Here is a 72089-nt window from a genome sequence, read left to right on the forward strand (position 1 = left end):
AGGTGGGTGTGACGGGTTGGATCACAGAAACCCCCTTGGGAGCTGCCACCCGATGTGCAAAGACTACCTCTGCTCCTGTTTTCCCTGCCAGCTCAGGACTCCAGCACCCTGTCTTGCTGAGCCAGACACTCCCGTCTGTCCCGACACAGACCCAGGGTCTGAATCACTTGCCCCAAAGCTGCAAGTTTACCTGAAAACAGCTTCCAGAAGTGTGCTTGTCTTTAGCACTCAGATGCCCAACTCCCAATGGGGTCTAAATCCAGATAAATTTGTTTTACCCTGCATAAAGCTTATGCAGGGCAAACTCATAAATTATTCACCCTCTGTAACACTGATAGAGAGATATGCACAGTTGTTTGCTTCCCCAGGTATGAATACATACTCTAAGTAAATTACTAAATAAAAAGTGATTTTATTAAATACAGACAGTAGGATTTAAGTGGTTCCAAGTAGTAACAGACAGAACAAAGTAAGTCACCAAGCAAAATAAAATAAAATGCGCAAATCTATGCCTAATCAAACTGAATACAGATAATCTTACCCTCAGAGATGCTTCAGTAAGTTTTTTCTCAGGCTGGACACCTTCCAGGCCTGGGCACAATTCTTTCCCCTGGTACAGCTCAGGTGATAGCTAGGGGATTCTTCATGATGGCTTCTCTCCCCCCTTTGTTCTCTTCCACCTCTTTATATATCTTTTGCATAAGGCGGGAACCCTTTGTCCCTCTGGGTTTCCACCCCCCCTCACTGGAAAAGCACCAGGTTAAAGATGGATTCCAGTTCAGGTGACATGATCACATGTCACTGCAAGACTTCATTACTCACTTGCCAGCACACACATGTATACAGGAAGACTCGCAGGTAAACCCAGCCATCTGCAGACAATGGGAGTCATCAAGATTCCAAACCATCATTAATGGCCCACACTTGACATAATTACAATAGGCCCTTAGAGTTATATTTCATATTTCTAGTTTTAGATACAAGAGTGGTACATTTATACAAATCAGATGATCACACTCAGTAGATTATAAGCTTTGTAATGATACCTTACAAGAGACCTTTTGCATGAAACATATCCCAGTTACATTATATTCACTTTTTACCATATTTTTCTAAACTATTCTAGTTACATTATATTCACTTATTATCATGTTTTTATAAAACCATATAGACTGCACAACCCCCCACAGTGGGGTTATAAGTGATCTGGCTGGAGGGCTGAGTCCAGAGAAGGGGTAGGCACTGCAGGTTTGGAGAGGCTGTCAACAGGAGGTGTCAGAGTTGAAGAGGGTGCACCATGTCTCACCAGGAGGGGGTGCATGGGCTGCTTGAGTGACCCCCGCCACACTGCCTCAAAGAGTTCACCATCTAAGGCCCTGATTTTGAAATTCAGTGTGCAGGGACAGAAACCCGTGTGCTCATGGAGCCCCACTGACTTCAGCTGCAGGGTCAGGGATCAAAGTAAGAGCTATGCAAAAGCTGTGGCTTTGTTCTCAGAGGGTTTCTGTAATGTTGTAGGTATTTTTGTTATGCCTGTTGCCACCTGGTGGCCAACATGAGAATAGCTATTTATTGTTAGAAGCCGTAAGGCTGTACTGAGCATGGTCCAGTGAGGTGGGGACATGGTGGGGTAGGAGTGAGGAAGTTGTTTGAGATGGAGTCTGATGAGTAGTCTAGGTGAACCTGTACCGAAATAACAGATCTCCTTTTTTTTCAGTTCTGTTTGGGATCTTCATATATTACAGTTTTGCTGATACCTTCTTTTGCACCAGCTGGGGCAACTTCTAAACCTGGAACAACATTGCTGAGAGGTAAACGAACACTATTATCCACACTTTACAGATGAGGAAATTAAGGCACAGTCAGTGACTTGTCTAGGACCTCACAGAAAGGGGCATAGAGCTTGGAGTCCAAATCCATGTCTCCGGACTCTCATTTTTTTTTCTTTTTTTCAGAAAAAAGACCTTCCTTCCTGTAAGCTGCTGAGTATACTGCCTCCAAATACGGCAAACAGGCATAGCTTCACCTCTACACATGAATGGTGTTGGGCATGATGAGAGTGATGAGAGGGCTATTCATTGGGCCACAGGGAAACACACGACAGCTTCCAATCAAAACAAAATAGGGAAAATGTTATGTAAAATCGACTCTGTATCCTTTTTTTTTTTTTTTCTTATTCCACTCTGTTGATCTCTTTTGACTGCTGGATGTTGTGACTTGTTTACAGGGGATGTTTCTCCTGGCCTTGACCTATAGGTTAATATGTCAGTGGCCTCAGGGTAGGCCCTTTAGTTCCTTCTTTTCTACTGGATTAAATATTATTCTCGGGTCTCTTAGAAGATGAGCCTTAAAGAGGCCACAAGACAGGAGAAAAAGGAGAGACTCTAGGTGTGCAAAAAGCTAAAGCCGGGTCACCTTGAAATGAAAGGGAGTTTTGTCATTCACTGCACTGGGGCCATTAGCAAAGCATGTTTTTTTCAGTGAACTATCCAGAAATTAAACTTCCAGTATCAAGGGCACTGTCTGTGAATCTGGCTGAAAACACATATTCTCTCTGCGAGCAGTTCATGCTATCTTGGGCTTTCATTCTGTTTGCAGTTGTACATGCTCATGTATGGCTAACAGTTCTGGTCCAGTTTTATGTTTTCCCTGTGGGTTTCTGCCGGAGATGGGACATCGGTGATCAAGCCTTTCAGAAGAGACTAGCAATTTTTGGATGCCTTAGTTATTGGGGACCCAACTTAATGGAACCTGATTTTTCAGAACATGCTGGGCACCTACCCTTTGAAACCAGAACCGTTTAAGGTGTCTCAAGTTGGATACCTCGAAATGGAAGCAACTTAAATCACTCATCACTTCTGAAAACTTTGGCCCTCATTCCTACTTCAGTCTATAGAAGCAGAGAATGAAAAAACCTTCTGTTGTAAGTTACAAGAACAATCCATGAATGGCTTTAACATCCTCTGCCCTCCTCTTTCATAGCTACTGTGTATCTCTGTTTTACTAAGTTATTTAAACTGAGACTAAATTTCTTCCCAGGCTCCTGGCCCCTCATGGCATGTTTTCTCTGTTGGAGATTCAGTCCTTGTACATCATGTAGTAAATATAAAAAAGTAGGTTTACAGACCAATGAATAGAGAAATCTCTTTCCAGGTCAATGCAAGAAATTATAGAGCCTTGGAAAGCCCTAGTTTTATCTCCTGCCAAAGGAGGGATTAAGCCACAATGATTCCCAGGCCTAAGGGTTTTTTTTGTTTTTTTGGTTTTTTTTTTGCTTCTGCCTTCTTTGAGTGCAAACTGACAGAGACGAGTTTTCACTCCAAACAGCTGTCTGTTATTTGAATGGAGTCAGTTCCTAATCCCGCACATGACTATCATCAGAGTCTGCTGTAGTGGAAATGTTTCTAGTATCAAAACAAAGCCTTTGGCACAGAGACCTGTTTGAGCGGGCTCTACGCATAACCCCTGATTTCAAACACTATCTTTTCTCAAAAGGCAGCACTCCGTTGGCTACCAAGCTAGTCATTACCCAGTTAACTAAGAAAAGATGCACTGAGATTTGCATAATTATAAAGAAGCAAAATAAATATAAGATGTTCAAATGAAAATCAGTCCCTGGCATCTTTCTGTTTTTGTGTGTATGTGTTTTCTTTCCCTAATGTCCATCTGGAAATTAGGATTTCAAGTAAAACTGGATCTAATAATTAATGGGATGTTCTTAGTTCAAAATTATATATCCCAAGACATCACTTTGTTGGAGATATTTACAGTAGCTCTAGATGGATTTTATAAGGTTTGGATTGAATAAGTATCCAAAATGCTTATTTGGTAATTTGCACTTGTATGCTACCTGCTGTTGAAGGGTCATAAATTACTTAACACAAGGAGTAAGTTTTATTATCCCCATTTTACAGGTGGGGAAGCTGAGTCACAGAAAAGTTAAGGCCAAATTCTTCACACTTGGGTGACTAACGTTAAAAAGAAAGGCTGGTGGAAGAATGGTGGTGTGGTTAAGGCTATGCACTTGGCTGTGGAAGGTTTAGGTTCAGTGCCTGGCTTGGCTACAGATTTCTTGCCTGACCTTAGACAAGTCACAATTTCTTAGTCCCTCAGTTTCCATTCTGTTGTAGTGTAACCATGAAAAAAGAGTGCAAAGCTACAATTTCTCCAGAGAGAGCCACGGTTGCCCAGTGATTTCAATGCAGGATTGGGAACCAGGAGCTCTTGAGTTCTAATCCTGACCCTGCCATTGAATTGTGTGTGGCCTGGAGCACTTCACTTTGGGAGAACCCTCCCTGCTGTGGTAGAGTTGCACAGGCCGTCAAATGCAGCACAGCAGCGTGGTTCTATAGGGCAGGGGCGCAGGCCAAGGAGAGGGCTGCATTAGTTGTCCTGTGGTGGCCTATTGCAGCAGAATTGTAGAAGTGAGGCAGGGATGTAGTGCATGGCTGGGTTAAGGGGTCCTATGCCTGAGGGCTAAGAAGGGAGGAGGCGCAGTATCAGTTGTGAAAGAAACAGACAAGCAAGTGGTGAAGATTGACTTCACTGGTGAATCAACAGGTGAGGTGTGGGGTGGCCAGTGTGATCAAAGAGAAGACTGGGTAAGTAGGAAGGGGTAGAGGTCTGAAGGCCCTGGAAGGCGAGAGCAGGGTATTGAAAATGGTGTGAGGGGAACTTCAGAGGCAGTAAATTTACTGGTTTCAGAGTAGCAGCCGTGTTAGTCTGTATCCGCAAAAAGAACAGGAGTACTTGTGGCACCTTAGAGACTAACAAATTTATTAGAGTATTATATTAGAATGCTCTAGTAAATTTACTGACTCTTCTCTCTAATTAACACCTACATTTGGCATAATAGTCCCCGTTAAACTGATTTAATGCTCAATTCAAAAGGCTTTAGAAACTCCGGTAGGGAAGAATCAGTGTATTGAGGAATTTCTATCATAAACCCCTTTGAAATCGGCCTGCCTGTAAACACATACCCCTCGGTGGGAATCTCTCCTGGGTGGAGAAAGGGGCAGACATTCAAAATTAGGAGCTACTTATGGGGACGAATACAGCTTGAGGAGGCCAGCGTGCAGAAATGGCCTTGGGAGAACACATTAGCTGACTTCTTAGCAGCTAGATTAGCCCCAAGTTCCCAAACAGCTGGTGCATCTCCCAGTGCTCAGGGTTAGAAGGGATATCCCCCCATGGAGATGGAAGGGCAGCTCATCATCACACTAAGCTTTCCCTGGTGGGGATACATTCACTTCCCAAGAAGCCTTTTCAATCGGAATAGAATAGGTGCCACCATGTGCCTAATAGCCAGGGGAAAGCATTTTGGATCAGCCTCTCACAAGAGTTAATCGCTGGCTCAGATAGAACATATCTTGAGTGAGCTGCATTTCAGCTGTCTGTCAAGGGGACCACTCGCCGTACTGTTTAGGTCAGATGCCGTGCTTACCCGTGAGAGCAGTGGCAGTGGCTCAAATGCTCCCTTGCTTGCTTGCTGAGTGGAGTAAACCATGGTGGGGCCCTGCAGAGGGTGAGAGCGGACTAGTGGGATGCTCTGCACAGTGCCACCTTCCTTCATCCTTCTGGCATGAGGTGGGCAAAGCCAGGGGACTAGCGGCACTGGGCGGCATGCTCCCCAGCAGCACTGCGGCAAATCCACAGAAAAAATCTTCTGGGAGTTACCTGGACTCCTTCAGAGTGCTCTGTGATGCCCCTGTGCCATCCTGCTCTACAGCTGGGGGCAGTGAGCCCATGGGTGCCAGCTGCAGGGTGGCAAGGAGGGGAAGGATTTCTTCTGTAGTCTGCACACTCCACAGGGAGAAGAGCTGGGATCATGACCTCTGCTTCTTTTTCTGCCCCCCTCTCCCACCACTCAACCCCTAGCCAGTACCCCTCCATGCTTTTGTATAGGGAAAGAGCTGATGGGTCAATATATTTGTTTATTCTGACAATCATTTGTTAAGTTCCCCTAACCCCCATATCACGGCACAGCGTTTCCAGCCCTGCCTAACCCTCTTGATAACAGAATCAGTCTTGTTTTCAAACCATCAGCAGAAATCTTCAGCAGACCAGATATTAGGGCAGCAGCCTGGGTCGTGGGAGACCTGTCCTCAGGGCTCTCCCTGCTCTGCCACAGACTTCCTGTGTCACCCTGGACAAGTCACTTTAAGGCCCAAATCCTGACAGGTATTTAGGCCTCTAAGTCCCATTGATTTCAATAGACTCTAAGCACATAAATACCTTTGAGGGTCTGGGCCTTAGTCTCTCCGTGCCTCAGTTTCCATCTGTAAAATGGAGATAATAGCACTTCTTTACCCCCAAAGGGGTGTTCTGAGGATAAATACATTGAAGGTTGTGAGGTGCTCAGATACTGGGATGGGAGCCAGGTACATACCTTAGCCAGATAATGTCAGCTGGAAGAGATTTTCACCATGCAAACCCATATTTTAAATTTACTTCAGAAAATTCATGTATATGTAAAGGTAATACTGCAGGACAATATGTAGTGAAACCCAGGCATGGGCATGGGAACTTCAGTACTTGCTAAATATCAAGTCCACTTAAATGTAAAGTTGGTTGAATAATTTCTGTCAAAATGTCTGCTGTCCGTCCCCGTCCCCCTGCCTGCCGACCCAGAAAATGGGGTTTAACAGAAAATTTCACTAAAAAGTTTGTTTTCATCCAGAATTTTGGAGGTTTCCTAATGCAAATATTCATTCTGGGGGCATTTAGCTCATTGAAAACCCAACACATTTTGAAAAAGAAATTTCAACAAAAACACAGATAATTTTCAGGTGTTAAAATTTTTGGCAGGGGAAAATAAGCCCCTCCCCCACAGCCCCAGCTTTAATTGCACGTGATGTGTTTGAAATTCAGCAGCGTAATGGAGTTGTTGAAGTGCTTTGTATCACTTGAGCAGAAAGAACGTGGGCAAAATCTCTTTTACAGGGTAGGTGAGTAGAGGACTGTGACCTGGTAGATTTTTAAAATTCCCTTTGGATAGGTGTAAATGACTCTGCAAGATGTTCCCATTGGACATGGTTTGCCCATCTCTGCTCATGTCTCTTAAAAAAAAAATCTAAAAATAATTTTAAAAATCATGTCACTAAAGCCATTACTTTCTAGGACTTTCCACAGTATCTGAGCTTGTCTACACTTAAAATGGTACAGCGACACCGGCACAGCTGCGTAGTGCTTCAGTGTAGACACTACCTACGCTGCTGGGAGGGGTTCTCCTGTCAGTGTAGGTAATCCACCTCCCTGAGAAGTGGTATTTAGGTCAACGGGAGAATTCTTCTGTCGACCTAGCACTGTTTACACCGGGGACTTAGGTCGGCTTAACTACGTCACTCAGGAGTATGGATATATCACGCCCCTGAGTGACGTAGCTGAGTGGATCACATTTTCTAGCGTAGACCAGTCCTGAGAAATTTTATAAAATGAAGAACATCTGAGTTCTGCTATCCCTGGACTTCAGTAGCACAAGATACATGGAGATAATACAAACCCATTTAACTCTTTGTTAATCCAAGTTTGGATCCCGGGTGTGGCTTGGGTGTCCCAGAGTGCAGGTGTCAAAGCCTGCTTAACTACCTTTTGTGGGGAGCAGCTGCATTCTATGGTATTCCCAGGATATCAGAGTTGAACTTGTGCTGTTTCCCCGTAGTGTAAGCTCCCATTTTGTGCCTATACTTCCATGCCCAGGGAGGAGAGGGTTGCACGGGGGCAGGGGAGAGTCAAGGGGAGCATTGCTCCCTCAGGCCTGGAGCAATGATCTTTCCCCATGATCTCCTGAGCTGCATGGCTTGAAGGCCATGCTCCAAACTCATTCTCCAGTGAGGGGAGCATTGCACAGCTCACCTCATGGAATTGCCAGGCCTTTTGTCCTGGTTGCCCAGGAGAGGAAGGGTAGGGTATAGCCCGATATATGAGGGAAAGAAAGACAAGGACTAGCCCTATTCAAGAGGTTTATCACTTCCGACTATTATCCAGTAAGAAAGTGCCCAGCATGCAAAAGCCAGACAACTAACACCATTCACACTGCTTCCACCACTTCACCACTCCAGCCAAGACACTTACACTCTACCCAAGGCATTTGTTCACGGTAGACGATACTATGGCACCAACTTTTGGTGGCTGCTTGTGTTAAACCAGTTTTACAGCAGTAGGAAACCTAAGATAAGAAGCTCCCGGCTCCACTTTCCACCACATCTATCAACCACAAGCCTCTCCCTCACCTCTCCCAGACCGAAACAAACGACTCGTTCAACAACTGCCAAAGTACAAGAGGATGAAAACAAAAAAGCCATCATCTTTCTCTCCCCTCCCCTTCGGGTGTTTGGAAGGGATACACTCGGCTTGCAAAAAACCTGCTGACTTCACACTCCATTAGAGAATGTGATTTGAAACCAACAAAAATAATTGTCACTGTGTTTAGCCAGAGTCAATAAAAGCACTAAGGGGCTGGCAGTGTCAAGCAAAGAAGAAAATAAATTGCCAGCTGATGAGCACAATGCATCCTGAAAAGACGTTTTCTTTGCTCCGTCCTCAGAAAAGAAGGAGAGGGGTTGTAATAGGAGGGGGGGCTGTTCCTGGTGACATATTTCATGTCTGTTGATATTGTTTTAACAAGGAGATCTAAACTGTGGGGTCTTGAATCATTGCATAGGAAAGAATAAATAAGCCAGTGCGTGCACTGATTGCATAGCTGACTCATGTAGTAAATCTGCAATCAAATGTTTATCTATAGGGATACACGCAAAAGTTTCAGAAGAAAAATTGTTTTGCAGCCTTCAGTTTCTATAGTGGCTAGTGATTTCGGGTGCCCCCGTTTGATTTTCGGAGAGAGGCGGTGCTTAGCACTATATAAAAACCAGGCTTTAGTAAGATGTCTCAGCATGGTCCCCCAAAAATGGAGGTACGCAGAATCACTAATCACATTTTGAAACTGTAGGCCAAAACACAGTTGTAATAGTTTCCCCAAGAAATAGCAGAGCAAATTGGAAAGATAGATACAAATGATCTTTTACTGAGTGGTTTAATAAAATCAGCTGAACAGAAAGATGAAAAAGTAGCAAAGGAAATAAACAGCATGACTTGTATTTTCCTTCCACGTTGTTTGTCCTTGGCACAGAAGACGTCCGACCCTTCTCACGCCTGCTTTTCTGCAGTGTATCTTAGGTGGTTTACGTGCCCAGATATGAGACATCTGATTTTCAATGCCCAGTGAAGTCCTGGGAGTTTTGAGTGCTCACACCATAGATGTCTCAAGATGGGCACCCACAAAATTGAGGCACTCAACATTTCTGGTCACATTTGAAAAGGTTGGGTTGTGTTGCAGTGTCAGTTATAAGTGTTGGGGGCCGGGATCCCACCACAGATTTATATTTGCTCTGTAAAGCATGTTCTTGGGCTCTGGATACAAAACAAATAATAATGGGACTGATTCTGCCCCAGAAATCCTTGTGCAGATGGGACCCTCCGTTTCTGGATCTCCCCTTCCATGTGTAAAGGGCATTTAGGCACCCATATAGTAGCATCCTGACCTCTATTACTCCCTCCCTCTCCTCCCCACCCTTTTTCTGGTTACTCTGGGTCCTGGGATCCCCATGTGGGAAGTGGGAATTCCAGACAGGACAACACTCCCACATTGACACTGGCTTTTTCCAGCCACAGAAGATAGTACAATTCCATATTTCCATTCTCCTCCCTCCTAGATGTGGCAGCCACTCTCTTGGGGAGGTCTCAGTAGACTCAGTCCCAGCCCAGAAGCATGGGGCCTTTGCATGGATGATACTAGCCTCATGCAAATGTTGGGGACCTATGGGGTTTATGGGCCAACCCTGCTGCCTGTTCTGTGTGAGGAAGAAATTTCTGCATGAACCTCCCGTGGAGAGGAGTGAGGTAGTATTGAATCACAGGATATTGCAATTACTTTAAGCAAACTAATTCAATTCTGTGGATCAAGTTAGATCCAGGGTGTGCAATGGCAGAACCACTGCAGACCCGGGTGGAAGGCCTCCAGAGGTCAAAATTCAGCCCAAGGCAGCAGAGGCCGGCGGGATTGATGTAAGATGCCCACAATCTCTTCTTCACTGGAGGTGCGGCGGCTGCAGGGAGCATCTCCAAACACGGGCAGCACTGGTTAGGGAGCAGAGAAGAGGTGCACACTTAAGATATCCTCTTGGCAGCCTCCCTGGGCAAGGAGCTCCAGATGGGCACCAAAACTTGGTTTTCTCAGATGGAATTCCCAACAAAAGGTGTTGGTGGGAATATCACCTCCCATCTTCAGGGGTTATATCACCTATGGTGCCTGGGTAGGGAGGCACAGTTGCCATTGACCTCAAGTTCACAGGGGTGAATCCATCTCTAGGACGAGGGACAGACCAAGCCAAGCACCATAATGTTCTGCACCATAATGTTCTTCCTCTGTGCTAGGTTTCAGCCATTCACCCAGGCCATATATCTGCTGCAAGCCCAGCTGGGTAGAATTGCAAAGGAAAACTAGATTTTTAAGAAGAGCGGAGCAAGCGAAGGGCTCCAACAAACACACAGCTGCCCCGGGCTGAGAAATTCCAACTGCTGCATGCAAGGCCTCTGACCACATTTTTAACTGTATGTGACAGCTAAGTGTTCAAGCATGTGAGGAATCCCAGGATAAATGAAAAGGGCCCAGGGAGGGATCAGCTGGGATAAAGAGGCCGAGATAAGGAGAAGGACCTGCTTAATCTTGTTTTGATCTTTGTTTATTTATCCTCTGTCAGCAGCACTAGCACAATCAAATACACAGGCATGTAGAATCCAGCGGACTATGGGCCTTACGACATGACAATAACAACTCTGCCTTGTGCATCCTCAGCTCCCAGCCCTTTGGTAAACAGAGTTTTCTTGTTTGTCAACACGAAGGAATTTGTGACCATATTTACTTTCTAGTTCTTATCAGCTGCTCAAGGCCCTCGGACATTGTTGTGTCTCCCTCTTCTTGAACTGCAGCTGATAATGATTGTTACTTATCTCCAGCACCTTGGGGCTTTACAACTCCCAAACAGTCCAGGCCAGAGATTAATGGTTTGATTCTGAGAGGAGTGCTGGGTGTTAAGCATTTTGCTGGATTGGGTCTAACGCTTCCCCAGGACACCAGACCCTGCAATTCCCTTCCCCACAATTTCTAGTCTATGTCTAATTTTCTGATTCAACCTGTATGCAATAAAAGCAATGCCTTATAGGAACACCTTCCATGGAGGATTTCAAAGCAATTGGGGCTGGTGTCCATGGATCCTCTTGGAAATCAATGGAGTAGCACAGTGTCTAGCTCAGGACAAAATTTGATCCTAATTCATTAAGCTTTGCAACCGCTCTGTAACGCTAAGTGCTCACTTCTGCTCTGATTTACACGCCCTTCTGAAGGGGTCATATGAATGTAACTCAGCACAGAGTTTGGCTCTATATACATCTCTCTCTGGCAGTTATAGTCTCACCATCTTGTTAGTGCAACGCAAATGCACTGGGCATCCTCTTCACTGATGCTGCTAGGAAAATGTTCCTGGAATTTTAGCAAGACACACAGGACCATATTTTCATTTGCACTAAGCAGCGGCGGCTCCAGGCACCAGCGCTCCAAGCGCGTGCATGGGGAGACAAGCCGTGGGGGGCGCCCTGCCGGTCCCTGCGAGGGCGGCAGTCAGGGAGCCTTCGGCGGCATGCCTGTGGGAGGTCCGCCGGTCCCGCGGACTTGGTGGGAATTCGGCAGCGGGTAAGCTGGATCCGCGGGGCCAGCGGACCCCCCGCAGGCATGCCGCTGAATCCGCGTTACCAGCAGAGCTCCCACAGGCGTGCCGCCGAAGGCAGCCTGCCTGCCGTGCTTGGGGTGGCAAAAAAGCCAGAGCCGCCCCTGACACTTAGTCCCCTGTACACTGCCAGAATGGTGCAAAAGGGCCCAGAGGCATCAGTACAGTTACCCAATTTACCCCATCTGAGGTCCTGGCTGGCTTTTCTGAGATCTCACATATTGTGACTCCAAGTGAGAGCTTGCTCTCCACAGCCCAGAGTGTAATGTAGCCTACCCTTGGAATGCAACCTCTGCTATTCCAAGATCCCAGTGCTTGCTGAATAAACCTAATTCAAGTGAGGCTATTTTAACATATCACCACTTCGATCTCCAGCAGGATTTCTTTGCCAGAAGTGTAAAATTCCTTTATTCCCTTTGCAAGAGTTCAAGGCATTTCTATAAAAGGTTACAAGAGGTAAAATGTTTTTTTCATTGTCCTAAATACCAGCAATTCCTACCTGCAAATCAGTGGTCCCTACAACATAGAAGAAAATAATAATCATAGTAATTTTTTGCACTTTTAGGGCCTAATTTTCAATCTGGGTCTACTTAAACTACCTCTACCTCTAGTAGAGATTCAGAGATTCTAGGGACAGATTACAGTCATCTAGTCTGACCTCCTGCATAACACAGGCCAAAGAACTTCCCCAAAGTAATTCCTATCTTGATTTACATATTGGCAGTGATAGAGAATTCACCACAACCCTTGGTAAATTGTTACAAAGGTTAATTACTCTCGCTGTTAAATTCAGACTCAAAATAAGTTGTACATTTTTATCTTGCTTCAACTTTCAACCATTGAATCATGTTACACCGTTCTTTGCTAGACTGAAGAGCCCATTATTAAATATTTGTTCCCCATATAGATATGTATAGACTGTAATCAAGTCACCCCCTTCACCTCTCTTTGTTAAGCTAAATAGATTGAGCTCCTTGAGTTTATCACAATAAGACAAGCTGTGAAATTTGCCTCTGAATTCAGATTCAGAACCAAAACTGCGGGTGTGTTCGGCTCCAGGATATATATTAAAATGCTGTTCTTGAATATTTTAGGGCCAGCCAAAATCAGAAGTGTGGGGTGAGAGGAGAAAAGACTCTATACCTCCTCCCCCTGCGTGCCCCACTCCCCTTGAAACGAACAAAACTTTTTGGAAGTTTTAGGTGAAGGTTTCTGTTGGGTCTCATTTTATCCCAACTATTTTGCATATCTTTTAACCTAATCTTGTCATGCTCTCTATATAGCTCCTGCATTCATAAAGCGCCCATCACCCTAGCATCTAAGGCCTTGGCTACACTTAAGAATTCACAGCGCTGCCGCTGCGGCAGCCCTGTGAAGCACGAGTGTAGTCGCGCCGCCAGCGCTGCGAGAGCTCTCTTGCAGCGCTGCAAGTACTCCACCTCTCCGAGGGGAATAGCTTGCAGCGCTGCGAGCGCTGATTTCACTGGCGCTTTACAGCGCTGCACTCGCTGCACTCGGGGAGGGGGGGGCGTTTTCACACCCCTGAGCGCAGCAAGTTGCAGCGCTGTACAGCGCCAGTGTAGCCAAGGCCTTAGTCATGGACAAGGTTTAACATACAGATGTTTGCCTAGAGCCAGTTCACTTCCCACCTCAAGGGCCCTGATTTTGGATGCTGTGTTAGCTCTCCTTCTTTCAGTTCAGTCCCTGGCTGTTGTTTGTGAGGGTGCCAGGCCAGGGAAGCACATGTACATTGCAGCTTCTCTCTGAGAAAGTCCAGTTTGTTGTTCGCTGTGGTTGGCATCTCTTCTTGGCAGGTTCTGCGGTACCCTTTGGAGCCGTCAGCATGTCCTACTGCGGACAACTGGTACAATGTGTGCAACACAGACGGAAGCATTGAGCCATTCAGTAGGGTTACCATATTTCCACAATCAAAAAAGAGGGACACTGTGGGGGGGGGGGAGCCCCGCTTTAGCCCCACCCCATCCACTCCCTCCCACTTCCCACCCCCTGACTGCCCCCCTCAGAACTCCCAACCCCCCCCCGCTCCTTGTCCCCTGACTGCCCCCTCCTGGGACCCCTGCCACTAACTGCCCCCTAGGACCTCACCCCCTATCTAACCCTCCCTGCTCCCTGTCCCTGACTGTCCCAACCCCTCTCCACACCACTGACAGCCCCCCCCGAACTCCCGACCCATCCAACCGCCCCCCCGCTCCCTGTCCCCTGACTGCCCCCCTTCTCCAACTCCCCAGCCCCCTTACCGTGCCGCTCGGCTTAGAGCAGGTGTCTGGCTCTGCCCCACCCTGCCCGAGCAGCGTGCTGAGGCTGTGGAGGAGGGGGGAAGCGGGGGAGGGGCTCTGGCCGCCGCTGCCAGCCCCACCGCCGCGTTCCCTCGCAGGCGCACAGTCCCGCCCCCCCCAGCGCTGCCGGGTGGCGTACTAAGGCTGCAAGGGATGGGGGGAGCCTGGAAGGGGCTTTGGCTGCCGAGGCCCCAATGCGAGCGGTGCTCGGCCGCCCTGTCAGCCGCTTTTCGGTCGATAAATAGCCAACTGCGGGGAAATCCCGGACATTTTTAGATTTTTAGAGATCCCCCCAGACGGCTATTTAAAGAGCGAAAAGCCGGACGTGCCTGGGGAAATCCGGACGTATGGTAGCCCTACATTCAGGAATGCACATCACCATCTCTAGAGTGGAGTTGTGTGGAGAGAGGGGGGCAAGGCTATTACCAGAAGCTTCTTGAGGCTTTCTAAAAACCCGTTTCAGCTGGCGGTAGGACATTTCATGTTTAAAATGAAAATTACCATCTTGTCACATTGCTTAAGCTAACTTTGTCCACTGTACAGGGCCATTGAGAGTACAACTGACCAACTACATGTCCAATTATATGACCGGCAGGCAAGTAGAGTAACTGCGTGGGAAATTTAGAGCATGCAATCGCCCAGGCATTTTGTGTGTGCACACGTGCTGTCTGACTTTCCTGAAGCTCCAGGCCTCAATACACTGTCCACTCTTTCCACTGCCATTTTGTGCAAACATATAAGGGCATCAATGGCTTTTTAACAGTGCTAGTCAACTGAAATCAGAGTTGTGTTGGCCAGCAGCACTCCTGGAAATCAGGCCCCACGTGTCTCAGTTTGGCCAGCCAGAAACAGAGGTACTCATAGTGGACAGTTGTGAAAACTCAGACCTTAATCAGCAGGTGCTTCAGTTTTCCCCTCTCTAAGTCGGGCTAAAAATACTTCTCATTCTCCCCTGGGTGTTTTGAGGATGAATTTATTAGCGCTGGTAAAGCACTCAGCTCCTTGGGTAAGAATGGGGCTATAGAAGTGCAAAGTGGTGTTATTTTATCATTGGGGCTTTGAGCTATTCAGAGATTTCCCATTGCTTTCTGCCTAACGGTCTGTCTACACTTGGGCATTTTGCACCAGGTTAGCTACCCCAGTGCCAACTCTCAGTGTATGTTTTGTCTACACTACAAGTGCTACAGTGGCACAGCTCTGGAATGTGGCTGGACTGCTGTAGCCTACAGGCTTCCGGCATCAATGGAATGTTCTTTTCAGTCAATGTAGCGAATCCATCTCTCCGAGATGCAGCAGTTAGGTCAGCTGTTGACCTAGCTGCAGCTATACTGGGAGTTAGTTTGGCCTAACCACGGCACTCAGGGCACAAAAATCTTTACATCCCTGAGCAGCATAGCCAGGTCAATCTAATTGTTAAGTGTAGCCCAGGCATCATTCTAGATGGGCTGCTCTAGTGTAAAATGGGCCCTATCCGGGTGCAGTGCATCTCTTCCGGGGGCTTCACTGGTGTAGCAGCACCCATGCAAAACTGCTTTGTGCAAATGAGCTCTTAACCTAAGCTCAAGTTGGGCTATTTCTGTGTAAGACAGTAATTGCCATTCTGTTTAAGTAATTGCTGATATTTAAATTGTGAGCTCTTTGGGGCAGGGGCCTGTCTTTGTTCTGTGTTTGTACAGCACCTAGCACATTGGGGTCCTGGCCCATGACTAGGGCTCTTAGGTGCTACTGCACTACAGATAAATAATATTGTCGAGGCAAGTTCATTTTGTTTGTGAAAAACAAGAATTCTGTCTACTTCTGCGTAACTCAGCCTAACAAGGCATCTTATCTTTTCTACCATCTGTAGAACGATTTCACAGTATTAAACAGAATCATTTGAAAACATTACAGAGGCCAGCTCCCCAGCTGAACTAAGATAGCATAGCTTCACTTGACATCAGTGGAGCCATAATGATTTACATCAGCTGAGGAACAGGCCCACTAATCTTAAAGAATTTAACAGATATGGAAAGGACTCTCTGTGAGTTTCAGACATTAACAGCAGTAAAAAAAACCAAGGGGGTTGCTCTGTGTAAAGGCTTGGTAAGTACATTAGAAACTTCTGTGAATTTCAGACTCCTGATGATGACCCTTTGTTCTTAGTGATGCGTGATCATTAGCAGATATGAGCAGCACGTCAGTAAATCAACCTAAATACTTTGTTATAATAATCCTCATTACAAAACGCTGATAGATTAACCCTGCTCCATTTCAGTTTATGAGCAAAGCTCTCTGCTCCCACTGGCAGGATGATTAATGTAAGGTTCACATACTTAACATTAGGGACCAGTATTTATGGCCTTAAAAACATCAAGAAAAAAGTGAAATGTCTACAGTGACAGCTTGTATAGTACGAGTGTCAAATCTTATCAGGGATTTTCTCATCCATTATAGCTTCAAGAGACACTATCATTTACCAAGCTGACCTGACAGACCTAAGAACCTCATTGTAACATTCTTTGTACGATAATCCAGTTAAGAAGCCAAACACTGTCTAAGGCAGAAGTAGTTTAACACTTTCACATACTTGATAAAACCATTATTGGGAAGGAGATCAGCAGCAAGGCTCACATCATTTGTTTTCTCTAATTTTGGCCCAAGCTTCTCTACTATTCTATTCTATAAAGAGTCTTCTATCACACTAATCTCTGGAGAAGCTGAGTGCCTTCCAGGAGCACATTAAGCAACACGACTAACATCTTTCATGTTTTGTTTGATTCTAGCTAGGTTAGAATCACAATGATATTTGTATGAGAGGAAAAATGTAAGATTTGAATGACTAGTGTCTGCATCAATGAAGCCATCCTTTAACCAAGTGAGCTCAGGAGGTGAACATATTAATTCGCACAAGTCAAGTACTTTAGCTAGACAAATCAGTATTTTAGCTAGACTCAGGCAGAGCCACTTGGTCCCCTATGCTGCTCTCCCGGGCTCCCACAACCCACCAAGGAGGTAGGCAGAGGAGAAATGAGAGCTACTCTGGCTTCCCCTTTTACCATTTGCAGTGGAGCAGGTTGCTAGTGGGTGGTGCTGTTGAGCAGTGGTAGCTCAGAATTCAAACACTTCCATTTAAAAGTCTCAAGGGCATGGTTCGGGAACACAATTTCAATTCATAATCAAAGAAACATTTTCTTTGGACTACAGTAGCCCTGGAGGTCCACAATTTAGCAGCTCAAGGGCCAGTACGTCCGTGTGAGGTGCTATCATCCTGAGGAGCGGGTCTGCTCTGTGACTTCTATAGATGTCATCATGACATTTCACAAGGACAATTCAAGGAGCAACCAAGAGCTGGTTGAATAATTATATATGTTCCTGACTAAACAGGAAATTGCTCCTTATGGACTGACATTAGTCCCATTCAGGATAAGAGTTAAGTATATGCTTAATTATCCCTGTTCTGGAAAACACTTAAGTGCATATTTAATTTTAAGCGTGTGCTTCAGGACTATTGACTTCAGTGGGACTTACGCACATACTGGAAGTTAAGCTCATAGAATTGTAGGAAAGTAGGGCTGGAAGGGTCATCAAGAAGTCATCTAGTCTACCCTCCTCCCCCATTGAAGCAGGAGGAAGTATACCTAGACCATCCTTGACAAATGTGTACTAGAAAGACGATATCCATCATTTGCCATTTGTTATGCACCTGCTGGAAAAGTTCAACCAGCCAGTTAGAGTGTAGAAAGAATACCTTGTGACTTACGTGACTAATCACATACCAGGACTAGAATCTGAGCCAATGCCCATCCAAGTCAACCAGAGGTTTACACTGACTTCAGTGGGTGTTGCATCAGTCTCATAGCATATAATCAAAGTGCTCAGTTCATGAATAACTGATGTGCTGAACATTTCTCTTTGGGAATGTCTATGAATAACAAAAACATTTTCAGAAACCAGATTGGGGAACAATTCAAAAATAGAAAAAAGGAATATTATTTGTGATGGATAATTCAACCATCTGTAGTCACAATCAAAATCAAACGAGGACAGTTTTCAAATGAGGTACCTTGACAGAATGTTCAGATCCCTTCGTCAGATGCTCTAGACCCTGAATACATGTTTTACCTGTCTTAGAGCTGATTTGATGCTGGATTTGGTTGTCTTATTAAGATGCCCATATTTAAATCTTAGACCCATAGTCCTGTTTCACTGGAAATACAGACATTCTCATGTAACTTTTATGCATCATTTCTGTAACAGTATTGTGGATACTAGTGAGAAATACTGCAAAAAGGCACAAGCTTGTATCTGAAGTGGGAATAATAGGGAATTAGCTCCACATACTAGCTCTAATCAGTAGTAGATTTCATTGTAATAAATTGCAATCCATTCCATGTCCCGTTAGTATGGCAAAACAAAGACTAAGACATTATTTGTCAACAGCTGGGAGTGGCAAATTTTAATGCTTTTATCCCATGCTTTGCCTGGAAAGTATCTCTTTTTCATTATAAAGACACAGTTCTCAACCCCCCTGTGTGTTGGACCTATACCACTCCCTCTAAATGCCTATTGAGTTAGCTACAGCTACCCTGAAGAGTGTAGAGACTATTGTTTTTGAAATGCTTCCATCTGAGCTTAGGAGCTGGGTCTGCAGACAAGCATCACATTTCCCAAGAGGTTTCCAGGAGGAGTTCCATTTGGGAGTTGTGCCAGACTTGAAAGAGAGCATGCTGGAGAGTCTTCTGCAAGGTAAATTAAATTTTCCTGTTTATTTATCTAAGGTAGAAAAAACGGTGCAGCCTAAGAGAGCATATGTTGGGCATAATGAAAGACAAACGTTGGCTTTGGAGGGAAAACAGACGTTCATCAAAGTATATGGAAGAACAAACAACTTTTTCATTAAAACACAATTGAAAGGTAGCTTCTCATATCCGTTCCACCTGCTTTCCCATGTCATGTGATGGATGGGAATCTGCTATTCTCCTCCTTTCCAGTCAGCCTCTCTCTCCTGGAGTGGATGCATGGCCACCCACACATGGCAGGCAACCCAGGACTTACCACCAATAGGCTGGCAAAGAAGCGGTGGCATGTGGTACCTTAAAAGGCACAATAAAGCTCTGTGTTGGATTTCTCCCAGGCCCTGTGCAGAAGGTCAGCCCAAGGCCTATGCATCACTCAAAAGCTATTCTGAGTGTTGCTGGCCCTATGCACTGGGGTTGAATTTCCCCCAGAGCCCAATCCTGAAAGGTGCTGAGTGCCTCAAATCCCATTGCTTTCAATAGGAATTGAAGGCCACCAACACATCACATCGAGTCCTCAGTGAGTAGGAGGAAGCAAACAGATCGTTGTCGTAAGATGGTAAAGCCAATGTGCGGCACAACAAGGCACTTGTTCAAAGGAAAAGCAGAGTTGTACGGAGTGTGCAAAGGTCTGTTTTCATTGTGCTTTAGGGAAAAATATTTCCTCTTCCCTCACTTTAATGAATGGATCTTTCGCCTCCTTTCCCCCCGCATTGTCTTTTATTGCATAGTGTGTTAACCCTGGGTCCTTTTATCTGTTAGAGATAGCATCACACCATGTAGCAACCTGCCACTGGATCAGGAATGACAAATGGGTTCAGGGGATCAGCCCCCAAACACAGCATGTAACCCAGTTTTAGGGGAACATGTAGGAATATCATGCCCACCTCTGAAAGATACCCAAGACGTCTATATTTTTTTTACAGTTTGGCAACAGTTGTATAGCTCATCATGCCAAAATAGTCTCGCTGAATTGAATTGTTAGGTACAGATGGCCCTAAATCAAAGATCCCCAAGCCCTTTGTTCTGGGGAGAAATTCCAAGCCAGGGGAGGACATGTCTCCCTACTAGGATGGGCAGCATGGGGCAAATCAAAGACATGAAACTTGGCCCTCTCCGAAGCAGGGTGCAGGGAGTTTGCACACCGCTCTCATCACCAGCACCATCCTCCTCTATCCCACCCACGATTGCACCCTACTCACACATATCAGATAGCTGCCTGCCCTCCACACCAAAGTTCCTATCCCAAAATACACCACAACCTCCATCCCTAGCTGAGGCCTTAGAAAATGGAGATGAGTGGGGCAAAGGCCAGGCTTAATTTGTAATGAAAGAGGGACTGGGGCTCGAGCAATTTTTTTACTTTCATAACTGATGTGGGAAGCCCAGGGGTACTGGGGCTATGAACTGCCAAGCTTTGAGGTGCTGGGGGTCAACCCTGGCAAAAATTAAGCACTGAGCAGAGGACAATCATTTTACTTCTCCAAAAAGGCCTCCTCACCGCCTTCCTGTAAGCAGCTCCTGACAGTCTGCTGTCCTCTCTCCAGGACATCACCACAGGTGTTGTGTATTTAATTGCATCTGTGGTGGCTGCCTTCTTGGTCAACACACTGCGGATTGAATCAGGGACTAAAATCTACTACTGCCTGCGTTAATTTCCTTCTACGTTCTGAGCATTCTCAAGCTTTTCTCCCAGGCCGGCTCCAGGGTTTTGGCCGCCCCAAGCAGCCAAAAAAAAAAAAAAAGCCGCGATCGCGATCTGCAGCGGCAATTTGGCGGGAGGTCCTTTGCTCCCAGCGGGAGTGAGGGACCGTCCGCCGAACTGCCGCCGAATACCTGGACATGCCGCCCCTCTCCGGAGCAGCCGCCCCAAGCACCTGCTTACCAGGCTAGTGCCTGGAGCCGTCCCTGTTTTCTCCACAACCAGGAGGGCTGGAACCTTACTTTTAAAAAAAGCGAATGCTGAGATTCTGACATGACTGCATGATTCCAGGAGCTGGGGCTTTAAGAAAAACAAAAAATATCACAAGACTGGCCATAAAACTGTGAGTTGGTGATGCTGGATTTATAGCTGTCCCTTCGCTGGACAAGCAGACAAAACATGCAGAGAATGAAAGTGACTAGTAAGCATTGCTACCACCCAGCTGTGAGGACAGGACCCTACATATGGACACATCAACAGGCTGAAAAGAAGTGATTGCTCTGATAAAATACAGTGGTCATCTAGATCCTACCTTCCAATATGTTCTAAAAATTATCTGGTAAACTGGGAATAAAATTCTACACCAGACTGCAGTTTATTTAAAGAAGGGCTGTAAAAACTCACAGAGCTGTGTAGGGGAAGGAGTAGAGTTGGTCAGGATATTTTTGACAAAACTTTTTTTGCTGAAAAACTGAAACTGTTTGCAAAGCAGGGTCAGTTTTGACAAATTTCTCATTCTCCAATTTTTTTTGAAGAAAAACCTTTCCAAATTGTCAAAGAACAATTCTGTTTTTTCAGTTGAAAACAATTTTTCATTTAGAAATTTAAGTAAATTATAATAAAAAAAATCTGTAAAAATTAAGCTCAAAATCAAAACGAAACACTTAGAAGTCATCAAAATGAAACATTTTGAGTGATCCAAATCTAGGTGTGTGGGTTTTTTCAGGGGGGTGATTACCAGTGTGTGAAAATTTGCATTTGACTCTTCATCCCAATTTGGGCAGGGGGGGGAGGGGAAGGGAATTGAAATCTCAAACATATTCCTGGGATGGGAAAGCTATTTCCCAGCCAGCCCTAGGAATGAAAGCAACTTTAAAGATCCAGAGAAAAGTAATTATTCTCCTCTGATGAGTCTATCAACAAGCAGAGATTAGCTCATCAGAGGTGAATACACATTTTTGTAACATACGCTATCCACCCATATGACTGTGCAATCTTATTATCCCAGCCTTAGTCTGGTTATCCCTTCCCCTGTGGGCTAGAATGGGACTTGGACTCCATGCCCACCTGTGGGAGTAAGGCCTCCCTTATGCCCTATGTAGGCTACCCGGACATTGAATCCAGGTGCACAGAAGTAAGTGGGTGCTGTCAGCCTGTTTAATTCACTGCTCTCCTGCCTGGAGCAGTGGTCAGATAGAAGCAGGGAATAGCTGGATCTAAGGCCTCACTCCACAGCAGAGCTGAGCAAGCACAAGGGGGTTCATAAATGGTTGCATTGCTGCTGGTATAGGCCAGCATCACGTTATGAGCCCTTATCTGACCTTACCTGGCTCCTGTCCCTTCCCCATCGCACCCCTCGGCAAGCGGGAAGCAGGGAGTGAATTGTAAATCAGAGGGGTGTCTCTGAGACATGATGTCTCATGGGGTTGCAGAGATGATGGAGCTTACATACCACCCCTGGCTTAGGGCTGTGCCCAAAGGGACTGTCTAGCACAAAGTTGTTCACTTTTCCTGTTTTCCTTGGGGCTGATTTTCCTCTCACTTGCGCCATTATAAATCAAGAGTAGTTTCACTGAAGCCAGTTGAGTTAGCCAACAATGTAAGTGTAATAATCTGCCAAACTAATGTAAGTGAGAATCAGATCCCTTGATATGCCCTAGGTTTGTAAGCGCCTGTGGGCAGGGAATCCATCCTTCATTTGTTCTGATATGCCATTACCATCTATGGAACTATGGAACTGTAAAGAATACATGTAAATAATAAATGTTTTCAATAAAAGCACATCAAGTTATTCAGGATGCACTCATCTACATGTGCTATAATTGGCTTACCATTCCATCCTGCTGAATACTCATCACATGACTTTCTGGCCAATCATGAGCCAAGATTTTGATCCAGAATGTAACAATGCTTACTGTATTTATCTCCCAGGAGGGCTGGGAGGCTTCATTTGTTAGTGTTAGTGAAGACTCAAAAGGTGACAGAAAAATAGAAGCCTTATTATGGCCATCTGTTGTGTGCTGTTTTTAGGGTTGGCCATGAAAGTTAGAGTTTGGCAAATTACTGTATGTCTGATTGGTTATAGAATATTTGTGTCATCCCCGAATTCAGTTCAGAGTTTAGAAAAAGGGTTATTCCAGGGACACTGACTGTAGATTTCTATTTGTGAGTAATGTTTTGCTGCTTTACATCATACAAACAAGTGAGGCATTGTGAATGCTCTTGAAGTTGTGGATTAGGTTTGGAAAGAAATCAAGGGGAAGAGTGGAGTAAAGATATTCTGATTTGCGCTTGAATCTACAAACCAAATTTAAGGGAGCACAATACAGCCTCAGTCCTGGAACATCTTGTAACGATGAAGCCCGTTGTATGGAGTGGATCATCATCTTGGGCTGGATAAATGTGTGTCTGTGTAGCAGGCTTCCCTAGGGTCCAGCATGGCTAGTGAACAGACCAGAGCTCAGCAGTCTCCCAGAGCCTTGGGATGGATTTGATGGGCATTTTCAGGGCCTGGTGGCTAAGTTACAGTCCACCATCTCCCAGTGCTCCCTGGGTTCCTCAATCATCCAGAGGAGGGGGCAGAAGGGAATGGGGACCCAGGCCCACCCTCTTCACCAGATCCCATCAGGGAAGGGGTGAGGAGTGCCTCAGTCCCCTCCAGCTGGTACAATAGACCAACCTGCCCTGGGCCACTTCCTGCCTCTCCTGTTCTCTCTTCAGTTTGGGGCATGGTCCGAGCACTGAGCTGTCCTCTCAGCAGATGGTTGTTCACTGTCTCAATAATTCAGACAATTAGTTGGGGCTTCTCAGCTCACTTTTCAGAGTTCAGTTGCTCCCCCTTATTAGGGAGAAAATGGAGTCAGGCAGGCCCTTGGTCTCCCAGTCAGGTCATACCCACCGTCCAGACCCTTCTCCTGTAGATCCCTGTGTTCCAGAAGCTACAGCTTGGCTGCTTTCCTGCATCCAGTCTTTCCTTCACTCTCCCCTGACTTGACTGGCAGAGTCCCCTTTTAAGCAGGTCCTCCATTTGGAGCATGCTCTGCAGTTGCAGAGGCCTTCTTGGCCCAATACTGCTCCACAACTCCTTTAGCCTTAGCATGGGGTCTGTACATCCAGCACAGTCCATAAAATTACTTAGCAGCTCGATCACTAAACACCAGTTCTGATGGTTCCTAGGGTGTAACTGGAAAGTATTCATGATGGTCCACTTTAGTTGGGCATTTTCTTGACCTATAAAGTTCAAGTAACTTTTTCTTCTCCCCAAACCACCCTCCCTCTGAGTCTAACTCTGTGGACTAAATGGGCCCCTTGTGAGCGGGAACATATTGACTCATTGTGGAATATGGGCGTTTATTTTCAGAATGTTTGTAAGCAGACACCAACCTTTAGCTCGTCCCCTATTAATGTATCTACTTGGGGTACAGGGAGGCCACAGGCATTTCAAGTTGTTCAGTCATTTGCTTAAACAGCATATTACTTTGTACCCAAGGCTAGGGCAAGATTGAGGCCTTACACAGGGCCAGGTGTGCAGCTAAACAGCCCCCAGAAGGAATTGTCATGTTGTCGTGTTCCCTTCCCTGGTTCTCCCCTTGAGCCAGGGGGGAAATAATCTGCTACTGGATCATACAAGTAACAAATGAATTCCCAGTTTATGCTGTTCTAGAGGTACTAGCTGGTGTACTGACGGGCTGGATGCAAGACTCCGCGACTCCACACCCTGCTCTGTCTACTCCCAGCCCACCTGTATTGGGAGGAAAGTAGCAACCCCACAGAACCTGCTGTTCCATCCCACGCTCTGCTCTCCAGCGCTCACACTGGTAATCCAGGCTCCTGGAGTGGGCAACGATAACGTGGTGCATGTTAAAGGGAAGTAAATTTATGCCCAATATTCAAGAATCTCTTCCGCCCACATACTACTTCCATAACCCATAAAGCAGTCCTGGCCTAGACACCCCACCCTTCCATACTTAGACCGCTGTCATCCCATCAGAGCTCGCGAGCTGCAGCAGCAATAAACTCTGTTCAGTACTTGGATCCCCCAAGGACAGCCCAGAGTGGTGCAAAAAAGTGATGGAACTGAATCGATGGATATCACTCTTTCCTCTGAATCAGTGCTGAAACAATACTAGGCATGGTGTTAGGGGCACCATCCTACTGTCGGTGTCACTTTTGGGATGAGAGTCCCTAAGGTCCTGCCTATATGTGGCTATTAAAGATCTCATCACACTTTTTGCAAGGGGAAAGTCCAATTATATTCTGCCTACCTACCTTTCCCTTCAGTGTCAGCTGGATGTAATATTGTTCCTCATATCCAGTTCTAAAACATTACTTTGCACCGCTGGACTGCACTACATTCTCCCTCCAAAGTGCCTGCGTATAAGCCATGGGTGAAATGACATTAGTACAGTAAAGCTTGCCCAACATTTCAGGCTCTTTCCAGGTGAAAGACAATAAAAGAGTATGATTAGCATTTTTTCTATATTAGCAGAAGAAGATGCCTTGATACAATTGACAATCTTCTGATGGATGATCTGTTCTCTTTCTCTTGATGTCATGGCAATGCTATAAATATTTCTTTCTGTGTTATTATTTGAAAGGAAGATGGTCTCAGACACGTGTCATTCCAGTATGAGATGTCTTGCTCATTGAGCTTATTAGCATGGGAAGAAGTAAAGCATGTCTGGAAAAGCACCAGAGATCATATTGTCATCAAAGATCTTTTCATTTCTTGGAAAGCTGGAGTTCAATTTGGTGACAATGATCCTGGATCCTGCTCACACACTAGTACTTCAGATTGGAAATTCTCCAGCGGCTTTGTTTCAGGTAAAAAGGGAGGCTTTTAATGAACTAAGTACAAAAATGAACAATGCAATCAGTATAATGACCCTCGTGCTGTTTATTTTAATGTTAAAATCAACGTATTTTACATTACCTCCACAGTTCTCGAAATGCCGCATATTTTGTATCAAGTATGCATAACTGCACTGCTTTGGAGAATCGGGGCCAGATCCTCCGCTGGTGTCAGCCTGGCTTCAAGATGTCTTTAGAAAAGTAACATCTGGTGACACTCGCTGAGGCTCTAGCCCTAGGAGGAGACCTGTTAGAGGATAATTTAGAGAGAAAACTCTTGGAGTTGATGCCAGGTTCTAAGACATATTTTAGGCCTCTAGCAATTTGATTAATCTCTCCTGCTATAATAACTCTATTCTACCAAACAAAATGAAAATGGTAATCCTGGGGATAGCCAAGCAGCCAAGTTATTCAAGCTTGGACTTAGAGGTTTGTACATATGTGTTTTCACAGGAAGCCGTGAACTTCCTGTCCCTGGAAAGCAGGTTGGGAATCTGTCAGCCAGAGTGAACAGAGGGTGGAAAGGCCAGATATAAAAGAAGAAGTAAACAAGAAGGGGACATAAAAGGCAGCTAATACACTGAAAAGCTACTTGAATTGCATGGAATGGCCTGCCCCACCTCATGGCCTCTCTAGCATATCTGTACAGTCCAGCACAGGGAGTGAACCACAGAAGGCTCTTCTGTATCTGCTGCATGTATCGCCAAAGCCCCACATTTTTGAGCATAAACTGAATCAGCATGTGCAAATGGCCTAGGTGCACATAATAATGGCAAGCGGAACATGGCACTAATTACCTGACTTACATGTTAACAAGCCAACGGCTCAATCCTCCAAGGTGCAGGATGTCAGTGGTGGTTCAGGGCACTGGTGCCCACAGCAGGTGCACACACTTTTGTTCAGCTCACCCATTACACATATCTTTGAAAATGGGTCCCTGTGTGGTAGTGTACAGGGCCTGATCCAATGCCTGTTGAAACCAATAGGACTCGTTCCACTGACTTCAGGGAGAATTGGATCAGCTCCATATAGAGGGTATGTGAGTCAGTGCAGGTAAAAAGAAAAATTCACCTAATCCTTTACCCCAAATGCAAATGATGCATTTTGGAGGTAGAAAAAAGTTCAGTTAATGTTTATCTATTTCTCTGCACTACCAGTTTCTGACTGGCTATGGCAGCTACTGTGATAACTGCTGTTCTTGTGATGCCCAGGCCAACAAGAGCAGACGTGGGAGGTTAGGATAGTTCAATTAAGCTTTGAATTAGCTTCCAAACTTTTGATTGCTCATCGAAGCCGAACCTGTGACATCTGCCTGTTGCTGATCGGACCAAATCCCACAGTCCTTCCTCAGCACGTAGTCACAAAACTCCCGTTGTTGTGCTTGAATCTACACAGGGCCGGTGCTACCATTAAGGCAAACTAGGCGGTTGCCTATGGCGCGAAGATTTGGGGGCGTCAAAAAGCGGTGCCCCCAATTTTTTTTTTACAGCATTCCTCCCCGAGCTCATGGTCGCCGCTCCACTTCTCCCGCCTCCCAGGCTTGCGCGGTGCCAATCAGCAGTTTGGCTCCACAAGCCTGGGAGGGGAGGAGAATTAGAGCAGGGGTGGCGTGCTCGGGGAGGAGGTGGAGCAGAGCTGAGCTGGGGTGAGGAGCTGCTGCGGGGGGGGGAGGAGCCTCAGGGCGGGGAGCTGTCGCAGGGCTGGGGGGGGGGTGCACAAGGTGGAAGTTTTGCCTAGGGCACGAAACTTCCTTGCCCCGGCCCTGAATCCACGTAACTCCCTAGTCAGGGTATGTTATGTGTTGCCATCTGTGCCTGTTCCAGAGAATATGGGTCAGTAATAGCCATCTGCGTGTGGGCCTAGCTCTTTTGCTCAAGCTGTAGCAACTTGTGCTCTTAGCTCTGGAGGTCTCTTGTCTAATCCATTACATAAGGACTGAGTCAGCATTGCAGGCTTTCACCTGTCCTTAGTACAAATGCACAGTTATGCCTGTGAGTGTTCCCTGCCCCAGGTCCCATTCATTTGAATGGTTTTCGATGCAGGAGCAATGATGGTTTACTCACAGGAGGCACTGTTTGCAGGATTGAGCTCATTAACCAGCACAGGGCCTGGCAGTCCAAAAGCACAATTTGTTTTGTAAAGAGTTGCTGAATTAGGGTGTTATTCTTTCTCCTTGAAGTGGTAATACAACTGGCCAGGTAAAGGGCAGTATGGAGTGTTTTCATCTTAAGCAGCTGCGATAGCCACCACTGGGGGAAAGATACTGGACTATAAAGATACATACAGCTAGAACTGGGCCCAAACTGCTAAATTCAGATGAATGCATTTACACAAACTTTAGTGACATGTACAGCCTGTGTGTGATGACCTGTTAAGTGCTGGACTGTAGAAGTGTATTTAGTATATTAGGATGGGTCTTTCAAAAGTACCTAAGAAAAAGTGCAAGTCCCATTGAAAATCAATAGGATCTATGTTCTTAAATCCCTGAGGTGCTTTTAAAATCTCCTCAAGTTTCAGAAACTTCAGGGGGGAAAAACATTTGAAGAAAAACATCCAGTCCTGTGCTCCAGTTTTTTATTTCCCTGAATCCCTTCTTCCGTCAAGTGATGTGATCTTTTCCCAGCACAGTTATCTCCTTTCATCTGGTCAGGGTCTCCCATGTTACATGAGATTCCATTCTCCTGCTAAAGCACTTCAGAGAAACTTACTGGAAAACACTATTCTGGAGTGCAAAATCCAGGAACAAAACATGTGGAAAATGACTGTCCTTGTATAAAGATAAACTCTGACCTTAGTGAATCATGTCACAATCAATGCTAGTTTGGAGTAGATCTCTATCAGCTTGGCACTGACTGTTTGCACCAGCCGAGTCGCTAAGCTAGAATATGCAGAGAAATTCCAGTTTTCAGGGTCCTCCATCCCACCTATTGTCATTATTCAAGAATCAATTTTAAGAAATAAACCCTGAAAAAAACCCAATAAGTGGTAAAGATCCTTTAAAGGGACTTTAATGGAGCTCCCACCATCCTGGTCATGCTGCCTGTATCAATTTTGGTTCCTTTTTTTTTACCAGGTTTTAATTCTTGCTCTGACATGGCAGCATTGCAGTAAATGGCTCTTTGTGTGTGGGGTTGCTGCCAGGATGGAAATGTGGGATGTGCTACGCAGCTGATGTAAATTGGTGTAACTCTGTTGACTTTAACGGATGCCGATTTACACCCGGTCAGGGTCTAGCAGCCCACTGGATGCAAACAATACATGGCACTATTTAAGTAAGGCTTTCATATTGGGTGCATCACAATGACCTAGTCCAATCAACTCAGATTGTTTATTTAACTATCTGGAAAAAGAAGTATTTTCTCTTTGAACAAATACTTTTGGTGAAATTCTGGCCACATTGAAGTCAATGGCAAAACTCCCATGGGCAGTTCAGTGGGGACAAGATTTCACCCTAAGCATTTATGTAACCCTGGAGTTTTTCAGAGACAGATTTGGTAATTATTTCTTCAAATTTTGAGGAATAAATTTGTCATCGTATATAAGCTGCTTCCCCCCAAAAGAAAAATAATAATAGTACAATCGGTGTTAGTGTGTGCAGGATGTAACTTAGATTTATGTAGTGATGATAATAATACCAGTACTTCTCAGCTATGGATCTCAAAGCACGTTACAAATATTAATGAATTAGGCATCATAGTGTCCCTGTGAGGTATGTAGGTATTGATATCCTCATTTATAGATGGGAACACTGATGCATAGAAAGGTTAAATGATTTGCCAAAATTTATGGTTGGCTAAGTAAGAACGGAATCCAAACTTCCTAAGATCCTATCCTGCTCTGTAACTTCTAGCTATTCTTTTCTTCTGCGTGTAGTTATATGCACATAAACATGCACAGTGAAAACAAGAACCATACTGTAATAACTCCCTGGCTATTAGAGCCGGTCAAGAAGTTTTTGACAAAATGTTTTTTTCCTTGGAAAAAATGCTGATTCATTGAAACAGAAACTGTGACTCTTGCAAAAATGTAGAAAATTTTTTTATCATTGTCAAAATGTTTTGTTTTGACATTTCTGAAATGAAAAATTCCAGGTTACCAATTCAAAACTGTTTCAGCATGTGAGCGAATTAGATTTTATAAAGTTAAAGAATAACGGTTGAAATCAAAATAAAATGTTTCTAAATTAAAAAAAAATACATTTTCAGATTTCAAAAATTTTCTAGATTTTGATTTTTTGTCTGGATTTCAAACAGGAAAAAATGTCAAACTCTCAAAAATATTCAAGGGATGGGAAATCTGCTTCCCACTCGCCCCGACTGGCTACCTAGGTCTCCACAGTTGTCACATACCATGTGGCCTATGCCACATATCATGGATAATTCAAATTTTCATGGCAATACCAGGGAAAGAAATTAATTCCTCTGCTGAAAATGCATGAATCTGCCACATGAACCAAAGAAGATTTTCCATTAGCCACTTTTAGTATAAACTTTAATATACAAACTGGCTTGATTTCATAAACCCCAAAATGTATGGCATGAAACTAGATCTATTCTAAAAACATTACAAATATAAATTCAATTCTAATTGGATTAGTGTGATTTATTTGTACAGTAGCGTTGAGTGAGAATATGAGATGGGGAAGGTTGCTGTGAGGTTTGTCTTGCCACTCGAGATGAACTTGAACTACAATGTTTGGATCTAAAAATGAACTTTCCCAGAGTTTGGGATTATTTGTGTCCAGGACACGGGAGGCGGAAGGGGGACACTTGTTTCTAAATGAACATTAAAATCAGCTTTGTAAAAAGAGTCTATCACATGGGAAGTTAATGGGCTTGGTTCTCCTCTTATGTCCACTGGTGCAATTCAGCAAAGGGAGAGGAGCTACGCTGGTGTAAGTGAGATCAGGATCCAGACCATTAGATACTGAATGTTTTTTTAGTTTTACCCCATGAGCTGCTTTGCTGTTCATGCGTGACAGAGGACTCCCTTAGAAAAGCCCACTGAAGCAGGGTCATCTGCATCCCAGAGGGGACGATACGTTATTGCTAGAGTCTCTGAGCCTGATCCTTCATTGCCCTGCCCTTTCTCTAATCTCTTACACCAGGCAAGGCACTTCGATTCTGATTGGGTAGCACATCACACTAACTGTGCTCACTTTGTCCCCATGTAACTGACTACCCAAGCTGCAGGGCAATGGAGTATCAGGCCCTGTCTGTTCTACAGCAGCCAGCAGGTATACATGGCAATTCTTCAGACTGGTTCCCGAGGAGTCACATTTATTTCTATTGACATAGGATCAAGTCACCATGAGTTTGGTATATTTAAAAATGACCGTCTTGTCTTACTTTAGGCAGAATGCCTGTCTTTACCTTACCGTGTTCGAGTGTGCCGCTTATTAATTTAAAAGACACACACCGATGGTGCACAGCACAGCTGCTTACCCAAGCTATCCTCATTTGCAGCCCAGGGACATTTCATCCATCATGTCAGCACCAGATAGCTACGAGGAGAAATTATTCTTGAGGTATCATTTGTTTTGGCTGAGTGTATGTTTGTTTAAATGTTAATATCTCGGCTTGTACTTTATTCCAGCCTGTTTTGTCATCTCACTAAAACCACCTCCACTCTGTTTTATTTCAAGGATCTTCATAGACTCTAGGGAAAGGCAAGCCCATTTTGTCTAATTTTTAACCCACTTGAATGCATGAGTTCAAGTGTCAGACCCAAGCCTGGGCATTATCAGCGGAGCTGGTTAATATTTTTTCATCTAGACACTGGGTGATGAAAAACGGATTTTCAACCAAAATGATTTTTCTTTCTGAACAATTTCATTTTGATAGACATTGTCCCATTTTTCAATGGAAAAATGAAATCAGAATATTTTTCAGTCGCATTTTACAGTTTTTGGTGCAATTTTGGAGGTATTACTTTGAATTTTGGTAAGGGGTTTGTTGTTCAAACTCCAAAGTTTTTACAGAAAACATTTTTCAAAAAACTAAAGATTTTTATTTTTCCATTTTGGTTTTTTATTGAATGATTTTTTTTTAAACAATTTCCTGCCCCAAATAATTGGCATTTCTCAGTTGGATCTAATTATTAGGCTTCCATTCTGCAGTTATACATTAAGATACTTACCACAAAATCTTACACATTAACTACTAACTGTAGTTAGATTGCAGTTTCACTGTATATTAAAAAATAACTGCCCTGTAATTAGATTCTCCTGAGTGCACAATATACACGCTTTTATTTTATTTTATTTTATGTTACACAATCTGTCTGAATGCTAATTGCCTATTCTATTTAATTCTGGTTCTTAGTCAGTTTGCTGCAGTGCTTGCAAATTTACAAGCACAGGAAGGAGCTAATATTAAAAAAGGAAATCTATGGTTGAAATTTTCAAAGCTGTCTTGGGGATCTGGACACCAAAATTGGATAGATGCCGCTGAACGGGGCAGCCAGGTCCTTTCCAAATCTCAGCCTGTAATTTTTAGAGAGCACAGCAATGGGGCCCATTAAGGAGCTTGTTACATCCCCTGATTTTCTGTCCCAGACATGGCCTTGGCATATATTAGAACAGCTCGAACAGGCTGCTCTCAGGTACATCAGCTGGCAACTGGCCCCAAGAGTCTCGCTGTCCGCTTAGCATAACCAGAGTGCTATGTACTCCAGCCACACCTTCCCCTAGCCCATCCCTACCTGGTAGCATATGAACCAGCTCCTCCATATCTACTCTCAGTGAGGATTCCCTGATGCTGGAGTTTTCCCCAGCACGGGGAGAGAGGGATGGATCTATGCAGTGGAATGGCCAGAGAACCTGGCCAGTCATGTCGAATGAAATGATGGTTTCAAATACAACAGGCCCCAAGTGTGAAAACCTCAGGATATTTTCCACTCATATTCCTACCCTCAAGAATTTAGGAATTCAGCCTGTAGGAGTGACTGATTGTGTGATAACCCCCTTAAAAGGCCCTTTCTCAGCTTTCTCTTCTGGTAGCTAGCCTTTTAAATCTGGGAAAGACAAGCAGCTGCTGGTGTAAGATGGTTGTTATACACCTGGCTGCTGCAGGGTGCCTCTTGTTTTTGGAGTGTATTTTAGCTCCTATTATTTATGCTTCTGATTGTCCCTGTCTCTCATTCCCAGGGTGGCCCAGCCTCTTAGTGATGCCGAAGAGGAAACATACAGGAAGGAGATGCTGAAGAGTATATAGTCCCGATTCTGTTTTTTTTTTTAAAGGAATATCAGAGTTGGAAGGGACCTCAGGAGGTCATCTAGTCCAACTCCCTACTCAAAGCAGGACCAATCCCCAGACAGCTTTTTGCCCCAGATCCCTAAATGGCCCCCTCAAGAATTGAACTCACAACCCTGGGTTTAGCAGACCAATGCTCAAACCACTGAGCTATCCCTCCCCCCGCTGACTCCTCTGACTCCACTGAAGCTGTAGAAGCCACAGTAGCATAAATCCAGTGTGAGTTCAGAAGCAAGCCTAGTGAAGTTATTCTGATATAATACTGTTGACAGTGAAAGGAGAACAGAATTCTGTGATCCTCAGCTGGTGTCAGTTGGCACAGCTCCATTCACTTGAAGTCAGCTAAGAGATGGCCCTATGTTTGTAGTGGCTGGGTTTATGTTTAATTTTAAGAATTAATTTTCTACTGTGATAGTTTCAAATTAATGAGGACTGATAGTCTAAGGTAACCTTAATTAAGTTACCCTTTTTACAGGTGGAAGGTTTTGAGGGTTTTTTTTTTTCACTCTAATGATCTTTTGCAGCTGTTCTGTAAGCATGACATAACCTTTTGGTGTACAATATAAGATGATGGGTTTGTCTATCTGGAGCGGTTCTGTAGTCTGATTTAGGAGAAAGTGAATCTCTTCCTCAAATATCTTTTTATTGTCCTTTGGTCTGACTACTGGGGTACAGTTAGCTCTGGGGAAGCCATTGCTGTTTTGGTGAAGCCCAGAGTGGAGCAACAGCCTGGCTGGATCTGTGCCAGATTAAGGCACACAATAGAGAATTTTGCATATATGAATTACATCTCACTATACAATTTATTCTAGACTAAACAATTGCCCCATCGAGCAGATTTACTTTGAAGCAACTCTGACACACATTATGCCTTTGGGCCTGTCTAGATCAAGAAACTAGGTGATGTTTGAAAACGCGTTAGCTAACACTTTTTAAAAAAAAAATAGATTTTTAAGTTCTAGTATGGATAGGGGTTAAAATAGAGCTGATTGTAGAATGCCCAGTATTTTTCATGAGAACTTTTGAGGGTTTTTCTTAAATTTGCAATGAAAATGTTTCAGTTTTACAGCAGGTTTTTTTTTCAGGTATTAGTAAAAATGTTTGATTTTCAAACACCCAACATTTTGACAAAACCCTACAATTTTACCGATTTTTTTTTTTTTTAGTTTCTAGTTTTCATTAAAAACCAGAAAATGTTCAGCCAAGTGGAAATTATTTTGGTTGAAATTTAATTGAGAAAATGTTTTTCCAAAAAAAGTTCAGTCGGTTTAATACCTTTATAAATTTGATAGTTGGTCATGTTCAACTTTATGGGTTTTGAAATTGGGCTAACCATTTGCAAGCCCTAAAGGATAGTTTTGTTTGAATTATCTTTGTTGTATCTGAAACAGTGTTATTGAATTCTCACTTTTTTTTTTCATGTAGATTCATGTTTCAATGGAAGCATCACACTTTGTTGCTTTCTTTTTTGTTCTACTACAGCCAGAGGTCAGGAACTGAAGGGAAACCCTATTGCATGTTATATAGATATGTGTAGGTATAGAAAGATCAAATCGGTCAGACTAATGGCATAATAATAATAATACCTAGCTGTTATCATCAGTAGATCTCAAAGCACTTTACAAAGGAGGTCCATTATCCCCAATTTTCAGATGGGGAAACTGAGGCAAAGAGCGGTGGAGTGACTTGTCAAAGGTCACCTAGCAGGCCAGTGGCAGAGCCAAGAATGGTGCTCAGGTTTGCTGAGGGCTTGTTTGCACAGGAACATCTAGGAAAGTTAATCTGAATTAACTAAAGGTATGAACTCCAAAGTGAATTAAACTAAACCAAATTAAGACCACTGAAATTGTGAATAAGAGCATCCAAACAGGGATTTGATCTGGATTAACCAATCCACTTCAAATTCACACCTTTAGTTAATTTGGATTAATTTTTCTGAGTTCCCTGTATAGACAAACTGTGAGTCCCAGTCCACTGTTCTTTTTACTAGGCCACACTGCCTCTCCTCCCATCTCCTGCAGTGAGTGAAGACATGCCTGAAAGGGTATGGGTACCTACATGAGTACGTACCCTAGTTGTCTCTCTAGTTGCCCAAGCCAGGTCTCCCTGTCTATACTGCTATTTTCAGCCATGTAGTGTCCACTACCTCCACTTTGCTAGAGCCTGTAATGGGTTCGGTCACAGAGATACCCTTGGGACTGTCACCTGATGTGCTGAAATTATCTCTGAATCCATTTTCCCTGCCAGCTTGGGACTTTCAGAACCCTGTCTTGTTGAGCCAGACATACTAACCTACTGCAATACAGACTCAGGGTCTGTTCCTCACCCCCAAAGTTGCAGACTTAACTGAAAACAGCTCAGCAGGTTACCTGTCTCTAGCACCCAGACACCCAGTTTCCAATGGGATCCAAACTCCAAATAAATCCATTTTACTCTGTATAAAGCTTATAAATTCGTAAATTGTTCACCTTCTATAACACTGATAGCGAGATATACACAGCTGTTCCCCCCCCCCCAGGAATTAATCACCTACTCTGGGTTTATCAATAATCAAAAGTGATTTTATTAAGTATAAAAAGTAGGCTTTAAGTGGTTTCAAGTAATAACAGACACAACAAAGTAAGTCACCAGCAAAATAAAGCAAAACATGCAAGTCTAAGCCTAATACATTAAGAAACTGATTACAGGTAATATCTCACCCTCAGAGATGTTCCAATAAGCTTCTTTCACAGACTAGACTCCTTCCTAGTCTGGGCCCAATCCTTTCTCCGGTACAGTCCTTGTTAGTTCCAGCAGACATCTCAAGTGGTAAGGAGGGGTTTTCTCATGACTGGCAGCCTCCTTTGTCCTGCTCCACCTCCTTTTATAGCTTTGGCACAAGGCGGGAATCTTTTGTCTCTCTGGGTCCCCGCCCCTCCTTCTAGATGGAAACGTACCAGATTTAAGATGGATTCCATTATCAGGTGACATGGTCACATGTCACTGTAAGACCCCCCCCAGACTCCATTCTTCCTGGGTTGGCCGACACATACACAGAAAGTCATGTAAGTAAATAAACCATTTATGACCAATTGTTCTAGTCAATGGGAGCCATCAAGATTCTAAACCACCATTAATGGCCCACACTTAGTATAATTACAATAGGACCTCAGAGTTATACTTCATATTTCTAGCTTCAGATACAAGAATGATACAGGCATACAAATAGGAGGAATATATTCAGTAGTTATAACCTTTATTATGATACCTTGCAAGAGACCTTTTGCATAAAGCATATTCCAGTTACATCATATTCATAAGCATATTTCCATAAAACAAATGGAGTGCAACATCACAGAGCCTTTCCAGTAGCACAGAAAGTGAAAGGCTCCGGCAGTGGGGAGCTACTGAACCTTTCCCTGCTGCCTCCCCTCTGCCAAACCTTTCACTGACACATGTAGCTACACATCACAGTGTGGACACAGCCTGCTTTTCACTGTGGCATGTAGCTACACGTACACTACATGCTGCCACTAGTGGTGTGTAGTGTAGATGTAGTCTAAAGGTTTTCATCACAGAATTCACTGCAGAAGACGTGTTAGGGAACAGGGCACTTTCTTGAGCTATGGACACTCTATGGCTCTGGGACATTTATTTACAGTGTTCTAATACTCCCACCAAAATAGAAGGCCCAGACTGGTGTCAAAATGCGCAGAAAGCAGCCTATGGCATCTTCCTCCTAAAAGAGCAGGGCCAACAGAAAGCCACAGACAGTTTGTTTCCCACACGTTGTCGAATTCCACAGACATTCACAGCATGTGGAATGTCCATGCAGTTTTCTTTCATTTGCTGCCCTTACACCTGCTTCCTTATTTCCCCATATCTGCCAGGCCAAACATTAGCTCGGACCAGCAAAGGGCTAGTTGTCTGTGAGAGCAGTATCCTGAATGTCTGTGTTGGTGCCACCTCACACATTGTCCTATGTAGACCACCAGATTCTCACTGACCATCAGTGTGACACAGGAGAAGGAGAAAAGGGTCTGGGCAAAACCCTCAGACCCTACCACCCCGTTGAATTTTGGACCTAGAGCTGGATATGAACTTCATGGGTGGAATGGTTGATAGGAGCCATGTGTAGTTATGGATACTTCAGCCAGGTCTTTGTCACTTTCCCAGCCCACTCTCACACTTCTCCAAAACTTCCCCACACCCTTATTTTGAGGGCACAGGGAGCCCCTACAAAGCTGTGATCTGTGTCATGGAGGACTTGGTGGAATGCCTCCATAGACCCCCCCATTCATCCTGCTCAATCTTACCCTGATGTTGTGGAAATGCGTTATGTGCAGGATCCTTCCATGCCTAGGGATGGGAGGAAGGAGTTGCCCCTAGGAAGCCTAGATGAGACTGAGCTGACTGTGATCAATGACTATTTCTGTGGGATGCAAATGAAAGTAGTTTGATTGGTCCATAAATCCTAAGTGCTGAATTCTGCCCCTGCATGCAGGCAAGTAGCTTCCATTGATTTTTAATAGGCGTTCCTTTTGTGCGTCCCAGGTCAGAATTTGCAGATGCAGCTAAATAAAGGGTTAATGGAGAAAAGCCCCCTCCCCGCAAAAGCACAACGAACCTTGTTTTAAAATAATAATAATAATGATCAAAGTTGATTTCTAAGTAAAAGTTATATAGTACCATAACTTCAAGCCTAAACAAGTCTGAACCAAGAAATATTTTGTCCCAAGTCTGTATACTTTGTGAAAAGCTGATGCTTATGTTCCATGGGAAACTAATTTTTCCCGAGGACAGCTTCAGTTTGACTGCTCACTATAGTGCTTCTGTGACAATCTGCTCTTTTAGTAGCACTGACAGAGCCCCAGAAGTATTTATTTTTTCAGCTAAATCATGGGCTGGTGACAGGTATATAAAAGAATGAAAGCAGAATGGAGGGAAGCATGCAAGAAAGTACGGAGGTTGGGATAGGAAGATGCCTTTTTATGAGCATAACCACAAGGGGCGCTGTTTGGTGTGAGATTTGTGTGTCCTCTCACTTGTGATGCACAAACGTTTACTCCAGGGCACTTTAATTGGTAAGCTAGTGATCAGAATGCTGGCGCAGCTGCTGTTGCCCAGCTTCCACTCCGGCCAGACCCCTCCTGCTATCTTGCTGGTGGCTGCTGATGTGGGACGGGGCTGCTGGACTTCCTCCCCGAGGGGAGTGAGTGACCCCTCCTCCATCCTGGGGGTCTCTTCTAGCTGGCCGGTTGCTGCTGGGGCTGGCTGGGTGCCCTGCTGCTGCTGCCGTCAAGGAGGAGGAGGCACTGCTGGAGTGTGTGGAGCTGAAGCTGCTACTATTGGACTCCGTGGAGGGGGTGCCTCTGTTGCTGGACTGAGTAACTGTATCATCTCTGCTCGAGTGGTGGTGGTTGTTGCTGCAGGAGGAGCAGCGTGGAGCCCTCCCCCTAGTCCATCCACCCCCACCTCACCGCCACCACCTTGAACACCACTCTGGGACTATTTCCTCTCCTCAGCTCAGCCGCTCGCCTTGCCCTGTTACCATCTGGGACTCTGATTGCAGCAGAAGCTGGGACGACTGTTTGCTGTTGCCTAGCACCCAATCACAGGATTACAGACTCTTGTCATAAGCCATAAACCCAGTGTCTTTATTAAGACCATGATTTTAATATCTAGAAAAATTATGAATTTAAGCTCCCAGGCTTGTCTTTTGATGGTGTTGTGCAAAGTTCCTTTGAGGATGAGTACTGAGAGGTCAGCTATGGAGCGATCATTTTGTGAAAAGTGTTTGCCCATGGGTGATCGGGTGTTCTTGTCTTGTGTCATTTTCCTGTGTGAGTTTATCTGAGAGTGTAGTGGTTGTCTGGTTTTACACAGACCTTATACAAGAATGCAGAAACAACTGTAAGGAGGTTCCAATACCTTTTTATCAGAAGTGGGCAAACAGTCTTGGTTAAAATTTGTAGGGAACTAAATTAGCCTTATGTCTGAGTGTCTAAACTTCCAAATGACATATTATTGTCAAGTAGCTGCTGTATTGGACACCGATGCTGTTGCTTATTCAGCCCTGGAGCCTTAAAATTACATGCGTCCTGAAGGGTGAATTCTATTTAATTTTTCTGAGCTCCTGTAATGAGGATCAGTGGAATAATGAGGTTCCACAACTCTCTCTTAACTCCTATGACTGTTTAGGCAAATAAGACCTGCCCTGAGGAGCTTCATAGATTCCAAAGCCAGACGGGACCATTTTGATCATCTAGTTTGACCTTCTATATAACATAGGACACAGAACTTCCCCAAAATAATTCCTAGAGCATATATTTTAGAAAAACATCCAATCTTGATTTTAAAAATGCTAATGATGGAGAGTACACCATGACCCTTGGTAAGTTTTTTCAATGGTTAATTACTCTCACTTTTAAAAATGTACACCTTTTGTCCAGTTTGAATTTGTCTAGATTCAGCTTCCAGCCATTGGACCCTGATTTAACTTTCCCTGCTAGACTGAGGAGCCCATTACCAAATATGTGTTCCCCAGGTAGATACTTCTAGACTGTAATCAAGTCATTCCTTAAAGTTCTCTCTGTTAAGCTAAATAGATTGAGCTCCTTGAATCTATCTAATAAGGCATGTTCAAGCTACAGGACATAGAATTCATCCTGTTGTGCTAGGTGTGTTACAAACCCAGAACACAAAGACCATCCCTGCCCCAAAGATCTCGCAGTCCCAGTATAAGACAAGAGACAATGGATGGATACAGACAGACAGGAGCACTAGGGAACAGTTGCCTAGCCTGATAAGCAGTGATCTCAGCACACGAGCTGCCTAATTCTTAAGTTTTTTGTAGGCATCACAGCAAAGGAGAGTGAAAGGAAGGATTTGAAGGAGGACAATTAGGTGGCTTAACATCTTTGCAAGCATGTTGTAGAACTCTCTACTTTTTGTGTTCGATTTCCCTAAATGAACCAAACCATGCCATGACACTTTACTGTCTAAAGTGTGATTCTCCACTGAAAGATGACTATATAAATGTAATTGTGGGGGCTCCATGATTGTTTCACAATACATTTTGTTTCAAATGTGCTCAGTTTACAAGTTTATTTTCTAAACGGCAGCCCCACAAACTCATCACTGGATTCCTTCCCCAACCAATCAACCCATAAACAAGGGGAATACCTCTCCGTCCTGAGAGTTTTTGGACATTGACTTGCACATGAGAACTGTGCAAAGTATCTACTGGTCTGTGTTGACTTTCTTGATCATTTCCAATACTGTCAATATGTTATGGATGGTATGGATTAAAATGACAGGCAATGGGCAGTTATTTCATGATTACACTAGTAAGACAATAGAGGGGCATTAATACCCACAAATTTAGGGATGTCCTCTTCTTGATTTGCATATGGAGACAGATGTGGTTCTAAAAGCTAATAAATACAGGCCTCTGTATTTTTCCAGAATATGGTTTCATAATAACTGCACCTGTGCTACGGTTTAGTGGTCAGAAGAATAAAAAAACACATTGAAAACAATTCATCGATGGATATAAATGGTACCCTGGATTCCCTGCTTAAAAACAAATGTTATCATTTATTTTTTTACAAGTCTCTATATTCTACTTTTACTCCAAAACAACTTTTGTATGAGAAGCTTTTACTGTGGAATAAATCCATATTGACTTGCCTCTGAATGGAAGCCAGGATGCAGGATGCCTTCACCTGGCTTTCCTCCAAGCCCCCCCAGAGCCCAATAAATCTGTGAATATTTCCCGTCTGATGCCTCAGAGGATATAGAGTTACTTCACAACTACTCAAGCCTGGAGGCCTTAGCACCGCTGATAGGGAGCCAAGATCAGAATGGAGTTGCTGAAATTGGGATGCGGAAAAAAAACAAGAAGATTCTGGAAAGGAAGAAAGTGTAGAGAAAAAGCAAGTCCCTTTAGGAATTTACAGCAGGATGATTTATCATCCATGATAGCGATGTGTAAAAAACAATTCTCTCTGTCTGCCTTTTTAGGCTGTAAAAACAGTAGCAACTTCATATGGTTCCATTCATGTCAAGTCATTAACAAAAGCACTTGACACGAAGTCATGGGCCAATACAATTTAGTCTCATCATTGTATCATCAGCCGTTCCCTCCTTTTCCTGTAAAGGAATAAATTATGCTGCAGCCTAAATTTTATATAGTGTCATTAAAAAAAAAAGAGAGAAAATTACATTCCCTGAGTTGCTGTTTTACAGGAAGATCCATGTCACATTAAGTTCCGCCTTTGGCATATGTTTTATTGAGCATTCCATTCCTGCAGGCTTCGAAGTGGAATTTCACATGAGCGTACAAATTCGGGCTAAGAGAAGAAGCAAACGGTATCAGTTGCTGCCCATTTTTAAAATGTGAAAGAAAAGTACCGTATGGCTTGAAGAATGACATCCTTTGAACTTATTTTTAAGCAGGAAAAAAGAAAGCCAACGTGTTTGGTGATTATTTCATTTGTAATCTCTGAAGAAGTGGATGAAGGAGTATCAGAGTGGTTGTGTGTCAATAAATGCAATGCAAGGTCAAACGTTAAAAACCTTGCACTGTGATCAGATGCAGATTAAGATTTATTGGGGTCCTGGGCACAAAAAACATTGTCCGCCCCACTCCTCCTCAACACAAGGCCCTGTTCTCTGCTTCTCCCCTTCCCCCAGGCCAGGCCAGCAAGCCAGGTGGTGGTAAGAGCTGCCCAGGGAGCCCTGGGCTGCTGTTAGGAGCCCTGCACCATCCACCTGCCCTGGGCTGTGCACCCTGGGGGGCAGGAACATGGGCCAGAGGCTGCTCTTGGGCACCCTGGCCTCCTGCCCAGGGCAGATGGAGGGTCCAGGGCTCCCCAGAGTGGCCCGGGCTCCCTGGGCGACTCTTACCACAGTGTAGCGTGACCATATGTCCCATTTTGGCAGGGACAGTCCCCTTTTTAAGCCCTGCCCTGAATGTCCTGACTTTTTTGGCAAAACTGGGCATTTGTCCCGTTTGCTCTTGCTAGGGGGGTGAGCAGTGGCTCTAGGGCCAGTCCCGCATGGCAGGGCTCCAGCCAGCCCCATGCAGGGGGAGAGGGGGGGCTCAGACACGTGGCTCGGACCAGCTCCACTGGGGGGGAGGGGAGAGGGTTATCTGCACCAGGGGGAAGGGGGGGCAAGGCTTGGGCCAGCTCTGGGCAGACAGGGTGTGGAGAGAGGTGCTCAGGCCACCTCTGGGTGGGGATAGTGGAGGGGAGCTTGGGCCAGCCCCAGGCAAGAGGGAAGTGGAGAGGAGGGCTCGGGTCAGGTCCATGAAGGGAAGGAGAGGGCGAGCGGCTTGGGCCAGCTCTGCAGAGGTGGGAGGCTGAGTGGCTCAGGCCAGCTCTGTGCAGAGGGGGCCTCGGGTCAGCTCTGTTTGGGTGGGGGGAGCGGAGAGGGAAGGAGGGAGGGCAAGTGACTCAGGCCAGCTTAGGGTGACCAGATGTCCCGATTTTATAGGGACAGTCCCGATTTTTGGTCTTTTCCTTATATAGGCTCCTATTACCTCCCACCCCCTGTCCCGATTTTTCACACTTGCTGTCTGGTCACCCTAGGCCAGCTCCACATAGGGGGGAGGGGAGAGGGCGAGCAGCTTGGGCCAGCTCCACACGGGGGTGGGAGGCAGACCAGCTCCACATTCAGAGGGGGGAAATATGGTCACCCTACCACAGCCCAGCTCTGCTTCTCACCTGGCCAGGGGGCAGGGCCTCAGGGGGAAGAGGAGGAGCAGGGGCGGGGCCACATTCCGGTGACGGTAGCCCCCACACTTCTTCACAGGTTTCAGCGCTCATCCAGGGGCCCCCAATTGGCTAGGACCCCTTGGCATGGGCCGTGCATTAATCCACCACTGTCTGCAGTTCTCATCTGTATGGGATTGGCGGGTGCAGTGGCTGTATGTTTAACACTTTCCATGCATTACCAAAAAAACAGGGATGAAATGATGGCCCCCATTGGAGTCAATAGCAAAACTTCCTCTGACTTCAGTGGTGCCAGGATTTCACCCCTAACTCAGCATCAGTCCTATTTCTGCATGTTACGTACCGTGTATTTGCCATATATGCACACTGCAGTAGATTAACTTTTGTGTACAGAACATTTTCTGCTTTGGTGCGGTATGCTAGTCAAGTTCACGCATCTTGAGTTTGGCCATATCAGCAAGAGGTAGTTAAAAACGATAGTCAAAATTTTCAAAGCAAGCAGTGATTTCGGACACCTCAGTTGTTGGGTACCCAGCATGGGACATCTTAAAGAGGCCTGATTTTCAGAAAGTGCTGAGCACCTACTTTTTGATGACCAGGCATCTCAAGTTGGGCACCCAAAAATTGAAGCACCAAAAATCACTGCTAACTTTTGAAAATCTTGGCCTATGGGTGTTAGTTCTCTTAGCCCCTAGAGCAGGAATTCAGGTAGTGGGTCTGTAAATAATAAAATACTTTGCACTCCCACAACACCCTCCCCTGAAAGGACTTCAACATCCTCCTTATTATTCAACATTTATATTGTGGGAGGGCTGAGAGGTCTCAACTGGATTGGTGCTTCACTGTGCACACAGATCAACTGTGCAGCTGTCCCTGGCTTCCTAGGGGATTGACCCTATAGCTTTTTTTTGTGGGAAGTGAACTCCACATCCTCCAATAGAACAAAGATATGTGTGTGTGGGGGGGGAGGGAATCTCTAGGAGAAGATCCTTGCTGAAATTGTACCCCTGTTCCCTGTATAAGAATAGGATTTACAGACATACTGTAGCTTCTAGATCCCTCTCCCCGCTTGTGAATGCTTCTAGCATTAAGGAAGCAAAACAATTAGAAGATGTGTTTTTCTCACAGCATGGACACCTTGTTCCAAGTATTTCTTCAAGGACATGGGTAAACACAGGAAAAGATGTCCCAGCAGGAGCAAAGTGTTTGCGGGGACAGTATGGTCTAATTGCAATTCCGAGTTATCAGTGGGCTACAGAGTAAGATGATGTAGATAAACATTTTCTTTATTTAAACAACCAGCACATCTCAGTTCAGAGAACAGTGCAATCATGGTTGGCTTGCAGCACATGTTGAACTCTTCTTTATTTGGTCATGCAAATAAAGACAAGAAGAATTCAGATAACATTGTTGATGTACAGAGAGGGCAGAGTTGTTTGGGTCTGATTCTTCTCTCACTGTGGAGTAAGTCACTGGAGTAAAATGGGGTTACAAGAAAAAAGTTGTGGAAGTGAGAGTAGAGTTAGACCTAGTCTTTGCCAGCTTATAGGTGATTTCTATTTCTCATTTTACACATCTAGGAGGCTCTCAGATACTCCAGTGCTGGGGGCCATACAAATAGATACATAGGTGGCTACTTTCTCGACCCAAGTAGAGGACTCACTCTCACTTTTTATTTTCAGGGATTGATCAGATCATTGTATGGAATTCTGAAATATTTCAAATGTGGAAAAATACTATGTCCCCATTTTACAGGTGGGTAAACTGCTGCACAAGCAGGTGAAGTGACTTGCTAGAGGTCATATGCAAGTCACTGGAAGAGTCTGGGGGAGAACTGAGACTTCCTGTCTGAGTTTGCTGCTCAGACAACCATACTAGACTATACCTATGGTTCAGTTCCTACACATAGGAGAGAAAAACTTTACCCTACAGCTGATCAGCATAACCCCTGAAACATAAGGGGCCAGATTCTCCATTGTGCAGCACCTTCTATAGTCATTTACATCAGTGTAAAGTGGATGTAGAATGCTACTACATCAAAACAATAGCCATTAATGCCCCCTTTGCACTGGTGTGAATGACTGCACAAGGTGTAGAGCAAATAGCAATTTGGCCCAGGTGTTCATTGCCAGTATTCTATTTAGCAAAGCCCCTAGATACATTTTATTTATGGCCATAAAATAATTCAGGCCTTTAAAAAAATAAACCAGCCGTAGTACCAACCTCGAGATGTTCTCTGGCAGTACATTCCACAGGTTGCCTTTACATTGCATTCCATTTTGTTGTCTCTAAAGTTACTGATTTGGGATGTGCAACACGATGGAACAGTAAGAATGCAGTTAATACATGAACCTGGAGATACGGGTCTTTATCTAACTATTGCAAGTGTATATGGATTTCACACACACACGGCAATAACATCTACAATCTATGAAGATATTACATAGACAAGAAAATATAGTTTCCCATTATTATGTATTTTTGTTCTGAGGAGTTTACTTTAAGCTGATCTCTAGCTGAAGCAAAACCACTGCCACCAGTTAAATATTTTCAAACAGATACGTTGTCTTTGTTTCCCACTTGACCAGGGAACTTCTGTCTCGCCAGCCACTAAATATGCCCCTGCAATGTATGGCTGGAGTTCAGTATATTCTGACTAGGATTTTCAGAGCTGCCTATGGGTTTTAGACAATTTTAAGTTTGTTGAGACTACCAGTTACTATGGCATTCTTGGATGTGGACACATTCCCACCAAGAATTTGGGCATAATACACCAGTTTATTTCATAGATGCCATCAAATAGCCATCATATGGGAACAACTTTAATTCAATACTGATCTGGTTTGGATTTGGACCAGTGAACACAAGATGAAAGGTTCAATATTACATTACCAGTCCCCAAATCCGTGCACTCCAATAAGCTCAATAGAAATCCATTGGAAGCACATGCAATAATATTATTTTGGCTAAATTACCACATTCACAGCAAATTATAGGGTGTCTATTGGGAAAATATCTCCTCCAGATCTTGCCTTGTTTTTTTCAATATTGTTTATGTTCCTAACATTTTCCCCTTCTGGCAAAACCTCGATGTTTTTTGGGATGACAATCTCTGACTCCACAGAACACCACTTAGTGGTTGAATCAAGGCTGTAATTATCCAGCACTGGCTCAGATTTCTATACAGCACCGTGGTATCAAGCTTGTGGTGCAATCTAGTAGGCAGTTCTGGGCCCTGCAAATGCGAAGTGATGCAGAAAAACTGGAGTGAATTTATAGAAGAGTGACAAATAAGATTAAGGCCCAAATGTTTAAAAGCAGCTTCTAATTTTGAGTGCCTCCATTTTGGGGTGCCTAACTTGACACACCGAAACTAAACTGGTCAGCAGTGAGTCTGCTGCACAGCTCTGTTGCATGGGATTGATTCTCTGACAAAGCTTGTAGCTGCAGAACTGGAGAACACTGGGATTTCCCAAAGAACTCAGAATCAGCCCATAGGTACTGGGACTAGGGGTGCTGCTGGCTTGAAGTGGTTTCCATCCTATACAGGGGTTACACTTTGGTTCAATGACTCTCAGCACCCCCACTATACAAATTGTTCCTGCACCCCTGAATTAGCCTATCACAGCTCCCACCAAAGCCAATGGTAAAATTCCCAGGACTTCAGTGGGAGCAGAGTTAGGCCAGCACTAGCTATCTAGATATGTGTGTGCCCCTCATCACTGCAGTATCTGAGCTCCTCCCCTCATAACACCCTGGTCAGGCAGGGAAATATCCCCATTCACCCGCAGGCACATGGTGATTTAGTCACTTGCCACAGAAAGTCTGTTTCTGAGCTAGGAATTGAACCCAGGTGACAGATCAATGCTCTGTCCACTAGTCTTCCGACCCTGAGGTTAAGACTGAGCGTACTTGGAAACCCCACCAACAGGACTGGGCCAATGCTAAGGAAGGGGTTTTTCCTGGGAAAATATAATGGGTGAGATTCTGGGCTGTAGAACTTGCAGCCCAGGTAGATGGGGCTACAGTGCCTTTACACCACCTTTGCACCCTCCCAGTCCTTGGCTGCTCAGGGCTGGAGAGGCCATCAGTGTAATGTAGAGACTCCTGAGGGCCTGCCTAAGTTACAGTAGCCTCTCTGGGCTGCCCAGTGGGCTCCAGCACTGCCCACAATCTCTGTAGTGCAGTGTGCTGCATCCCTGGCTCAGACATCCCTTCTGCCCCTAGCACACCCCTTATGCTATGGTATGAGTGGAGTAGTTCCAGGATGGGACAATTGGGTATCTGGGTGCTTATATGGCCCCCATGACTGTAGTATCTGAGCACGTCACAGTCTTTAATGTATTTGTCTTCTCAACACCCCTGTGAGGTAGGGAAGTGCTATTATTCCCATTTTACAGATGGGGAACGGAGACATAGAAAGACTAAGTGACTTACCCAAGGCCATAAAGAAAGCCTGTGGCAACACAAGGATTTAGTCTCTCAAGTCTCTCTGTAAAGGTACAGCGCTATTCCTGGCCTCTATGGATATGTCTACACTGCAATTAGATACCCGCAGCCGGCCCATGCCAGCTGACTCCGGCTTGCGAGGCTCAGACTGAGGGGCTATTTAATTGAAGTGAAGATGTTGGGGCTCAGACTGTAGCCTGAGTTCTGGGACCTCCGAGAAACCAGAGCTAGGGCTTCAGCCTGAGCCCAAATGTTTACATCACAGTTAAACAGCCCATTAGCCCAAGCCCCACAAGCCCAAACCTATGGGTATGGGCCACCCCCGGCTTTCTAATTGCCATGTAGACATACCCTATAAGGGCTTCTTTGGAATTTGAACTCAGGACTATTTCCACCTAAAGTAGGCTCATATAAGCCAGGGGTTATGAAGGATGGGGGAAAGTCACAACCTTGAAAATATTTCCCAACCCACTGAAGAAGCTAATCAGACTAATAGGGAGATTTCTATCTGATACATCTGAGGTTTCTCTGGAGCACCGATCACCAGAGTATCTATCCCCTGTCGCCTTAATTATCTGTTACACTTGATTTAGATTTGATTTGTAATCTAAGTAATTTGCCATGTGGTGTTTGAGTGGGTTCGGCCTCCTCTTCGCTACAGCTTCAGAATCGTTACCAGAATGAGAGACTCAACGATGGGCACGCGAGAAATAAGAGAAACAACTCAAGCTAACCACACGTTCCTCCATCAATGCTCCTATTAGCCAGCAAAACAATCAGGCATTCACTGCATTATAACGAAGGACATGGAACCAATACAAGATGTCCACACTGTCATTACTCATGGATCCTTTGTGGGGAACCCCGGACTAGGTAAGATGATCAGCGAGTAGTCATCAGTCTGGCGTTTCGCACAGCATGCTAGCTGGGAGACACCTTTTATAATGAGTAACGCTGGTGCCCAGTGGGGTGCATATGTATGTATAAGTATGGATATGTACCTTATCCATACTTCCATACCCCATTAATCTTGGGGCACACTTCTTCTCATAGGCTAACCTATTGGTTCCTCTTATAACAGTTAATTGACCTAGATGCTAATAGCAACTTACTGTTTAGATTTCTGCTTACACACATTTCTTAAGAATTCCCCAACATTTTAGTAACCATCATTAACAGCATCTTGCAGTATTAACTGTTACATTGTGGTATGACATTTCCTAAGCATCAGCAAATGGCAAACTTCTTCACTGTCATACTTTGTCGTATGACAGAGGGCTACTTATCAGTTAGCTATAGGGTGACCAGACAGCAAGTGTGAAAAATCAGGACGGGGGTGGGAGGTAATAGGAACCTGTGTAAGAAAAAGACCCAAAAATCGGGACTGTCCCTATAAATCAGGACGTCTGGTCACCCTAGTTAGCTGCTCATATCAATAGGCCTTGAAATGCTTGGCTAAGCTAAATATCTCACAGCCCTGAGGCCTGTATGCCTTCTGTTACAGCCTTAATCAATACTTATAGCTTACCATTGGCTACACCCCCTAACGTGTATACAGAAAGGGAATTAAGAACATTGGTGCAAAAGCAGAACGAGAGCCTTGAACACAAGCAAAACACTTCAGGTATGGTAGACTGGATGGATAGAATATTGGTGCCTGCAATTTCTTATGTTATGTGCCAATGACACCCCATTGAGAGACTGCTCCTTTTGTTTCTTTTCTCTGCACTAGTGACTCTGAATGTTGCTAGTACAGTTATCTAATATCTTAAAATGTGTAAAAAGAAGAACAGGAGTACTTGTGGCACCTTAGAGACTAACAAATTTATTAGAGCATAAGCTTTCGTGGATGCATCCGAAGAAGTGGGCTGTAGTCCACGAAAGCTTATGCTCTAATAAATTTGTTAGTCTCTAAGGTGCCACAAGTACTCCTGTTCTTCTTTTTGCGGATACAGACTAACACGGCTGTAACTCTGAAACCTGTTAAAATGTGTACTCACTGATAATGATCATAACTGCATTTCTCAATAGGTGACAATAATCCTTTGGAGAAGAGAACATGTAATCAAAGCCATTAAGAAGTTGTTCTAATATGTCACACGTTTTGGGTTATTAAAAAGGTTACAAATCTGATAAAGGGTTTATTATTCTATTCTATCAATAGATTTATCTTGGGGCACACTGAAATGACAAGTGAATCTATCAGAAAAGTTTAAAGACAGTCAGTTCAGCTTCGAAATATAGGGGAAATGAGGAAAATTTCACTTATCCCAGGGAATTTGAGAGGCATTAAATTCCTACCAAAGACAGGGATTTTTGCATTAACCTTCAGGTCAGACCAATGTTGCACAATCATCACTATTTAATTAACAAAATTAATGCTTTGAAACCTTAAATATTTGCAAACTCATCCAGTATAATATCTTTCATTGATTACTATTTATATAGGGGAAGATTTTCAAAACCAAAACCAGCACGCATCACCTCTTATTTTCGCCAGCTCGGTGAGACAATCTGGCCACTTCATTCAGAAGCTTAAATGGGAGTGGAGCTTTTCCAACACTCTGACTCCAACTATAGGTGCTGTGTGCTTTTGAAAATCTGTCACTGGTGTGCAATATGGGTTAGACACTTCACAGACAAGTAAAAAGATAATGGGCCTAATTCTGAACTCAGTTACATAGGGGCAATAGGAATTGGAACTGTGTAATTGAGGCCTTGTTTACACTAAGAACACGTTGCTGGTACAGTTATACTGATACACTATACTAGCAAAGCAATACTAGTGTGACTGTAGCTATACCAGCGAAACTGCTCTTTTAATGGTATAGCTTATTCCTCCCAACTCCCCAAGTGAAGCACAATTTTGCCGGTATAATTACATCTATACTAGGTAGGGTCTTGTGCTGGCACAGCTATATCAGACATGGATCACACCTCATCACACTTTTGATCAATATAGCTATGCTGGCAGAACGAAGTCTCTAGTGTAGACCTGGCCTGAAAAAACAGTTAGGCCCAAAGGCCCAGCATCAAAGAATTTACAATCTAAATAGATTAGATTTGTAGTCTGAGGATCTATGACATGGATGAGTATGCAGGAAAGGAATGAAGAATAATAGCAAAATGGTATTATAGTAGTACTGGTGGTATGAGGGGTTGGAGGCAATGTTGCTTGTCGGATACAGCCTGTTGCGGGGCTCAGGAAACCTGGGTTCTTCTGCCACTGGATTTCTGAGTGACCCTGAGCAAGTCACTTCACCTGCCTGTTCCACAGTTTCCCCATCTGTATAAGGAGATGGTGATACTAAGCTCCTTTGTAATGCACTTCAAGATCTACTGATGGAAATGCTAGATAGGAGCTAGTTATTATGATTATATCTAATGGGAATATAGGCCTGTATTGAGTCAGATACAGGTTTTATTGTGATGGGAGCACTATTCACAACTGTGGAAGCCAGCGGAGGTAGTCAGATCATCCCAGACAAGAGCTGACAAAGCTTTTTAGGTCCACACTACAGCAGCATGTATTCTGTATATATTACATATGGAAGGGGGTGGGGGAAAACTAGTTCAGGAATGTTTTAAAAATAATTATTTCTTGTATTCCTCTGCCTGTAAAGCCAAATACCTTTGTTACCAGGAGTCCAACCATACAGATACATTAATATTCATAAATGTAAAATTCCTTCATAGATGTCCTAATATAGATAGTTGTATGCATAAAAATGTCACAGTTTTACAGTCTGTTATCTCAGAGCTAACACCTGTGTCCCAATGGGCAGCTGGAGATAAGAATCTCCTCGTTCCAATGGTATAACGTTCTCATTGTTAGCACCGCAAGGCCATGAGATTTCAGCAGATGTAACCTCTGTGGAGTTGTTTGTGAGCCTTGCTGGTGTTCCTGTGAAAATCTGCTGGGGTTTGCAGCGGACTCAGGAAAATACAGAACCACCTGCAACAGTGACTTCGGGACAAAAGCTGTCACCAAAGCCTTCTGCCTGGAAAGCAGAATTTCAGGAATAGGCATGTAATCGTGATTGTGAACAGGTGTGTGAGTGTGTGTACAGAAAGTCAGACTCTCACCTGTGTTTATGGCTATAAAATTAACTGAGGGGTTGGCCCACAATACATATATATGCTTTTGAATAGGGATTGTAACAGTCCATCAGAGCAGTGATCTGTCTAGTCCACTATCCCATCTCGGACAGTGGTCTGTACCAGAGGATTCAAAGAATAGTGCAAGACACCCCCTGGTGCATGATTATGGAATAACTTGCTCTGAGGGGAAGTTTCTTCCTACTCAAAAAGGGGATGTCTACCCTGGAGCTGATTGAGCTAACATGCGAAAAATAGAAGTGTCGCAGTGGTGGCGTAAGCAGTGGGACAGCGTAGCTGTCCTGACTACATACCTATGAACTCAGACGGGATTGTACTCAAGGTAGCTAGCTCCTTCTGATGCTTATGCCACCACAGCTAAACTCCATTTTTAACACGCCAGCTCGTTCAGAGGTAGCACAGGTATGTATCCTCGAACTGGCATTTACACCTTCCAGCTCTGGAGTAGACATAGTTTTTTAATCCCAGCTAACATAAATAAAAACATAAGAACGACCATACTGGGTCAGACCAATGGTCCAGTATCCTGTCTTCCAACAGCAGCCAATAGCAGATGCTTCAGAGGGAATGAACAGAACAGGTAACCATCAAGTGATCCATCCCCTGTTGTCTAGTCCCAGCTTCTGCCAGTTGGAGGTTTAGGGAAAACGGGAACATGAGGTTGCATCCCTGAATATCTTGGCTAACAGCTATTGATAGACATGTCCTTCACCAACTGATGGACCTATCCTCCAACTATCTATTCTAACTATGGCTGCTCTCACCTAAATGGTACATCATGATGACAAGACAAGTACAACTAGGAGATTCTCCTTTAGTTCCTGTGGTAGAGAATGTGTCTTGGAAAGAGAAGGGCCTAAGTTCTATCCCCAGCCATGGTCACTTGTGAAGTCCCAGGTATCCATGAAATGCAGAACAGCTGTGGGCTGTGATACTATGGACAACCATGCACTAATTACACTTTTCCTCTGCATGTCTGTAAACCAAAATACCTGAGATGGTGTTTTTCTGAAAAATCTTAAGAAGTTAGTTTAACAGTTCCTATTATTTGTGAAGCATTAGATCCATTGAATAGATTTTTAGGGTCCAGGGTGAAATCCTGGCCTCATTAAAGTCAGTCATAAAACTCCCATTGATTTTAGTGGGTGACAGGGACAGGATTTCACTCCAGGTGTTGCCAACTAGATGATGGATCCCAATTCCCCAGGTTTCTAAAGGACAGGATTTCTGTCAGGTTTCACTTGTAGGTGAGTGCATCCTTTATAATAAGATTATACATGTGTGTATACCTATACCTATGTATATAAAATCATGGTATATAAAGGGGGCACCACCTTCTCAGCTTTCAAATCCCTCTTGAAGACTCACTCTACCGTGATCTGTTCTATTCAGATTCTTTTATTCTGACTGTCACCTTGGTATCTGAGAGCCTATCAGTCATGCAATGAGCTCAGAATGACCACACCCCTGCCTGGAGCTCTACTGACTCCAACACAGCACCCAGGCTTGTTTGCACAGAGCTTGGCTGCAGGATCATCACCATAATTATTAATTTTTTCTTATCCTCTGTTCTTCTTCTATAAAATGGGGATGATCACACTTCTTTAGCCCATCAGGAGTAGTAAAGATCCATTCATTTGTGTGTCTGAGGTACACCAATAATACAGTGATGGAGCCTTATTAGTACCTTGAAACATTAATAATTGCAAGACTGAAGATACAAAAATGCAAGGCAATTTGGGAGAGCATACAAACCTAATTAAAACAATTTGTATTTTCAAATCATTGAAGTGTTGTTAAGATTTGCCTGGTCCTCACTTTGGTCCCTTTCCTTTTATATTGTGCACCTTTCCCTACACTGTGTCTTTCAGCTCCTGGGACTCAGAGACTGTGCCTTCCTCTATCTTTGTACAGCACCTAGCACACTGTGGGTGCCACCAGAAACAATAAATAATATTAATATTAGCTAACATTTGGAGGGAGGGAGTGGGAAAGCCAAGCTGAGGCCATTCAATATTTTAAAATTAACTAAGGATCATGTGCTACCACTCATAGCAGATTACTACTTTACTCGCATGAGTAGTCCGATTAAATTCAGTGGTGTTATTCATGGGGTAAGGTTCTAGTCAGTGCAAATGTGGCAGAACCTGGTCCTAAATCAATCAAGAATAAAGTTGACAATACATAGTCTAAAAATAAATTACAATGTACCTGGCACTGATCAGCATGTAAAAATATATTAGCTACAATGTTCTCCTTTGCATTCATTTCTCTTCATGTGGGCTGAAATTCTTGGGCATAAAATAATACTGACAAACCATACCAAACCAATAATATATGATGAGATCCATGTGTAAACAACCATGGAAAATTATGCTAGTGACCTCTTGCTGAGGATTTCCAGTGCATATGTCTTCTTCACATAATGGCATGGAGACTCTCAGTCAATACTAGTCTTGCAACAGTAGGGATGTCTTCCGCTGTACTTTGAAAATGAATCTCTTGAAGTCATCTTAACCTATGAAATGAGGTCACTGCTGACCGGTTCACAAATGGTTGTCTGCTACTTAGCAAAACATAAGCAGTTCCAAGGAGTAATTTGTAAAATTCACCCAAATAGATTTTTTTCATTGACATCCCTGTCTCAATGGCAGCCATTTTACCTCTCGGCTGGGACTGCAGCTCAGCCATCAAAGTGCCTTTTGTGCTGCCCTCCGAAACAGTTTATTCTTCTCTGGCAAACAACATCATTTAGCGCAAGCTGGAGGAGCTGAATGGACTCAAGCTAAGAGAACCAGATGTATTTGAATCATCTGTCAAAATTAGAGGCCAACACTTGATCTATGGCAAAGTAATGAAAAGAGTCACTCATACATTAATAGGACTGAGTTGTCGGAGCACTGCAAATCATTGAGGGGGATATTGTATGGAATGTGTCAATGTTACTGATATCCAGGGGCCTATTACCGAAGCCTGCCCTGATGAAAGACTTTATGTGTGAGTTCAGCAACGATCCAACAAAGTCCTGTTCATTGCAAGCAAACAAAAACAACATCTGAAAAGACTGCACAGCGTTAAAACAACAATCTCGAGTTACACATTTTGCTATCACTGGAGCAAGACACTGGGCTTGACAGGATTTTTTAAAAAACATTTTCTCATGTTTACACAAACTTTGCAGTTTACCTAAAAGCTTGTGCGAGCCAAATGATGACTCAGACTCCTCTATGGCATCTAATCCCCTTTCCTGTGTTATTATTTGTTATTTGTATTATAATAGCATTTAGAGGCCCCACCACTGACAGGGGTCCCACTGTACAAACACATAGTGAGAGATAGTTCCCCCCGGCACAGAGCTTACAGTCTAAACAGAGAAGACAGACAAAGGACGGGAGGCAAAAGAGAGACACAGAAGGGAAGTGATTTAACCAAGATCACCCAGGAGTTTAGTGGAATAAAACCTAGGTCTCCTGAGGCCCAGGCCAATGTCCTCCCCACTGTCTCTATATCGAATTACATGGGTGCATGTGCGTGTCTGTAGAGATTACCATCACTCCACAATTAAAGTTTGAAAATCCTCTTTGTGAATAGAATGAAAATACGTAGTGCCAGATCCTCAGCTGGTGCAAATCAGTGTAGCACTACTGGCTTTTACTGTTGTGAAACCTCTATCAAAATGGGAAGCCCATCTACACCAGCTGAGAATCTGGCCCTTTCTTTCTAATAAATGATTTATATATAATGAAAGAACTTGGATGTCATTTAAGTGTTTTTGCACCCCACCTTTTGTTCTGGGAATGTGATTTGTTCCAGTTTTGTAATTAAGTTTGGCCCTTTCAGTAACAGGAACCATTCCAACAGTTGCAAATCATAATACATAGATACATTTGTGTGTGTCTATCTAGATCTCTGTTTAGAAAAATATATATACTTACCTTCGCTATATATGTGATCTGTCCATTGACTTCATAGAGCGTTTGTGTAAACTACACTGTACCCTGAAATTGTTCTCAGTAGCAGGGTGAACATCCATTGTTTACATACACTCACAAGTGAACAGACAACACCACAGATAATGACAAACTCATCCTGACTGAGGGTCTGTCTTCACTGCAGAGTTAATCCAGGTGATCAGCACCCAGATCTGGGCACCCAGGTTAGTCTAGTCCAGGCATGAGCAGCCACACTGTAAAGCCCTACCCAAATCACTCTCTCCTCACTGGTGCTGCACTCATCAGGGTGTGTTGCTAGGACTTCTGGGGGCATGCCCCATGTTCTTTGTGCTGCAGTAAGCTGAGCCACTCTATGATTCTTTCCTAGTGAATTGTGGGAGAACTTGTCTGTCGTTCTGGGCACATGGGAGGAATTGTGGGAAAGCACTGAAGGACTATCACTCCAGTGATTTAACCTGTGTCCTCAGGCAAAGTGAGAGGATTGCCAGCCCAAATGAAAGCTGCACCTGAGCTCTAGGCTATACCCCCAGCTGTGCCCGTTGGCTGGGTTTAAAGCACCACTAAACTCAGATGAAAGGGTTTCGTGTGTGGACAGGAGACAGGCTAGGGGCAACACCTGAGTAAGAGTTAATTCTGCAGTGAAGACACCCAACAGGACCCACTCCTGAACGTAGGCTAGTGGAGCAGGGCTTATATTTGTTTTTGGGGTGGGAATCAGAAGCTGGAATATAGAGTCACTGCTTTAATTCTGAAAATTCAGTATAATTTAAAGCTGTTCGGACAACTTTGCCATGCCCATTTCCAATGGTGAAAATTAAGGTTTATAGAAAACCAAGTGAGAGAGTGACCGCATGGGAGGTTTTGGTTTTCCAGGCTGACACTGATTTTTGAGTCGAATATACTGTATACTCAGTGTAAACTCTGAGTGCAGGTTCTACTGCTGTGATTGATGACTATTGTCCTCAAACTCCAGAGAATCTTGTTTGCTGGTCCATGCTAGAATGACACCACAAAACCCAGGCTCACCAGGATTTATTTTCATCCACCTAATGAAAAGCTTTTCGATTAGAGGAGAGGAAATTTAGAACCAGCTTGATGGTGCATAGACTTGGGGACTGTGAGTTTTGACTTATGAGGAGAGGCTGAGGGAGCTGGAATTGTTTAGTCTGCAGAAGAGAAGAATGAGGGGGGGCTGAAAGGCGGTTCCAAAGAGGATGGATCTAGACTGTTCTCAGTGGTAGCAGATGACAGAACAAGGAGTAATGGTCTCAAGTTGCAGTGGGGGAGGTCTAGGTTGGATATTAGGAAAAACGTTTTCACTAGGAGTGGTGAAGCATTGGAATGGGTTACCTAGGGAGGTGGTGGAATCTTCTTCCTTAGAGGTTTTTAAGGTCAGGCTGGGATGATTTCGTTGGGGATTGGTCCTGCTTTGAGCAGGGGGTTGCACTAGATGACCTCCTGAGGTCCCTTCCAACCCTGATATTCTATGGTTGGTGTCATTTCCCCCATCAGGGTTTCCATGGTTGTGTGATGGTGGAGAGAGTTTCTGGAACTCAGAAATGGGGTGGAGGGGTTCTAGTCTCACAACTCCAGGAAGGTAACTCTTCAAAGAGCAGAGAGATTCACACACTTTCCCCAGTTCATGGGTTGATGTCTATAGAGCACATTGGGTGTTAAAACCTTGGCTAATGAAAGGCCAAGCTGACTTAGATATTACCATGCATAACTGGCACAGAGGAAACCGAATTAAAAGGTGACATTGTGGTGAGTTTGAAAGACTATTATTAGCCATGGTCAAGCCCCCAGAGCTTGAATGGTACATTTACAGTGTATAGAACAAACTGATTCTTTTTTAAACAAGGAGGAGGGGATTTGTGTCACCTCGTCTCCCCCAGTTTAGGCTGTGCATGCTAATGTCACACAATGATCCTGAAGGAGTCATGGGGGAATGAAAAGGTCTGAGTCTGTATGTTATATGCTTGCCAAAGAATAAACTGAATGCTTGGATCAGGTAGGGAAAAGGGGAATTTTGTTATTTATACTGATTAAGATACTCAAAGAAAGGTGTAGAGACCCACTTCCAGACTTGGGCTCCACTGCTGGACACTCAAATGCATAAGTTCATTCATTTTGGTGGTGGGAACAGAAGGGCATAAAGTTATCTTACTTTCCCCCAATTCCCTCCCTCCCCAAATCAGCTCTGCCTATTGTCAATGTAGGCTAATCTGAAGTATCCTTCAAAATTCTGTTTTCCTTGGATGGAGCTTAAAAAGCTAAAGTGAACACTGTTTTTAATTTTTTGGGGGCTGGGAAACCTAACCGTATTGATTTTGTTTTCCAAGTTCTGAAACAGCAACCACATCCTCTCTGTTTGACTGGTTCTCTTTATCTGACAGACTAGGTCACATTGCGTGGATAAAACAACATATTCTGAATGAGATGCGTTAACATGTTCACAAGGAACAGCTTTCCCCTGCATGCTTAGCTCTTTCAATGTGTTTTTGGCAGTTTCTATTTTTTTTTAAGTTTCTTTGATGGGTTGTTTTGGGTTAGTTTTTTTCCTTATTCAGAAAAAACTGTATGAACTTTAAGCCTCTGATTTTGGATGCAGTTCCAAACCATGGAACTCTGAGTGCCAAATCCTTTTCACTTTAAAATTTCTTTCAAGCAGAACAGGGCTAGAAAGATCCGATTTAGTGCACTCAAGTGACCTCAGTTGCCACATCACAGCATCATACATCCCGTAAAGAGCATCAATACATGTACAGAACCGCCGATGTCTTGTTAGCCAGTTGCTTTAATATTAAAAATAATGAGCAAACTTTTAAAAAGGTAGGGTTTCGCTCGGAACAGATGTATAAGTTCTGTAACATGCAAAGCCGAGACTCTGATCCAGCAAAGCACTTTAGTACGTGTATAACATGACTATAGAGATCATTGAAAATTTTCCATCCAAACTGTTTTTCAATTGAAAATTGAGTTTTCAATTAAACTAAAGTTTTTTGTGAAAAGTGTCTGCTTTTGGCAGAAAACTATTTTTAATAAAAAAAAACAAATGCCAGAAAACTGAAATATTTCTATTCAGATCTCCTTCCACCGTGCCTCATGGGAGTTGCAGTTTGGTTTCCTCATGTCCTCATTCTCCTTTATGGGCCGGGGTCCTCCACCAAACCTCCTCTCTTTTGATGCACCGTGGCCAAGGACTCCCGTGTTGCAACTGCCTCTCCTCAACATGAGGGAGTCCATGGCCCATCATGGGACTTGTAGTCTGACAGGGAGCCCAAGCCATAGAGGAGAACATGAGCACCCGAACTACAGCGTCCACGCGGCACCACAGTAGCACATTGCCAAAATCTGAACTTTTCTGCTTACTTTTTGTTGTTTTTTTTCATTATCATTGAACTTTTGCGTGGGAAAAAAAGCCCATTTTCTGACCAGACTTAAGTTAATAGTCAAATTGGGGCATAAATACAGGATTATTTCTGGGAAATACTATTAGAACTCAAAAGATTGTTTTCCAAGTAAGGGTCAAATAGTGGCTTTGTATATCAAAATCCTTCTGAAAAAGTAGTCTAATGAAAAATAGATACTTTTTTAATCCTTTAACTCTATGGGTTCATTGTGAAAATCATCAGGCTTAAAGGGAAGGCTTAGCTATGTGGAGACTAGCCATTCACCATGAACTAATTTATAATGTGCTCTGAGACCAAAGGTAGTTCATAAATATAAAATGTAATTATTTGTGTCTCTGAGATTATAGATCCATAACAGTTCCAAGTCTATTAAATACAGCCATCCGTTGGCCTACTGGCTGTGAAGAATAGTGTTCACTGTGATTAAGTCCATATCTGCTAAGGGATATGGCAGTAGTGCAGGAGTAATTATAGATATTTTTTATGATTTAAATGCTGACAGCAAGCTTAGCACTGTACAAGACACACAAATGGAGACAGTGCTGTCTCAAAGGATTTACAGTCTGAAGAACAGACACAGAGAAGGCAGAACATGCTGAGAAACGTGGAGGAGGGAGTTAGCTTGGACTTTAATTTAATTATTTAAAGTCTGACTCTCAACAAGTATTTACTTGTGTGATTTATCCCGTTGAAGATTTCCTCACTGATGAGATTCATGTAGATACCTCAACTTCTGCCACAATACCCTCAAGAATAAGTTAGGGCTACATTCTGGCCTTGCCTCATGCAGCTATGCAGGGGTATAGGAAGGAGTAAAGACTAACAATCACAGCCCTCAACACACACACACACACACTTCTACAGCCCCCATAAGGGCTACCGAAAACTGTAGTCTGGTGTACAGGAGACTTTGGGGCAGCACCCCAGATATTTCCCCCAGGAGCAAAACGGGCAGGGCTACTGTATCTCAAGTTGGTCACTCAAAATCAGAGGCCACTTTTGAGAATTTTAATCACAAATGGGTAGTCTATTTGGGTCAAATCCTGAAAAACATCCTAAAGCCTTAATACGTGGACTTTTCACTAAGTAAAGTAGGCTCAAAAGGAGCAGGCTGTGGGATGGAGCAGGCAGTCTCTACTTCCAGCATATGAACTGAGGTTCCCCTTCACGCAAGGGTTGCTTAGAGGGTGTGCACTGGTCATGACTTTGTCATGTTCCAACATGCCCAGTTCCCCTTTGTATTCCACAGGGAAGGAGTACTGCAGAGGGCATGATGCATCAGAGGGTGGCAACCCTTCCCTGCATGGGCTAACTGCAGCTTGGTCCCCCGCTCAGCAGAGCTGCAGCTTTTCCACTGTATTCCAGGCTTGACAATATTAATCTCCACCAACATGTAACTCATGTCCACCAGTTTGCAAGCAGAGACGCCATACAACTACATTGTACTCTATTGTGGCACAAATGGTTAGGCCAATGCAATCCATTCTGTTATTTAGGGATGTGTAAGGGGGGAACCAAAGCTGGGGGAGATTTACCTTAACTCAATAAGATTTACTTTCCACATAGATATTTCCACCAGTGCTGAGTGACTGTGGTTCCCATTGACTTCAGCTAGAGGGGTGGGTGCTCTGCACCTCTGCAACACCTCTGAAATTCAGGTCTGCCGCATATGGTGCTCACTTCCCAACTGGATTGTACAGCTTCTTTTAACCTCTTTAGGATTAATATTGAAAAAATCATTATTTTGTCAAACGTGAGTGTTTGGATTCTATTGCCCAGACCACAGATTGCATTGTGTGGTTCTCCAGCTTGGGTGTTAGGAGACGGAAGGTTTTTCAGCAAGAGAAGGAATGTCCTGGAATCACTGATATTTAGATCCAGAAGCGATATTGTCTTCTGAAAGTCCATGTCACTTTATCTATTCTGAACTCCAAAGACAATGCTGACATGTTCTGCTTGCATCTTACTATGCTGCAAGTTCTTGCCTTTTACACTTATTTTTACTGTAACTGTTAGGTTGACACAAAGAAACACATATGTACACATGTGAAACACATATGTACATACAGGGCCAGCTCCAGGCACCAGCGTAGCAAGCAGGTGCGTGGGGCGGCCAACGGAGAGGGACAGCACGTCCGACTCTTTGGCGGCAGGTCCCTCCGTCCGTCTCGGAGGGAAGGACCAGCTGCCAAATTGCCGCCGAAGAATGAAGTGGCTGCGCTAGAATTGTCGCCGATCACGGCTTTTTTTTTTTTTTTTCCCCGCCGCTTGGGGCGGCAAAAATGCTGGAGCCGGCCCTGTGTCCATAACAAAAGTTCTTCATCTCTTCAGTGGGATGCCTTGATTTGTGTATGAGGGGAACAGTAGAAAGGCTCTGAATATCCAAGGGTGCTGGCTCTGTCCCTTTTAAAGAATGCGGGAATACATGAAAATAAATAAAGAATGCCAGTACTATATAAAATACACCTCATTCCTATGGTGTACAAGGAGCCTAACAACTAGTCCATTCAGAATGTAGCCATTAAAGAAAACTTCAGCAACATTCTGGCAGCGAGCACAGTATTTTCCAGGTATTTGTGATAGCTACATGCAGTGCTAGTTCTCTGCATGCCTGAAAGATGGAACACTGGGCCCTTTTCTTCCTTTCAGTGTATCTGCTGACAGTTTATTTGGTTGTTGTTATCACTTTCTGCTAGGTCTGGAACTAAAGGATGCCGTGTGCCAAGCAATGTGGCATCTGAAAAAAATCCAGCCTCAAACATCTCCAGGCCTCTACCTCTCCTGCTTTTAACTCAAATGGATAGATTTTCAGGAAGAATCAGTGAGAAAAAGGAAAGGGATGGAGAGATTATTTTCAGCATAGTAGCCGTGTTAGTCTGTATCAGCAAAAAGAACAGGAGTACTTGTGGCACCTTAGAGACTAACATATTTGTTTGAAGGAAGTCAACAGTTTTCCAGATCGCAGGTTCTCAAAGTTTTTAACAGTGTGGGTCATATCATAATGGAGGGGTTGTCTTATGGACATCTCCAGTCCAATTTGCTATCTCATGAGTAAGGAATGGTGTCCCTAGCCTCTGTTTGTCAGAGGGTTGAGATGGATGGCAGGAGAGAGATCACTTGATCATTACCTGTTAGGTTCACTCCCTCTGGGGCACCTGGCATTGGCCACTGTCGGTAGACAGGATACTGGGCTGGATGGACCTTTGGTCTGACCCAGAACCGCCATTCTTATGTTCTAATATATGGAGCATTTTACATTTCAAGAGTCATGCATAACATCTCTCTCCCTTTTGCACTGACCAGACATCCCCAGGGAAATACAATTGCACCAGGTGAAAGTACTTTTAGGAATGTATTTTAAGCCAAAATATTTCCTGCACCATCTGACCAGTCAGCAATCTGCTGAACAAGATCAAATGTAAAGAGTGAGATCCAATTCAGCTAAGCATTTAAGCACATGCTTAACTCTGAGCATATCATTAAATCCCATTGAAGTTAAATGCTTTGCTGAAACAAGGCCCATATACTGTGTGTCAGGAACTCAGTTGCCTCTGGGTTTGGTTGCCTAGCAACCCAATGAGTTTGGCTGGGCCCAATAAACCCTCACCAATCAGGGATTATGCTCCCTGGTTGGTCAGAAGAGCCAACAGATCACCATTTAAACCATGCAGCAACAGCAGCACAATAGCTACTCAATGTATTCTATGCTTGCAGCTGTGTCAGAGCTGCTGCCCATCCAGCCTTTGCCTGGACCACTCCAGCCCTAGTCCCTGCCCACCTCTGAACTCCTGATTCCTAATTCTTGGCTCTGACCACTGGCTTGTCTCCCTCCTGCTCTGCCCTCTGGTTCTGTTTTGACTCCCGGCTCTGACCATTGGCTTGTCTCCTGACCACGCCACTGGTTCTGCCCTCCGATTCTGCTCTGACCAGTAGGTTGCATCACCTGTACTTCAGTGTGTGACACAGAGCTAATAGCTAAAGCTTTTATACAGTGACCGTGTAGCTGTATATAATATAGATTGGCTGAAAAAGAAAAGGCAATGTTCTAATCAGCACGTGTTTGCATTATGTCTGACAACAGTACAAGCCTGATCTAGTGATTTCTATAGCGCTGGACTACAGTCTATATATATGTATGTGAGAGACAGACTATGTCTGATGACAAACTCCAGTCTATTAACAAGGGAAAACTCATTAAACAAAGTCTAAAATTATCGGATTTGGGCATATAAAGATCATATCTCTGAGAACAACAGATTCCTTTTTCAGATCAAATAAGAGATCAACTGTTATTTTTTAAACTGAATTTTTGTATAATCTCCTTTTTTATTTTATTCCACCACCAGAGAGGCTAGAGGATAAAAATCGTCACTGTTATTTTGACATTCTATTTCTATTTGTAATTCTCTACTCATATTTTCTCAATCAGAATGAACATTACATGGGAGATGTGATGGAATGGCAGTAGCCTAGGGCTGGCTTAACATTCTGTGCACTTTGTGAGCATCCCGGCCTGGGCCAAATTGGGAGATAATTGATTAAGACTGGCTGATTAACCAGTTAACAAGGGGATCCAGCTCATCATCTAGGATAGTGGTTCTCAAAGCCGGTCCGCCGCTTGTTCAGGGAAAGCCCCTGGCGGGCTGGGCCGGTTTGTTTACCTGCCGCGTCTGCAGGTTCAGCTGATGGCAGCCCCCACGGGCCGTGGTTTGCCGCTCCAGGCCAATGGGGGCCGCGGGAAGCAGCGCGTGCCGAGGGATGTGCTGGCTGCCCTTCCCACAGCCCCCATTGGCCTGCAGCGGCGAACTGCGGCCAGTGGGAGCCGCGATCAGCTGAACCTGCGGATGTGGCAGGTAAACAAACCAGCTCGGCCTGCCAGGGGCTTTCCCTGAACAAGCGGCAGACCGGCTTTGAGAACCACTAATAGGGACTGTTAAATGAGCAACAGGTCAGGAGAGAAAGGAGGCTGGAAGCAAGGACAAAGAAGTTCAGGATCTTAGGCCTGGTCTACACTAGAAAATTAGGTCAGCATAACTACATCATTCAGGGGTGTGAAAAATACACAAACAACCCGAGTGGTGTGGTTAAACCAACCTAACTCTCTGCGTAGACAGCGCTAGATCGATGAAAGAATTCTGTAGACCTAGCTGCTGCCTCTCGAGGAAAGATTACCTATGCCAGTGGGGAGAGTCCCTCCTGTCGGCATAGGTAGTGTCTACACTGAGGCGCTACAGTGGTGCAGTTGTGCCACTGTAGCATTTTAAGTGTAGATGAGCCCTTAGAGAGGTGAGATGTCTCTCTCCACACCCAGCGCCTACAGGGTGCTTGAAGCTTGGGAGAAGCCTTATGGTGATGGGACATAAAGCTTCACAAAACAGTGTAAGTAAAGTACACTGTAGTGAACTTACATAAGAGTGTGTGAAGCCTGCTTGCAAGGGGAAATCCAGGGTGAGGGAGCTAATCCGGTGACAGGAGAATAAGGGTAAACAGGAGGAAATGTCTTTTGCAAGGTAAGAGGGGACATGCTCCTGGTCTAGAAGTACCTACAGAGGGAGGTAATGATACTGGATTTTAGGGGGCTCTTTAACTTGTCAGACAAAGGCAAAATGAGATCCAGTGGCTGGAAGATGAAGTTAGGAAAACTCATATTGAAAATAAGATGAACCCTTTTTATCGGTGAGGGTAGTTAACCAATGAAACAGATTGCTAAGCTTGATGATAAATTCAACATCCCTTGTACTCTTAGGACCCCAGGTAACCAAGGTACTGACAGTAATATGTGCCTAATCTTAAACACATGGGACTACTCACATGCTTAAAGTTAGGCACGTGCTTCAGTACTTTGCTGAATTGGGGCATCAGTCAAGACTGTATGTCTCCTGAAAGATCCTGTAATTCAACTGCAAGTTACACTGGGCTTGTTGGTGCTCAGTTACATAGCAGGAAAGAATAACTCCCTCCAGCGCAGGAATCACCTGATTAAATTATCTGGCCTATGTTAAACAAGCGGCCAGACTACAAGATCCTAGCTTTAGCATTTGTACATCTATAAAAGGCTATGAGACCAAATTTTTGAACCTGATCACTGATTTTATGTGCCCAGCTTCAGACATCCATGTTGAGCTTGAGACATCCATGGGTGTCTCAAACTCAACACCCTAATTTCCAAAATCAGTAGCCACTTTTAAAAATGTTCAGAAGCTGGAAATGGATGACAAGGGATGGATCACTTGATGATTACCTGCTCTGGTCATTCCCTGTGGGGCACCTGGCACTGGCCACTGTCGGAAGACAGGATCATGGGCTAGATGGACCTTTGGTCTGACCCAGTATGTCCATTCTTATGTTCTTAAATGTTGACATAATAACTTCTGCAATCAGATACATGGACCAAGCTGGAAGAATTTCAGAATAATCATTACATTAATGTCTCACATAATGTTAATTTATTTCTCTATTGTGATTGACAGTGGTGACTCTGAGATATTGGAAAAATATTAGCAAATGATTACTCTACTCACAGAGAAAGGTGTGGGCTAATGGTGTGAGCACAGGACTGGGAACCAAGAATTGCTGGTTTTAATCCTGGCTCCAACACTGATACCCTTTGTGGTCTTGGGCAAATTGTTCAAGTTCTCAGTTTTCCCCATCTGCTTTATGAGAGCCTATGTTGAGGCTTGATTAATATTTGCGAAGTGTTTAAAAAGGCGAAATATGCTATTCATGATGGTGGCTATGAGATATTGATAACCTGCAGTAGGGGCAAACTCTGCTCTCAGCTACCCTGGTGTAAATCTCGAGTAAAACCACTGAAATCAATGCCGCTATTTTTTAATTTACAGCGTGAAACAAATCAGAAGTGGGCTGCAAATATTTAGTTTTATTGAAATAAACCTTTGCCTACAGCTCATTGGAGTTAGCAGACTTTTTCATTCTTCTATGGCTCATAAGTGCTAGATATTCCTAATTTGCCACTGTATATATATGAAATGATTATTAAATGGAAGTACCATCTAGATCAAGCAGGATCATTTCTTTATTTAAACAGACTTGCTGTGACAAACACTGAACAAAAGTTTTGGGAGGCCGCAGAGAAAAGCTGCAGAGACGAGGTTTGACTGAAGTGCTAATTTTGGCATAACCCCACCAAGAGAGATTCTTCCCAGCCTTTCATGTCTCAGGCCTCCTCTGAAGGCTTGACCTTTGTCATGGACTTACGAACTGAGAGCGGAGGTCAGTTAAATTCTCATTAGATCAGAGCTGCATTATATTGCCTGAGTTTTAGAGCTGTAAATGGGAAGGAGCACAGGATGGAAAAAGCTTTTCTAAACCCCTTCTCTAAAGAACTCCACAGCTTTCAGTGATGGTACATCAGTTTGAAAAACTCATCACTTTCAGAATTTTGAAAGCGCGAGAGAATGTGTGTGTATGTGAAGTTACCTAAATGAGTATAGAAACTGTGACATTTCAAAGGCACCACTGAATTAAAGGTTCTATTTATATTGCAAATTTAGCTGTGGTTTAGTAATTTATAGTTTCAAGTTTAAAAAATCGTGAATTGTCTAGCCTGTTTTTTATGACTAATACCATTTTATACAAGTTTTCTCCGCTTTAAATCTTTCTCTCCCTAACAAACGATACTAGCAAGTAGGTCTAGGCAAGTAGCTTGCGCAATTAAAAACCTTGGCCTTTAGCAGTTTCTTGAATAGAAAATCCCCCTTTAAACACGTACAGTTGCCTATTCATAACTGTTACTACAAGTGTAGTTACTTTAGACTAAACCTTCCTATTAAAAAAAAGTCCCTATTAAGGCATTTGGAAGCCCACATAATCTTTTCTTTACTCTTGCTGTTTTTGTTTTCTGTCTACAGCATGGGGCTGAATCCTGCCTTGAATTACATCACCCTCCTTGCATTTGATGTAAGCCAGAAGAGAATTTGGCCCATAGCCTCAGTCTTTAAACACTCGAGGGGTGCGAGCATTTTTTCCCTTTCAGATCTGGGCTGCTGTCATGATATTGTTTTCATATTACTAACATCAGACTCTTTAGCAAAGAAACTTGATGATCAAGAGACCTTCAGGGAAAATGCTGTTGGTAATTACATCCCACTAGATAGGACACTTAATTGGGGCCACATAGGTGTAACAGAGAGCAGATTTTGGCCCATTATCACCCTGCTACTACAATAGTGGGAAACAGCACTCAGTGGAAAATACTCCCTTTGTTGTGGGTTCTAGTATTGTTAAAAGGTCAGATCAATATAGTCTCTTTATAGAAAAAAGAGGTGTTTATTGCAGACCAAGTGGGATTCATACACTATATAACTATACAGTGTATTCATACACTCTCTCTCTTTCTCTTTAGCGATAGATTTACCATACAATGGATTTGAATTGCTTTTTAAAAATTAAGAGCCATATCAGACCCACAGAATAAATAGGTCAAAGGGCCCAGGATAAACTTACAGAAGTAGGACAAAGGGCCCAGGATACTAAGTGAAGTATCCTTCACATTCACACCTCAGATGGGAAGAATTGAGATGGCCCAGAAAATCCAGAGAGGCTGGGGATCAATGAAGTAATTTTCCCCCTGCCATACATGTTCCAGAAGCTCAAAAGATGGGAAGGTTTGGGGGATTGGTAATGAATCCTTTTTTACAGCTACATCTTTGAATTTGAGTTCAAGTTCTCACTTGCCAAAAGTCACACAGGCTCAGCGGTTTATGTGAAATAAGTTGGTCATAAGAACAGCCATACTGGGTCAGACCAAAGGTCCATCAAGTCCAGTATCCTGTCCTCTGACAGTGGCCAATGGCAGGTGCCCCAGAGGGAATGAACAGACAGGTTATCATCAAGGGATCCATGTCCTATCACCCAATCCCAGCTTCTGGCAAACAGAGGCTAGGGACACCATTCCTGCCCATCTTGGCTAATAGCCATTGATGAACTTATCTTCCATGAATCTATCTAGCTCCCTTTTGAACCCCGTTATAGTATTGGCCTTCACAACACCCTATGGCAAGGGGTCCAGAGGTTGACAGTGCGTTGCATGAAAAAATACTTTCTTGTCTTTGTTTTAAACCTGTTACCTATTAATTTCATTTGGTGCCCCCTTGTTCTTGTATTATGAGAAGAAGTAAATAACACTTCCTTATTTACTTTCTCTATACCACACATGATTTTATAGACCTCTATCATATCCCCCCTTAGTCACCTCTTTTCCAAGCTGAAAAGTCCCGGTCTTATTAATCTCTCCTCATACAGAAGCCGTTCTTTACCCCTAATCATTTTTGTTGCCCTTTTCTGAACCTTTTCCAATTCCAATATATCTTTTTTGAGATGGGTTAACCACATCTGCATGTAGTATTCAAGGTGTGGCTGTACCATGGATTTATACAGAGGCAATATGATATTTTCTGTCTTATTATCTATCCCATTCTTAATGATTCCCAATATTCTGTTCGCTTTTTTTGACTGCCGCTGCACATTGAGTGGATGATTTCAGAGAACTATCCACAATGACTCCAAGATCTCTTTCTTGAATGGTAACAGCTAATTTATACCCCATCATTGTATATGTATAGTTAGGATTATGTTTTCCAATGTGCATTATTTCGCATTTATCAACATTAAATTTAATCTGCCATTTTGTTGCCCAGTCACCCAGTTTTGTGAGATCCTTTTGTAGCTCTTCGCAGTCTGCTTGGGACTTAACTGTCTTGAGTAGTTTTGTATCATCTGCAAATTTTGCCACCTCACTGTTTACCCCTTTTTCCAGATCATTTATGAATATGTTAAATAGGACCGGGGGACACCACTGTACAGATCCCTGGGGGACACCACTATTTACTCTCTCCATTCTGAAAACTGACAATTTATTCCTACCCTTTGTTTCCTATCTTTTAACCAGTTACCAATCCATGAGAGAACCTTCCCTCTTATCCCATGACTGCTTATTTTGCTTCAGAGCCTTTGGTGAGGGACCTTGTCAAAGGCTTTTTGAAAATCTAAATACACTATATCCACTGGATCTCCTTTGTCCGCATGCTTGTTGACCTCCTCAAAGAATTCTAGTAGATTGGTGAGGCATGATTTCCCTTTACAAAAACCATGTTGACTATTTCCCAACAAATATGTTATGTCAGACCAGTTCCCGTAACTCAAAATCTACCATGATAACTAGCACCAACTGGAAAACATTTTGGTAGTCCCAGAAAAGAGGCTATGAAAATGAATGAACTACTCTCCCACTCTTGCTCTTTCCAGGTAGAGACTGAGATACACTTGTGAGTGGGAAAGTATTGATGGAGAACCTGTCACTACACAGTTGTCAGTATGACTCCCTTCATGATAATTAAACTGACTTTTAAAAATATACCTCTTAGGTCTGCAGAAATTTAAGTACATGGATAACTTTGCATAGGTGAGTAGTCCCAATGACGTTTACACAGGCTTAAGTCCTTGCTAGATTGGGGCCTAAAATTGTTTCCTTGCCACTCGGTGGATTTATTTAAATATGCAGCTCTGGTGCTCAGGTCAGACATTTAAATAAATACGGCAGTGCATATTGAGCTGTAACAACTTGAATGTGAAACCAGTAAAATATAAATTTCCTTTTTTTAAAAAGAGCCCCAAGGAAATTGAAATTAAAATATTTAATGCAAAGTTAAGGTAGAGATTTTAATAGCACAAATATCAGAAAATTCAAAGTGATGGTATAGAGTCATAGGCCTGGTCCACACTAACCCCCCATTTCGAACTAAGGTACGCAAATTCAGCTACGTTATTAACGTAGCTGAATTTGAAGTACCTTAGTTCGAACTTACCGCAGGTCCAGACGCGGCAGGCAGGCTCCCCCGTCGATGCTGCGTACTCCTCTCGCCGAGCTGGAATACCGGCGTCAACGGCGAGCACTTCCGGGATCGATCCCAGAAGATCGATTGCTTACCGCCGGACCCGGAGGTAAGTGTAGACCTACCCATAGATTTTAAGGCTAAAGCACTCCCAGTAATTCCCGCAGCTAGCCCATATCTTGTGACTGAGCTTGAGCATATCTTTTAGAAGGACACCCGACCTTGATTTAAGACCACACATGAGGGAGAATCTACCACATCCCTTGATACATTGTCCCAGTGGCTAATTACCCTCATTGTTTGAAAACCTGAGCCTTATTTCTAGCCGGAATTTATCTAGCATGCCTATGGCAATCGTAATACTATGTTGCATGTAGATATACTGAAGCGTTGACGTTAGTCCCTCATGTAGCAATGCAATATATCCATAGCTACAAGAAAAATACTACATATAGTATTTAGTATTTTTTCTTCTTGTAACCTGTGCCTTGGGTTTTGGCTAGGTTCTCCTTTTTATTTTTGTAAAATCAAAATAAATAAATAAGTAACTATGAATGGAAAAGTCTAAAACAGTAGCACAGTACAGGAATGTGATTTAGTTGGACCTAAGATGCAAGACTGAATCATGTTTAAACCCTGGTGAGGGACTACTGTGTTGTGACAAGCTCCCTCAACAATGGTGATCAATACAGTTTTGCTTGGGATGTTTTTCTTTTTCTCTTGTAATTGCAGTAGTTCCTTGGTACAAGCTATTGCTTTTCTGATCATGCTGAAATTTACATTTGAATAAAGAATTTCAGCACAAGGAAAAAACAGTAAATTCTGTAGTAGCAATGATTTAAAAAAATTACTAATTTCTTTGCAAAGCTCTAGCATATATTCTGTTCTGATTCAGGAAAGGTTATCTAAAACCAATAAAAATCTGAAATGATTGAAGTATAGGTCAGTCTGACCATATAGAGAATATTCAGCCATGGAGAATAAAGAGGAGCATTATTATTCCTCTTCCTTGGCACATCTGACATGCCTACCCAAAAACTGTGACTGTGTAATCTGTACTTTGGGGTATTTACATTCCTGAAAATATGGTCAGTTTGAGATGTGTTTGCAGCCATTTGTTGGAATCTAATAAAAGAAAAATCTTCTAGGGGATCTGCTAGGGTAATTCCTATTTATTTTATCTTCCATTTTCTTTTGGAGAATTGTGAATGTTGATGTTGAGATAGAAACAGGACTTTATTGCAACTGTGAATGAATCAAAGATGAAAATGCCACAAGAGGCTATTTGTTATTAACTTCCACTCATATTCTGTCCTGTTATAATCGTAACCTCAGTATACCCATCATCCTATTTGAAGATACGGGACCAAATTCTGATCTCACAATTATATAAATACAGACAATGCCAATGGAGATATGCCAGATTAACACAAGTATGGTTGAGTCAGAATTCAACCTCTGTGTGGCAAGCTCACAGTTCTGAGGTTTTGGGATAGGGGAGGGAAATAGCTGTAATTTAAAAAATATATGTGTGTTATTTTCTGGATCTGCCACTGACTTACTAGCCAATCACTGTTATGCCATCCTCAATCACTGGTTTCTGTATTTCCAACACCCAGTTTCATGCTTAATCCCAGGCTGGCCCTTATGAGTGGGGGAAAACTCTGAGTCAAAATCTCTGCAAAACCACCACCCTGTCCTCCTCCAAGTCCCTCCATTTCTGTAACATACAAGAAACAGCGAATAGCTTTTGGCCAGGCAGGTGGCAAATTGTGATTACTACTTCCAATTGGCTAAAAAATGCATAATCCTATTATTTCAATCTCCCCCTCCTCCACTCTAACCCCTTTGTTTGTCTCTTCCACCTATTATGTCTTATCTTTTAGAGTGTAAGCTCTTTTGGCAGGGACTGTCCCTTTCTGCATGTCTGTACAGCACCTAGCACAATGGGACACCAACCTCTCAGACTACCACAATATAAATATTAATAGCAATAGCTGTGTGACCGTCAACAAGTCACAAAGGCCAAGATTTTCAGACATAACTAGTGATTTGGGGTGCCTCCATTTTGGGGTAGCCAACCTGAGACACCTTAAAGGGTCCTGGTTTTCACAAGCTGGGCGGCTCAGCAATTCCTGAAAATCAGGCTCCTTTAAGGCATCCCAAGTTTGGCTCCCCAAACCACTAGTCACTTTTGAAAATCTGGCGTTAACTTTTTTGTGCCTCGGTTTCCCCCTCTGTGCAATGGAATTAGTACTGTTTACTCCACTGTGATCTCTCAAAGCAATTTCAGACACTAACATTAAAAGCCCTACGTAAGCAAAGTGTTATTAACCATTAGAGCATCAGCAAATAGAAAGTCAATATATGCCAACAGATAACTCCTGTTCTTGTGCAGGGCAAGGGGTAAGGGGCTGGGGGAGAAGCTATGGTAATGTTAAATATCATTATGTGTTGACTTTTGTCAATGGCCAACTTTTTAATAGTCACAACTGTGTTCCATTTCATCTTAAAACCAAAACGATCATATGCCTTAAACGACAGTTTTGCAAAGCCTTTCTTTGCCTGCCAGAAGCATGCACTGTGTCCCTGATCCCAAACTACTGAAACCAACAGGCACTTCCCCATTAACTTCAAAGGCAACAGGATCAAGCCTGGTTACAACACAAGTATCATTTCCTGAAGCCCTTATGGAGAGTAGCTTCA

General features: G+C 43.7%; 1 long non-coding RNA gene across 1 annotated transcript; it reads right to left on the minus strand.

Moving 5' to 3' along the window:
* Positions 1-25304: 25304 nt before the first annotated feature.
* Positions 25305-31125, minus strand: LOC117878282. The gene is made up of 3 exons (XR_004645939.1): positions 31069-31125; positions 25707-25871; positions 25305-25621 (listed from the first exon to the last, which is right to left on the minus strand). It is a non-coding gene; the product is annotated as an uncharacterized LOC117878282 (long non-coding RNA).
* Between the last annotated feature and the right edge of the window lie 40964 nt (positions 31126-72089).

The sequence above is a fragment of the Trachemys scripta genome, chromosome 5 (assembly GCF_013100865.1).
Source record: "Trachemys scripta elegans isolate TJP31775 chromosome 5, CAS_Tse_1.0, whole genome shotgun sequence".
NCBI lineage: Eukaryota > Metazoa > Chordata > Testudines > Emydidae > Trachemys > Trachemys scripta.